Below are 72089 nucleotides of genomic sequence, written 5' to 3' on the forward strand. Positions count from 1 at the left end.
AGAGAGATTTACTGCAGAACAGCAACTCAAGCTGCTTGGAAAATAGATGCTTTCTTTATTAGATGGACTGGTCTGTTTCTGTATGATGTTCATCGTGTTTCACTGTAGGGTTCTTCCTGCCGGCAGGCAGCCCTCGGTCGGCCAGAATCCCAAAGTCTGGGTCCGGCGTCGGCTGTTCAGTCATGCCCCCTGACATCAGAGCGCCAGGAGTACAAAGTTGCCAGCCGACGCCATGTTCTCCAGTCTTTCTTGCCGTGCGGTGGAAGCAGTTCGCAAGTGCCGGTCAGCTGACTCCTGATATTTTTTCGTGCTTCAGTCCGAAGACTTACTTCTTCTTCACAAAGCTAAGTACCCCATTGGGGAAACTTTTTTCTTGCTCCAGTCCGATGTCAAAAAAAGTTAATAATTGCATTTCTTGTGGGAAGCAAATACCTCATAAGGATTTCCACTCTTACTGTATTCCTTGTTTAGGCCCTGACCATGACGTAGCTAGTTGTCGGTTTTGTGCTAGATTTAACCAACGTACTATTAAGCAGAGGTACGATTTTGCTTTTCACTACTTTGGCAGGCGATTTAATTATAAAATGTCGTCGGACATGCTTCCGACTACCGGAGTTCACAAACGACGCAAGGATAAGGACAGGCCTCCGAGGTCCAAATCAGACGACGTTTTACAAGCAGAGCCAGCTACAGGTTCAGCCGTTGTCAGTGAGGTGCTTTCGCAGCCCCTGTCATCGGCCATTTCAGAACCGATTGCCGAAACGGACTCCCACGAGGAGCCAACTAGGCCTTTGAGTACTCCAGCTGCAGGATCTTCGGACAATGCTCCCTCCGATGGGTCCGGAGCCACTGTGCAGGTACCGGCTTCAGAGGGGGTTTTCAGGCCTACTCAGCTTCTGATAAAGGCAAAGCCAAAGACTCCTTCTAAATCTAAGACACCAGCCCAGGCCTCTTCTGATCCGGGACCCAAATCTCAGAAACAGCTACTTAAAATGGCGGAGGACTTACTAACCATGGTTAGGGGTTCACATCCCCCTCCAAACAAAAGGCCAAGGCAAGAATTGGATTATGAATCCTCTGATCAGGCATCTATTTCTTCAGTGTCTTCCTCTGAACAGGAAAATACTTTCCCTCCTTATGAGGATTCTGATGCTGAGGAATCCATTCCATCAGCTTCTCCCCCTGAGGATTTTTCTTTTGGGGAAACTTTACATGACATGAGGGAACATTTTCACTGGGAAGGACAGGAGTACTCTGAATCTAAGAGAAGGCTTAGGGATTTCCTTCTTCTTCCCCTAACATAGACCCCTGGCTATTCCTCCTATTTTGGATATTGTGGATAATGCCTTTTCTGAGGCTAATTTAACTCTGGACTCCTTTCCTCCAGCCCCTGCTAAGCCTGACAGATATTACAGGGTCCCTGACTCCCACCAGTTCCTTTACAAAAATCCTACTGCTGATCTAGAAACCATTTCTCAGGGTCCTAAGGGTGTTAAGGCCGCCTCTGCTATAAACCCTATTCCGACAGATAAGGATTCTAGAGCTTTGGAGAGATGGGGCAAAAAAGTGTACACTTCTGCTACTTTATCTATTAGGGCTTTAAATTGTCAATTTCATATGCTAAAATATCAGCAATTCCTGCTGTCTGTTATGAAACAAAAGCTAGGTACCATTTCTGCATGTGCAGATAATAAGGAATTACATGATCTGATGCATGCTACAGAGCAAGTGGGGAAGCATGGTTTACACTGTGGTTTTGATGCCTTGGAGGCTTCATGCAGGGCGGCTGCCACTGGCACAGTCATTAGAAGGCATGCTTGGTTAAAGGAACAAAACTTACCTGATCAAGTGAAAGCTAAGTTACTGGATGCTCCTGTTTAGCATAATGTTTTGTTTGGGTCTAAGGCTGCAGATGTGATAAAGAAAATGGAGGATAAGGCAAAATCCATGCAAACAGTTAAGGATTTCTTACAAGTTCAGCCCCCAAGATTTAGCAGAAATTGGCCAACTAAATATTGGTCCTTTCCCAGCTCGGACAGGCCTCATAGGGGTAGATATAGGCGTTCCAGAGGGAGGCCCCAAGCACAGACCTCTTACAGACCTAGACAGTGGAGTGCTTCCACCCCCAGGGGTGGAGAGGACAGACCTCAATCTTATAGAAAACAGGCTCAATGACTCCCCCTGCATGGCTCCAGGAACTTCTCTCCTGGAAGCCCCTCTAGGAGGAAAACTTTCTCTTTTTCAACAAAATTGGACTTGCATAACCCAAGACAAGTGGGTTCTGGATGTAGTTTCAAGAGGTTACAAATTCCACTTTCATACCTTGCCAAGTCCAAACGGATGGCCAGACCTACCAAAACACCAATGGGCAGAGGCATTAAACCAGGTGGGATCCCTCATGGCTATGAGGGCCATAGAACTGGTTCCACAATCAGGGACGGGGCAAGGCTTTTACTCCAGGCTCTTTCTAGTTCCCAGAAAACAAAATTCATGGAGACCCATCCTGGATCTGTCAGTCTTATATACTTTCATGGAGATACCAAAGTTCAAGATGCTTACTCTGCAGCAGCTCCTGCCAATGTTGAGCAAAAATGCATGGATGGTGACATTGGATTTAAAGGAGGCTTACCTACACATCCCTATCAGACAGGAGTGCAGAAAATACCTCAGGTTCAAGGCCGGCTCGAAACATTACCAATTCTCTGAGCTGCCCTTTGGCTTGTCTACTGCGCCCAGGGTCTTCACCAAGTGCCTGGCACCAGTAGTAGCTTATTGCAGACTCAAGGGAATTCAAATTTACCCTTATCTGGACGACTGCCTTATTCAAGCAGACAGCAAGGATGTCTTACTCCAGCACCTGGAATTTGTTAAAAATATACTCAAGTACCTGGGATTCACTGTGAACATAAAAAAGTCAAATTTGACACCCACACAACAGATAACTTTTCTGGGTGCTCTTCTAAACAACCCAGATGGCATTCCTGGCATCCGAAAAACAACTACAGCTGGCTTCAACTTTCAAAACCTTGGCGTTAATGTGTCAGCTAACTGCAAGGAAATTCCTGCAGGCTTTGGGTTACATGGCCTCCTGCATCCTTCTCATACCAAATGCAAGACTACATATGAGAAAAATACAATGGTACCTAAAAAGTGTATAGTCCCAGCATTGCCACAGTCTAGACACACAGATTGCTGTCTTGCCTTGCCTACAAAAGGAATTCCATTGGTGGACCATGGCATGTCTTCACAACAAAGGGAAAGCCTTCAGTCTGCCTCCAGCCAGCCAAGTGTTAACCACGGACGTCTCGGATTACGCATGGGGAGCCCACTTGCAGGGGAAAGGCCTGCAAGGTTTTTGGACAGAGGATCAGAAGCACCTACATATCAATTTAAAAGAGATGTTAGCCGTACAGAATCCCCCTTGGCTTTCAGGGATATTCTACAACCAGGACAACTACTGATATGGACAGACAACACCACAGTTATGTGGTACATAAACAAGTAAGGGGGTTCACACTCCTACCCCCTTTGCAGACTAGCCATGACTCTATGGAACACAGCTCTAGCTTGCAAAGTGGATCTACAAGCTCAGTTCCTGCCAGGGAAACAAAATATTCTGGCAGACAGCCTGAGCAGGAACCTGTCAGACCCACACGAGTGGATGCTAGAATCCCAAATATTCAAGATGATTACAGAAGCCTGGGGCTGCCCGGACATGTATCTATTTGCATCCCCCCTCAACCACCAGTTACAGATTTTTTGCACAAGGACATTTCACAAACTAGCATGGAAAATGGATGCACTTTCATTCAGTTGGAGAAACCTCTCGGGGTATGCCTTTCCTCCACTACCTCTTCTTCCACGGGTGTTATTAAAGATCAAGCAGGACAAACCCAAGATGATTTTACTGGCCCCAAATTGGCCTTGTCAATTTTGATACTCAACACTGATGAATCTATCCCAGGAGCCTCCTTGGATTTTACCTCTGATTCCAAATCTTTTGTCCCAACACCAGGGCCAGGTTCTGCACTCTCATATCAAAACTCTCAGCCTGGCAGCCTGGCGAATTCAGGGTCTATGATTAATCCTACCCTTCCCAAACAGGTCATGGATGTCATCTTAGAAGCCAGATGGCCTAGCACTAGAAAATCTTATGCAGGTAAATGGAAGAGATTTTGCACCTGGATGCATGCTCAGGATTCGGATCCTCTCATTCCTAATATCCCACTGATTTTACTTTACCTGACAGACATGCTACATAAGGGTTTATCCTTCTCCATAAAAATACATGCCTCAGCTATCTCTGCACATTACAATACAGATCCTCCAATCTTTTCGCATCCACTTCTGAAACAATATCTCAGAGGAGCAAAGAATTTAAGGCCCCCTAGGACACCCCCCATACCTGCCTGGGACCTCAACTATGTTCTGGAAAAACTCACTCTGCCTCCTTTTGAGCCTGCTGCCACATCTGATATTAAGTATTTATCATGGAAGACAGCTATCCTACTGGCTTTGACTTCAGCCAGGAGAGTCTCGGAGTTACAAGCACTCATGGCTGTGGAACCTTATATTATTTTTCACCAAGATAGGGTGTCTTTAAGGACTAATCCTACTTTCATGCCTAAAGTGGTTTCCAAAGTGGCTTTAAATCAAACTATTCACCTGCCAACTTTTTTCACTAATCCACAAAATAAGGGGGAACGGATCTTGCATTCCTTGGATGTACACAGGCAACTTCGTTTTTACCTGAACAGAACCAAGGATATCAGGAAAACACAGCAACTGTTTGTTTCTTATGCAACAAATTCCCAAGGCAAAGCTATTTCAAAACAGACTATTTCTAAATGGATTGCTCATGGAATCAGATTTTGTTACTCTCATCATGGAAAGCAAATCCCAGGAAAAATTAGGACTCACTCTACCAGAGCTGCTGCTGCTTCAGCTGCCTTTCTCAGGGGAGTACCTACCAAAGATATTTTGGAAGCTGCAACTTGGAGTTCAGTGCATACTTTCTCTAAGCACTATAATCTCCCTCTTTACTCTAAGTCTAGGGCAGGCTTTGCTTCTGCAGTCTTGCAGGGCCTTCTAGCCACCCCTTCTACTCTATAACCACCACCCTTTATCTCAGCTATGGGATTCAACCCTACAGTAATGACTGCAACAGTGAAACACGATGAACATAGTACAGTTGTGTATACTTACCATAAATGAAGATGTTCGAGTGTCTTCACTGTTGCAGTCTGGGTTACCCACCCTCCTGTCCCCTCTTATACTTTCATTAGTGTGGTTTCCTACTTCACCCTTCTTCTGAGGTGTATTTGCTACAGGGTATGGGGTTTGTTGTATGTTACATTTTTGTTTTACTATTAGCCTTCACTTTTAGGCACCTGACATCTGGGGCAAGAAAAACTGGAGAACATGGTGTCGGCTGGCAGCTTTGTACTCCTGGCGCTCTGATGTCAGGGAGCATGACTGAACAGCCTTGCCGGACCCAGACTTTGGGATTCTGGCCGACTGAGGGCTGCCTGCCGGCAGGAAGAACCCTACAGTGATGACTGCAACAGTGAAGACACTCGAACATCTACATTTATGGTAAGTGTACACAACTGTACTTTTTTCCTTCTATCCTCCTGATTCCCAAAGTACTACAAAAGATCAATGGAAACAGACCACTAGCCATCTTGGTAGCTGCCTTTTTGCCTAGATGGCTCCAGTTCTCTCTCTCTTCTAAGCCTAGCAAAGTAATGATCGAATGTTGCATCAGCTTGTGAACCCTCTCACTCGCACCAAAGGGTCCATTATGCATCCCTGCCTGATCACCACTCTAAAGCTAATTGCTTTAATGATCTGACCTTAATCCCAAACAGACACATTTAGTCAAAGATATACTAAGTACTATGAGGGAGGCTTAGAAACCAAATACAAAAAAATATCACCTAGAAAAATGGAATTCTACCACTGGTTCCTATCCAGGTACCAAGACCATACCTCCCAACCATACCAAAAAACTTGATTTTTAAAGAGTTGTGGGGTCCAAATACTGGGTTGCCATGATTCCCGAGTGGCACTCCTCCATTTCTGACTTTTCCCAGCTTTATTTCTTAGTTTTTAAAATTTTTCCCGTTTTTTATTTTGAGCTGATGTCACGATGACATCAGCTCCATCAGGGCTATCGGCCTGTCGGAATTGAGTTCAAGGGCTCCAAGGGCACATTTCCAGCTTTCCCCTTGATCTGCAAGTGCGAATGGTTAGCGGGTTATTCAAACGAGCGCTTTAGTGCTTTAGAAATAGTAGCTATTCAAATATTAGCTTTGGAAATGCTCTATCTGCCAGTTTGGGTTATTCAAACGATAGAAACAGTAGTTATTCTTATTCAGAAACAGCTCGCTCTATCTATAGGTTTGGCTGTTTGGGTTATTCATATTCAAGCATTAGCTTTGGAAGGAATGGGATTAGGCTGCCGCTGTTTTCAAATGGATTTTGGCTCTTTAGTCTTTATTCAAATGAGTGCTTTCTTTGGCTTCAGCAGCTGGAGTAAATGAGTGCTTTCTTTGGCTTCAGCAGCTGCAGCAAACGAGTGCTTTCTTTGGCTTCAACAGCTGCAGTAAATGAGTGCTTTCTTTGGCTTCAGCAGCTGCAGCAAACAAGTGCTTTCTTTGACTTCAACAGCTGCAGCATCCAGGAACAATTCAGGTAGGAAAGGAAATCCACAACATTATTATTTCTGGCTGAAGAGTGTGTGTGTGTGTGTGTGTGTGTGTGTGTGTGTGTGTGTGTGTGTGTGTGTGTGTGTGTGTGTGTGTGTGTGTTTTAAACTGTTCATTTACTACTGAAGTTAGAGAAGAAAGTAAGAAAGTCACAAGCTCCTTTCCTGCCTTACCCTGCTATTGCAGCTAGAGTAGAAGTAGCCACAAAGAACACTACCTTTAACTTTACTCAAATAAAGTAAGCAGGATAACAAGCATCGATTGTAACATGTCCAAAAGTTAAATAAAGTAGATTCAAACAAGAAGACAAACACATAAAGTGAATTGTGTAATATGATTCATTTAGACCAATGTAATATGAAACAAATAGCACATAAAATATTATTTGGAGCAGCCGAGAAGTAGCAGGAATAAACCTTAAAGTAGAGTTGAAAAAAAAGTTTCTAGCAGAATTGGACTCTGAATTATGAGGGGTTGAGTCAAAAACTGCTGTAGCACAACAGCAGTATGAAGGCTGGATAACACAACATGCTGATGAGGCAGTCCAGGAACATAGTTAATATACATTAGGCATATTGTCTTGCCTGGAGCAGTATATCAAGATTGAAATAATATGGTGGAGCAATTAATTCAAAGTCTAGCTCTAATGTGCCTTTTTAAAGCAGAACAGTGAATAATGAACTTGGCAGTTTGGAAGTCAAGACTCCTTACTCAGTATTTTTGATCTGTTCCTCATAAAATCTGTGGTTTTCAGCATTGTGGCATATCACTGAAGGACTGAATTCACTAAATAATGACAGGCATTTGAATTTCAGACTTCATATTCTTCAGCAACTAAATGGTAACACAAAACCTTTTATTCTAGCAATATTCTAAGTTTATAAGTATTTGAAATGTGTCACTATTTTGGGGCTGTATTCCCCCATTATTAGCTTTGTCCAGGTCTTTTGTGCTAAGAGGTTGAGACTAGCTAGAGCTATGGTGAGAAGAAGTGAGAATGGAATTCACTAAATGATAGCCATTTAAGTTTTAGTCTTCCTGTCTTTCGGGAAACTGCTGATTTGGCATAGTGGTATGTTGATCTGTCTGTAGTGCACAAGGTCCTGGGTTCAAGACTTGGCAGTGAAATGCATTGTGGTAACACAGCATTTTATTCTAACAACTTTCCAAAATATTTGTCCCCCCCCCCAAAAAAAAAAATAAAATTGAAAATAAGTGCTAGAAGCTGTGTAAGATGCCTGTGGCTTTACACTACTGTCATTATATATATATATATATATATATATATATATATATATATATATATATATATATATATATATATATATATATTGTGTGGGTGTGGAAGTAGACTTTTATGATGGACATGTTCTGAATTGGGAAGTTCTGTCATTATTGGTTCATGCATTTTGTTTCATTGCCTACAGCACAGCCTACTGGAAAAATGTTCAGACAAATTTAAAATGCACTCTGTCTAACAAGTGTGCTGTATTATACAAGGAATATAATTTAATAAAGTCAGGAAGGTGTATCAAAGAAAAGAATACACGTATGTTTCTTGTTTTGTGTGCAAAAGGCCAGTGATTTGAAAACAGCCCAAAGGTAATCTTTATCCACCACTGGCCAGATGCATTTTCTTTGGATGTGGTGTGGGTTTCAATGAACGTGAGTTTCATGGGCAGAGAAGTTTTAATGTCAAGTCTATTTTCATCGTGAGACAGTATTGCTTTGTTTAGCAGACGTCTGTTAGTGTTTTGGCATTGTGCTGTAAAATGTAAAAATAAAATCCAAATAATCATTGTAGAAGTAAAGCAGTATGCACCCATTAGTGTTTATGGTAAATGGGGCAAAATAGCCAGGTAATGGGACATTGGAATGGCTGCAGGGGGACTCTGGTGCCATATTTTGGATGTCTGTTATTCAGTTTGCGTTTGAAAATTGGTATCCCAGAATTCCAATGCAGTGGGTGTGGTTACATAATTGTGTATGCAAATTATATGTTAATCAGCATACAGATTTGTACCTATTTTTCATGGGCCTTGTCAGATTTTTGATGTTTCCAGTTTGAGAGGTATGACCAAGACCCAGGTACTGCACAGGTAACTATGGTCCAGCACTTTCAGACCTTTTCAAGATGTGCTTCTGTTGTTCGTTAAAAAACCACACTTACGATATCCTAGTGTGCCATTTTAATGTATCTGCCTCCTTGTACTTGAGTATCATTAAAACAGTTTCTGAAAGGGGTGCTGCATCTTATACCACCAAGAAAGGAAATATCCCCACTATGGCACCTCAACTGTGTTTTAGAAAAACTAACCCAAAACACTTTTGGGACAACTACTTCAGGCCCCCTACATTTTTTTTTAAATCCGGGAATACAGTGTTCTTGGTGGCTGTTGCATCTCCCAGAAGGATTATAGCATTATAAGCATTGAGACACAGGGAAGTCTTTTATGCATTTCCAGCAGGACATGGCATCTCTTGCACCAATCCAAGTTTTATGCCAAAGATAGTGATGAAAATGTCTTTGAATTAAGCTGTCCATTTACCACTGTTTATTTCCACTAAGCCTCAAAACAAAGGGAAAAATGTGTTTTTGAGATGCATAAAGACAAATTTTTATCTGTACAGAACAAAATAAATAAAAAGGAAAAAAAGATCGATTCTTGTGTCCTTTACTAAGGTAAAGGAAGGAAAAAGAATTAATAAGCCAACCTTTTCTAAATGGCTTACATATTTTGCATTTGTTACTGCCACACTGCTTGCAGCAAAATTGCCCCAGCAATGGTAAAGCCAATTCCACCAGGGTCACTGCATCTACCACAGCATTTCTTATGAAGGTCAGCATTCAGTCTATTTCAGAAACAGCTACATGGTCTTTAGTACGCACCTTCTCCAAACACTACTACAAAGGTGTGGCATCTGCTTGAAAGGCAGGGTTTCCCTCTGCCATCCTGAAAGGTCTGCTTTCTTGACTCACCTTTATGAACAGCAACACATTGCTGTTACTATCTAGGAATCAACCCACAGAGTAGTACAATGAAAATAGTACACTTATGTTAGGAAATTACTGTAAATGTAGTTGTTCAAGTACATTCACTTTCAGTTCATGTTCCCTCCCTTTATCTCTGTATCATTTCTTGTCACTTTAGAGTTGAAATGGGCCTTGTTTTACCCCTTGTCTTCCCTCTCATCTCCCTATCTGGTCCCCTCACTTCTTGATTTGCTTTGTTTCCCCTGAGAGAGATTGGGGACTTCTGTGGTAGACCTGTTGCTCAGGGGCATGCTCCCTCATACTCCACTCCTAATTGCTCTCCAGTTGTTCTTAATCTTATGTCAGAGGCTTTTCTCCCCTTTTTTTAATTTCTCCAAATATTTTGGGTTTCTAATATCATGATAGGAATGGACCTGGTTACTAAGTGAAAGTAGAATTAAAGTTCATGAAATTAGTATTGTTTCACCCTTTGATGTCAGCCAAAAGTTCTCTTCAAAGCACCCACAACTTGCCCAGTAATGACTCCTCCTGCAATTCATATGGAGTTACATGTATTGGTAACATCTCTAAATATGATTGTAGACTGTTTTTTATAAGACCCGTGGCTCCTACTACTATTGGAACTATCTGGGTATCTTTTTTCCACAGTGCTCTCATTTCTGCTTGCAAATCCTGATATTTTATAACTTTGTGTCTCTCTGTACGCAGGACACTGTACTCATTGGGTGGGGTGATTTCAATGATCAATGCTATTTTTTTTCTTTTCTTGGACCACTATATCCGGTTTTCTATCATCTATCTGTTGGTAATGGATGATCCCTTGTGATGTAGACTTCATCATTTTCTGTAATGCTTTGTGGCTCATGTTTCCACTGTTTTTGGTTTTACAAAACCTACATATGTCTGTTTCTCCCACATGTTCAATGGACTTTGTAAACCAATGTGTATGTCGCCCACTATCTTGGGCCCCCAGTATTAACCTTACATCTCTTGGTTTGAATTCACCTCTCCTTAACCATTCCTGCAATTGATTGTGATGAACATAAGGTTCTTCCAGAAGTTTTCTATATTTGCAACTATATGCATTTTACACATTTCTTGCCTTCTCATCTGGTCCTTTACCTTATATTCTTTTTGTTTTTCGGTGCACTCAGTTGCTGCCTGATTTTTATCTATTGCTGATTTAAGTTCCATTCCTACTTGATGCCAATATGCTTCAAGTCATCTTAGATTTATTCTCCTCATGTTTCAAAACTTTTATTACATTTGCTTTTTATGAGATCATCAGATATGTGTGGAGTCCCACAATTGCAGATCTGTACATGTAATCAATTTCAAGGAGACCCATCCTTCCTTCAGAATGGGGAATATATAATCTTGGTTTGCACTGATTTTTGCAGATCATTTTGTGAGCTTGAAGCATCCTTCTTGTTTTAATATCTAATCTATCCAACATGTTTTGGGGCCAATCAATCATTCAAAAACTGTAACTTAGTACAAGAAGAGCAAATTGGTTTATAGCTTGGATTTTGTTCCTAGATGTCAATGTTGTTTTCAGGCTTAATTTAAGTCTTCTCAAGTATTCCCTACTGAGTTTTATTTGCATTTGTTCATGTTTTATTGCTGACCCTTCATCACTTCCCAAGTATTTATACACTCCCTCTTACTCAAGTTCTTTTATATCACATTCTTGTCCCAAACTGATGTTTTCCTGGTGCTGCAGTTTTCCTGCTTTAAAGTTTGCTTTTGCACATTTATCAAGGCCAAATGACATTCTAATATCATCTGAAAAAGTTTTGGCAACCTGCAGCTGTGCTTTCAGTTCCTCATCTGATGAGCTACAGTTATATAGTTTTAAATCAATGACAAAGAAAAGATGGGAAGTCTTTAGACTTTGTTGTTTTCTAGATGCCAGATTATAGCCATGGCCTAAGCTGTTAAGTAGACAGGTTAATGAGTTAAGGGGAAGGCAGAATAGCAACAGTGACAGAGCGTCACCCTGGAATACCCCCTTTGAATTTTTATCCCTGGGATAACAATTTGTCCTTTATCATGGCTTAATTGCAAAGTGGTCTGCAACTGTTTCATGGTCACTGTAATGTAGACAATCAGTGTAGGGTGTATTTTGTACAGTTTTAAGCACTCTTTTATCTATGAATGTGGAATACTATCAAATGCTTTTTTGTAGTCAATCCATGCCATATTTAGATTCTTCCCCTTTTTACAGTTCTCCACTGTGACCTTATTTAACAAACGATCCTTTGTTCCATATGACTTTCTTTTATTGCCCTTTTGTTCTACTGCCATAATTGAGTTTTCTACTAAATGACTATAAACTCTGTTGGCATCAATTCCCGTGTATAGTTTATACATCATCAGAAGGCAAGTTATTGGTCTATAATTTTTAGGTATGCTTGCAGGTTGACTCTTAAGTAGAATTATTGATGTGAAATTGTTCGATCTCGCCGTTTGTTCTTACGCATGGGTTCGGAGCCGACCCTCGGCTCCAAGTTGGCCACATCGCAAGCTCTGCATCTAAGAGAAGCTCGAGGCCCAGTTCCCATCCCATGATCCCCTGCTGCTATCCCTCAGATCTAGTTTGCCGCTGCAACAGGTCACGTTGACGAGAGAGCTCAGGCCAGTAAAACTTTACTTTTTCATGTTTTAAAAATAGTGTTTTATTAATAGTTAGTTTTAAAGAGTTGTGTGTGTGTGTGTTAATTAGGTATATCCTCTTTAATATTAGTAGTCATAGTTGTAGGAGCGGCTGCTCCTAGGCAATAGGCCATTTTTTTCTGTCAGGGCTCTGGCGGAATTATTTCTATCCTAATACTGCATATTTGTAATAATAATTATATATATATATATATATATATATATATATATATATGTATACTCTTAGTGTGTTTTGCTGTTATATTTACGCCTATAGTTTAATGTGGTTTGCTGTGTGTTTTTTCTACAGTAGTGTTATTATATTTAGGGTTAGCTTGTAGTTAAATCAGGATTCAAGCACTGTCAGTGTGGACAGAAGATGTCCATTACGGACAATCATACCTCCTGCGTCTACTGTCTTGGCCCTCTCCACCTTCAGGAGGACTGTTCCATCTGTCACTCCTTTAGTGAAAGGGTCATGATGGAGAGACGCAGGAAGCTTATTGAGAGGGGCCTTCTAAAGCCCAATTTTCAAGAGGCCTTAGAGAAGGCCGACCAGGCATCGAAGTCTTTGAAGGGGTCGAAGGCTTCGAAGGTATCAGAGCCCAAGTCTTCAGCTCCGAGCACCTCGATTAAGATTCGGTCGCTGGCTCCACAGACCTTGGAACCAAGCATCGAACGGTTGTCTGAAATCGAGGCCCAGGTCTTGGAGCCGGTGCCAGAGGTGCCTCCGTCTTCGATCCTTCACTCTGTGACCTCTTCGGCCCCTTCGACCCGTTCCTCCAGGGCGATGTCGGACACCGATGTGGATCGAGTGGTACAAAAGCTTATGGAGAACACGGCTCTGTCCAAACTCATTGCGGCTTTGTCCCAGTTAGTTTTGAAACTTGAAGCCCTCCCTGTTCCATCCATAGATCCTCCTTCGAGACCCATCGAGTCTTCGGAGCCGGGAGTCGAGGATCTGATATTTGTTGATCCCTCGGTGCCGAAGCCTTCCTTAGTGCTGTTGGCACGACTGACCTCGACACCCTCGGAGCCCGTTGAGGGGTCTCGGAGCCGACGGTCTCTCATTGGTTCCAGGGTGGAGAGTCAAACGGAGCTTTCGGTGCCGAGACTCCCCCTCGGGGCCTCGGCGCAGATTAGCTCGGCTCCGTCCTCTGGATCGGAGCCCGTGGCTCCGGTACCGGGGAAGCTACCTTGTTCTTCGGATCCGGTGGAGTCCTCGGCCCGGGGCTCCGGTGCCTTCGATGCCATGAGGAAGGTCTTGTCTGGTCAGACACTCACATCATCAGAGTCCACTTCTCCTTCCCCGAAGGGACCGTGTTCTGCTTCTGCGCCCTCGATCCCCACCAAGCGTAGAGATCCAATGCATCAGCCAGCCCCAGAGGGTGAACCCTGTTCCTCGGAAGCTTCACCAGATGCCCCCTCTGATGAAATTCCGAGGAAGAGATTGTGCAAGAGGAGGCACATTGATTCCCCACAGGAATCATTGACATCGGACACCGACCTGGATGAGTCAGAGGGGTCCCCACGGTCCTCCCCCGAGGATGTCTCATTTGCTGACATCTTAGAAATTTTAAAACGGGGGGGGGGTGGCTGGCAGACACTTGCCCCCACTGAGGACGAGTCGGTGTTGCTGAAGGCATTTGGGGCTCAACCTTCCACTTCCTGGGTGACTCCGCCCTTCGACGAGTTAATGGATTTAATAGCTCGAAGGGCATGGAAGGCCCCTGATACCGTAGAACCAGTCCCTCGGAGACCAAATAAATATATTACTGCCCCCCAAGATAAAGCTTACCTTACCAAGGGAGTCCCTGTCGATGCTATGGTGGTGGCGGCAGCCACCAAGAAGGAAATGTCTGAAGCATCTTCCTCTGTTCATCCTCCTAACAGGGATTCTAGGACTATGGACAGGTATGGGAAGCATGTGTTTAGTTCAGCGACTTTTACCATGCGATCGCTGAACTACCTTGCCCATTTTATGCGCCTTCAGAGAGATCTCATTAAGGAGTTGAGAGATACTCTCCAGGGTACCACAGATGCTGCTGTCTCAGACAAGGTGACAGCACAGCTTAACACCCTTAACATAGTTAACTCCTCCATGAGGCTCATATCATATACGGCCGAAGGTTCGAGTAGGGCAGCAGCCTTAGCGATTGCTCTGTGGAGACAATCCTGGATGCGCCTGTGCTCCTTTGCGGAATCCTTTAAGTCTTCCTTTACTAATGCCCCCTTTGATGGTGCCTCCTTGTTTGGGCCCAAAGTGAAGGAGACCCTTACTAGGTGCGAGCAAGAGGGAAAGACCCTGTCTGCCGTAGGGGTCCATTTTTCCGCCCCCTCTAGACCTTACCCCAAAGGGCAATGAGGCAGAAAAATGTGGTTCCAGAAGACTCCGGGATCTTTCTAGTCTGCACCTAGTGATACCCCCTCCAAAGGCAGAGGAGTGGGAAGAAATGGAAGATGCCGCCCAGGTGGCAGAGGGGGTCCACAAAACCAGGGTGACAGGGATACTGTCCCTGGGAAGCCCTTCCAGCACTCCTGAGTAGAGGCCTGGCTGTCCTGCTCTGGAGGCAGTCGGGGGTCGCTTGGCTTTATACCCGGAGGCCTGGCTAAATCTCACATCAGATTCCTGAGTTAAAAGCATAATAACCAGAGGATATGATATTCTCTTTCTAAACAAACCACCCACCCAAAGAGGATTCTCAGATGTTTCACCCACTCTGCGGGATCAAGCAGCCATAGAAGTACAAAGGCTGTTAGAAAAAAAGAGTCATCCAGGCCAGTCCCGGCGGACCAAATAGGATCCGGAACTTACTCAAGGTTCTTTTTAGTTCAAAAGAAAACAGGGGACTGGAGGTCATTACTGGACCTCAGCAGACTCAACACCTTCGTGAAGAAGGAAAAATTCCGGATGGTCACGCTACAATCGATTCTTCCGTTTCTTCAAACAAATGATTGGGTGTGCTCTATAGATCTCAAGGATGCGTACTACCACATAAAAATGGCCAGGCCATCCAGAGATCACCTGCGCTTCCAGCTGGAGCCAGTCATTTTCAGTTTCAAGCTCTGCCCTTTGGCCTCACCAAGTGCATGGCAGTAGTGGTGTCTCACCTGAGATGACGGGGATTCCGAGTGTTTCCATATCTGGACGACTGGCTCCTTACCGCCACCACCAAGCATAGTGCAAGCCAGGGACTATACAATCAACCTCTGTTCCAGCTTAGGAATAACAGTGAACTTCAAAAAATCTTCCTTGTCGCCCTCACAGCATATCTTATTCATAGGGGAGGAGTTAGATACTTCAGTAGCATGGATAAGACCTCCTCAGGCAAGAGTGTCAGCCCTGAGGGATCAGGTCTCTATTCTTCTTCAAAACAAAAAAGTCCCCGTGGTACAAGTCTTGAAAGTATTGGGCATGATGGCAGCTACCCTTATTTCAGTTCCCCTAGGGAGAATGCACATGAGGATCCTCCAGTGGCTCCTCTTTGCTCAGTGGTCATTCCAACGGTTACCATTGGCACACAGAATCTTAATCATGGAAACTTGCAAGTGGGACCTCCGTTGGTGGATAAACAATCAGGAACTGACGATGGGGCATCAGTTTGCACTCCCTGCCTCCGTAGCCACAATAACCACAGACACTTCCCTGATAGGGTGGGGGGGACTTTTTCAGGGGAGAACAGTCCAAGGAGAGTGGTCGAAAATAGAGTACAACCTGCACATCAATGTCCTGGAGCTGAGAGCAGTGTTCCTGGCGTTGCAACACTTTCACGACTCCTTACCTCTGGGAACAGTGGCAATTCAGACAGACAATATGTCAGTAGTCTGGTACATAAACAAACAGGGAGGAACCAGGTCTTACCCCTTATGCAGAGAGGCCCTGAGAATCTGGCAATGGGCTGTGTCTACCGGACGCTTTCTAATAGCAACGCCCATCCCGGGAACATCCAACGTCATAGCGGACAGGTTGAGCAGAGCCATCCTGTTACCTCATGAGTGGTCCCTCAAGAATCAAGTTGTGAAGGAGATCTTCCGCAGATGGGGCCAGCCTTGCTGCGATCTCTTTGCTTCCCCCTTGAACGCCAAATGCAGAAGCTACTTTGCCCTACTTCCCCCTCTGGGGGGGTGCCCCCAGGGACGCACTGGTACATGATTGGCCCCCGGGTCTCCTCTATGCCTTCCCTCCTATTCCATTAATTCCCAAATTTCTACAGAAAGCCAAAGGTCTGGGAAGGACGATCATCTTGATAGCACCATTTTGGCCTCAACAGATCTGGTTTCCTTTTCTTCAAGCTCACCAGAACCTTGGACTCTGGACCCAGTGCCAGACCTGCTGACCCACTCGTCAGGAGTTCCTCACCCATCTCTTCAGTCCCTCAAACTGACAGCTTGGCTGCTCCACTTCCCAACCTAGCCAGGTTGGACCTTTTATCCCCGGTAGTGCAGCACATTTTAGTTTCTTCCCACAAAGCTTCCACAAGAAAGCTGTACAGGAGCAAGTGGAAACGTTTTGCGTGTTGGGACTCCAGACAGGGTATAGACCCTTTAGTGGCCCCTATTCACAAAATTTTAGAATTTCTCTCCACACTGTTTCATCAAGGGTCCTCGACGTCCACGATAAGAGTTCAACTAGCTGCCATATCAAATTTTCATGTGGGTGAAGGGGGAGCTACAGTTATGTCCCACAAACTTTGTAGAGCATTTATGAAGGGTACATTCCATCTCAGGCCACCCATACGAAGCCCGGTATTTCCCTGGAATTTGAATCTAATGCTGTCTCAACTTATGTTGGAACCCTTCGTGCCAGCTTCGATGTGTCCACTTAAGTATCTATCCTGGAAAACCCTGTTTCTGGTGGCAATCACTTCAGCTCGCAGAATCTCGGAACTACAGGCATTGTCGATTAGACCCCCGTATATAGTCTTTCACCCAGACAGGGTCACCTTGTGTACTAATCCATCCTTTCTGCCGAAAGTATGTTCAGTATTTCATATTAATCAATCCATTGAGCTTCCCACTTTTTTCAGGAACCATTCTAATAAATTGGAGTACATGTTACACAAATTGGACGTCCACAGACAGTTGAGATTTTATCTGGACAGAACCAAGGAATGTAGGAGATCAGATCAACTTTGTTTCCTTTGCGGAAAATAAGAAAGGACTGGCAGTGACAAAATGCACGCTATCTAAGTGGCTGTCAGACTGTATAAATTTTGTCTATTCATCCTCCAAGCAGTCTCTTCTGTTCAAACCTAAAGCTCATTCTACCAGGGCTGTTTCCAGTTCTCTGGCCCACGCCGATCGTTTACCATTGGATACCATATGTGTGGCGGCTACTTGAGCCAAACCTTATACGTTTATTACTCACTACAAAGTGGACAGGACCTCCAGGGACAGGGCTTCCTTTGGTTCTATGGTTCTCAGGAATGTTCTTCCATGAGCCACCCAGGGTTGCGGTGCTAGGGACGCTACCCGTGTGTAAGAACAAACGGCAAGATCGAACAATTTCACATAAAGAAGTTATGTTCTTACCATTAAATCCAAAAAACACGGAAACAGTCCTCCAACTATCAAACAAATCACTTTATTCACTGATGCACAGAAAACTCCAAAGAAAACGTAAACGCTTTGTTAAACCAGAGTGCGTTTTCGTCTACAAAAGCATGTGAGACTTCATCAGACAAGCTTGTTCTTACCATAACGTTCCATGGGAATTGTTCATCTCGCCTTTGTTCTTACAATCCCTCCCTCCATCCCCCTCCACGTTCTGGAAGAATGGTTATGACTGGTGTCTGGTTACTTTCTTGGGGTTACCTGGCACTATCTGCTTCCTTTAGGTGTACTCATTACTGTATGCCTGTCTGTATATAATTTGAGTATTTCAATCTCGTGTGGATGAGAGAGTTGGCAAAGGGGTTAGTTATGTTATTGAAGTCTGGTTTCTTAGCAAACTAGATCTGAGGGATAGCAGCAGGGGATCATGGGATGGGAACTGGGCCTCGAGCTTCTCTTAGATGCAGAGCTTGCGATGTGGCCGACTCGGAGCCGAGGGTCGGCTCCGAACCCGTGCGTAAGAACAAAGGCAAGATGAACAATTCACATGGAACGTTATGGTAAGAACATAACTTCTTTTTTTACCTGTTGTTAGCCAGGTTGGTGTCTGTTTGGGGTGTGCGTATAAATAGTTTTTACTCATGGCTAAATCTTCATGCAAAGATGTTAATACTTTTAACCAAAAGTTAGGTACTGCATCTGGGCTTGTGGTTTTCCAATTAGAGGCTTTTCTTAACTTTGTTTCAATCTCTCTGGCTGTTACTTCATTCCATTTCATATCTTGTACCTTTAAACTTCTTAATCTTTCTTTTATTTCCATTATTCTTTTAGCATCTTTGTTATGTTCCACAGGATCTTCATAGTTACATCTCCAAAATGCATCTATTTCTTCTATTTTTGGCAGTCTTTCAATTCCTTTTACCTTGTTTCCCAGTTCTCTATAAAACTTTTTGGGGTCATCAATAAATTGCTTATTTTGTACTTTTCCTTTGTATTTATCTGCATATCTTCTAAGTTTTTCCGCCTGTGCTGAAATTTTTAATTTATTTGCAATAGTACATGATAGATCCTGGTCTGTTCTATTGTGCATTGCTTTTATCACATCTATCTTTCTTAATATTTTTGATGATCTATTCCCTCTTTTATAGTCTTCTAACAGTGACACTTCTTCTCTTGATTTATATTTTTCTCTATTCGATATTTCCATGATGGTATTGGATTTCTCCCCTTCCTTTCCCTCACTACCCTGTGTTCCTGTGGTATAACTTTATCAGTTATTAGTTAGCTGCACAGTAATATATCCTGTTTACTTCTGTTATAGCACATGGATCTCGATGGACAGTCCTAATTACTGTGTTCATTTGTTTTATCAGACATCTGACCTTTGGGGTTTTATTGACCTTCTGCAGTATATTTCTTTCATTGATCTTAATGTATCTATCTCTATCTATTAAATCAAGCAACACTTCTCTTAGCTCATTTTCTTTCATACTGAGGGTACATCCCTTGTTTTCCATTTCCTACGGGCATTCTATAGAAAGTTCTATAGCATCTTCCTGTGTCATCTTCTCTTCAATTTCATCCAGTGCTATCCATTGCTCTGTCATATGGGAGCTCACTGGCCTATTACTCCTCAACATTGACTGCATCAGTTTCCACAGTTTCCTGTTCCTTCCCTTGTTGTCTAGCTTCAAGTGAATGTTTATACTGGTTTCCTGTGGAAGGCTCCAAAATATCTTGATATGGCACCTGACTGATTGCTTCCTGTTCCACTGGTTTCCCCTTAGCTTGGATATCCATTGCTCTATCCTGTTGTGGTGCTTTCTGTATTAGATTTTCTACACTGGATCCTTCACTTTGCAGGTACTCCATAACCTCAGTTTCTATTTTTTTGACTTTTCCATTACTGATCTACATTTCTACTTTTCCTCCTTGTCTCCATATGTTTTGTATTGTAAAAATTTCCATATCTGGATTCCTTTGCCTGTATTTCTCTTCAAATATCTTTGGTGCTGCATTTTTTTGTATTGGTTAGTTTTGCTTTCTACTTTGCATAAATATTACACCATATTAAATCTCTTTTTCTTTCCCATATCCATATTTCTTCTTCAGATGTCTCCTGATCTTCCTGCTTCTCCTTACTTTGAGGACTCACTCTATCGTGCTGCAAAGTAATCTGTGTTAGACCTCCGCATTAAATCCTTCACTTTGCAGGCATTCCGTAACTTCACCTTCTATTTTTTTTAACTTTTACTTTACTAATTTTCTTTTCTGCATTCCATCTTTGTGATATTTTTCTTATTGTGAAATTTTTCATATCTGGATGCCTTTGACTGTATTTCTCTTCAAATATCTTTGGGGCTGCCTTCTTTATATTAATTAATTTGGCTTTGTCATTTGCATAAATATTGCACCATATCAAATCTCTCTTTCTTTCCCATGTCCATATTTCTTTTTTATACTTTTCAAAAATATCTAGGTTTTGTTAATTACATATTTGCACTTCCTCAGATGCTTCTTTTTCCAAACAGATCAAAGTTTCTTGGTTTATATACTGTTTTTTTTTAAAAATCTGTTGTATTAATTAATGCAAATTTTTATTTGAAGCTTCTGACAGGTTTTCCTGCAAAGTATTTTTCTTTCCTCTAATCTATCTCTTAATCTCTTTGTATATCCTATGTCTGGAAATTCTGGGTTTTTTTGCATAATAGTAGCAATACATAACTTCCTTCTTATCCTCAATAGTCCACTCTATCTTCTTTATGGTTGTTCTTTGGCCTATCAGTTTTTGTGATTTTCATGGACTACTACTTCCTTCTACAACAGTGGCCATCCTCCACCTGGGCCTGGAACGTTTCTGTATTTTGAGGATTCTACACTATCATTTCTTCCAGTCCCGGTACCAGTGCATCTACCAGGATTGAGCACTTTTTTATCCTGGGTCTTATGCACCCAGCTATCTTTTTTTTGTTTTTGACTTACTTCTGTCCATGATATATGCTATATAAACACAGTCTATGTATCAGTGTCGCCTTGGTGAGATTTTGTGAAAAACAGGGTCCACCTCATGAAGGTACTCACCAAGACTTGAGGATGAATTCAATTTCAGCACTACTACTTTCCTTTGCTTGCTGACTTTTCATCTCTCCATTAGTTCTTAATCTTATGTCAGAGGCTTTTCTCCCCTTAATAGCACCTAGATGTTTTGGAAGTCTTCAGCATCTTTCAATTTATTTTTATGTTGTTTCATTGTCACAAATCTTGAATGACCCACCATTTTCATGTCACAGAAAGATTTTTTTTTTGCCTTACATGACTTTAGGCTAGATAATAGATATTCTGTTGTTTTTATAGCTGATGCCACTCACCAATTTACATCACGAGATTGTCTTGCAAAGGTTAACAAAGGCTATAAACAGCTAATGTGAAGTTATTTTTTCCAAGATAATTGTTGGAGAAATCTTTTGAGTTGTACATTGGAGCTACTTAAACAACTTGGTAAATTACTGTCAATTTTGACTAGCAAAAATGTTGCTTTATTTATTTAGCTACACTGTTAAACAAACTAAACATATTATCCAACCTTTAGGCAGCTGATATTAATAGCTCTGTGAACTGACAACTTTCAGTCAGTCAAGACACTGCAGATCTGTGTGTGAGGGTAGATCTGGAATTTTTACTCGTAATACAGATACAGTTCAGTGGTAATTAAATAAAGAGCCAGATTCTAAAAGACTTACACTTGTAACAAATTATTCTGGAGTTAGTGTTGTACACTGAAAGCAAGCCTCTTAAAATCTGTCCCTTAGTAAAAATACTGCTTCTGGTGGGATGTATCTGAGATTGCAGGAAACAGTAATGGGATATTCAAAGCTCAGGTTCATTTTGCTATACCTGAATGTGAGACTGTATGCTATCAGTTCAGAAATTGCTGTAACAGACTACTGTGTCTTCTTAAAAAGAAGTGCTGATAGCAGTGTTACAACTGTGTCCATATGCAAACTGTTGATCAAAACTGAGTTTCCACATATTAACTGACAGGATTTTGTATTGGTAATAAACTGAACTCACTGTGCAGTACAAAGAAGTGTTAATTTGCCGTACTCACTGATTTTGTATAACAATGTAAGTAGCATAATGCAATGCAGATTTGTGCATGAGTTAAAAAAAGTGAAATCTCAGAACTTCCATTTCAGAACTGAAGGTTGTACATGTTAATGCTGCAAGAAAGTGTTGTTTTGTGAGGGTAGAAAATTATCTGAGTCATACAAGGCTGGTGCAGTAGACTGACCAATCTGTCACCTAAGGAAGAGTGAGGGCGGAGAGATTATTACTTGTTTAAGGGGTAGAAATCGGTACCTGAGAAACCCTGTCATTCAGTTAATTTGCTTGACTTATGTTTTAAAATATCTGAAAAAGTTAGGAGAAACTTATTTGCTACCACCAAATGGCAATGCAAAAAAAATGGAATATTTAGGGGCCAGACGCTGTGACTTTGTCTCACAGTACAGCTGTTTCATTTAAATACTGGTGAATACCATATTGCTTCCTTATGTCTATCCTGAATAGTATTAACCACACCTGAAATAGATTCTTAGAGACAGGAAGTGAAGCTATAAAACAAAATGAAATCAGCATGGCTGACCCCATGATGACTATTTGATAGTATAACATACGGTATGACTTTTCAAAATGTAATAAGCAGTCTTGATTCTGGTGTATTAATGTACTACAGAATATCAACCTGTATTAGAGGAGAGTTTTTAAAACAATAAGGTGGATTCTTCTCTTAAAAAATGGAATCATAAGAGTAGAATGCTATTAGCAGCTTCTGCCACCTATTGCATACTTATTGTGTTTATGATTATTTTTTTAAGTATTTAGTAACTACTTGATAAAATTTGAATTATTAGGAGGCCTTTAAGAACTTGTCATCCAGGATTTTCATAGGTAAGTACTAGGCTATCTGCCCAAGGGCATTTATAAGCCTAGCCAGAATGTGTTGGCTTTTGCCACCCCCTTAGATTAGTTCCCTGTGCCTCTGTCCAGCAGAGCAATCAGTTCCCTGTGCCACTGTCCAGCAGAGCCATTAGTTCCCTGCGCCACTGTCCAGCAGAGCCAGTGTAGTGATCCCTGGGGTAAATTTTCTGTTTTCCATCCACCCATCAAGCTTTCTCTTGAAGAGTGTTAGTGAGGGGCTCTGCCTGATTTATATTGGAATCCTGTTCCAAAGCATGGGGAGTCTCTGGGATAGGAATCTATCCCTCCAGAATGTCCTATTTATCGTTGTGGTGAGGTTTATATCTCTAGAGCATGTGGCTCTCTGGGATTTGTTTTTTTTAAGGTGGAGCATGTCCATCAATTCTGGGTTGGACAAGGCCTTGTATGTCAGGCAGAGATCACCTCTGAGTAAGCGGTATGCAACTGAGTACAGCTGGAGTTTCTTGAGTCGGGCTGCATAGGGCATCTGTTTGAGGCCAGTGATCCTCTTGGTGAGGTACTTTTGTGGCCTTTCCAGCTGTTGCAGGTGTCTTGTAAGGTACATCCCAAATGGGGTGTTGTATTCTATGATGGCTCTAATGAGTGATGAGTAGAGAGGCACAATAACCTCTTTTGTTCTAGATGCGAAACCTTTTGTGATTAGGTGGGCCACATAGAAGGATTTTCTAACCACATTGGCAATATGATTATTAAAGGAGACATTACTATCTACTTGGGTCCCCAGATCCCTTATTACATTTTCTGTATTTAGGGGACTACCACCTATGTGGTAGTTTGCGGGTATTTTGTTTTTTCCAAAGGGGATGACTATGCACTTTTTGGCATTTAGCTTGAGGCCATAATTTTGACACCAGGTATCCATCTCAGTGAGACCCATCTGAAGGGTGTCTGTATCAATCGGAGAATCAATTATGGCCCCTAGTTTGCAGTCGTCTGTGAACTTGGTCAGCCATAGTCCTCCTATGCTTGCCCGTACCTCTGAGTATATACCGAACAGGAGGGGTCCTAGGACTGAGCCCTAGGGGACGCCACTTGTAACCGGTTTAGAGTCAGACGTAGAGCCTGCAACTTTCACCATGTGGGTTCTATCCATGAGCCAGTTGGCAACCCATCTCGTGACGTAGCAGTTTATGTTTAAGCTGGTGTGCTTGTCTATAATACTAGAATGGGGAATGGTGTCTAAAGCCTTTGCGAGGTCTAGGTAGGCTGTGTGGACCTCATTTCCCTCGTCTAATGCCTTGGTAACCATCTCAAAGAAGTCCACCAGGTTTAGGAGGCATGATCTTCCCTTAACAAAACCAAACTGGGTAGGGTCCAGCTGGTGAGCTTGTCTATAATACTAGATTGGGGAATGGTGTCAAAAGCCTTTGTGAGGTTTAGGTAAGCTGTGTGGACCTCCTTTCCCCTCGTCTAATGCCTTGGTTAACTGTCTCAAAGATGTCCACCAGGTTTAGGAGGGATGATCTGCCCTTAACAAAACCAAACTGGGTAGGGTCCAAGGTTTGGAGGTTCCCAATGTCTCTGTTAATGAGTTCCATGATGATGCAATCCATAGCCTAGCAGACCATGCTAGTCAGGCTTATAAGGCAATAGTTCCCAGGGTCCGTTGTGGCTCCACCTTTGTGGAGCGGGTTAACTGTTGCTGTGCATCACTCTATGGGTACGTAGCCTGTAGAGAGGCTGAGTTTGAACAGTGTGTTTAGGTGAGGGGTTAGTCCGAAGTATATAGTATTTTATTAATTTATCTATAATTATTTTAGTGTAAAGCATGTTGTTTTTCTGGTAGGCCTAGTGCCCATTGTTGGGGGCACCCATTTTTTGAAACATCTTCATTAAATTATGACTTAATACATAGGCAAACATACATTAACAGAAAAGAAAACAAACCATATTAAAATTTTTCCATTTGCATACATTATATATACATCACACATCTTTTCCTTGTAACTATCATCAGTCTAACATTTCATAAATTGCTGAACTCCTGCCTTCCCTTAAACCTCACTCCTCCTGAACATTATTCTGCATGTATTGCACTCACAATTTCCACTTATTTTTATGTAAATTGTTCCTTTCATTTTCTAAAGATCTCACTTCCAATTCTTTTGTGTCTGTTACAATATTCATTATTTCAAATACAGTTGGTTTAGACTTTCCCCGGGATCCATGAAGCTTGCGCCAGGCGCACACATAGCGTAGGTGATATAATGCCAAATATGGCCGCCGAGCGATTCAGGTATGATCCAATTCCACGTGCACTACCGGCGTATGCCAGATCTGCGCAGCCCCCGGCGTAGGTATGCAAATCACCCCATGTGCAGTGTTGCACCATGCAAATGAAGGCATATAGTGATTCATGAAGTGGTGCAGGCGAAGGAAAGCCCACAGAAATGTAAACCAAAAACACGGTTTACATTTTCCCAAACAGAACATCGGAGCTATGGAAGAGGGCCAGACCCAGGTATCATTAACGTGAACATATGCCAATGGCGAAATACACAGCCAATGGCATAAGAAAAGATGCACAACACGTAAATAACAACATTTAATGTCATGTCCACAGTAACGCACAGCAGAACCGCAGGGCATGTAAGCGGAAGCTGTAACATAAAGAAATAATATAAAAATGTCATAAAATCGCAACGTAATAGAAATCAGGTTTACAGCATAACACACAATGGTAGGCATGGAACACCACAACCAAGGTGCAAGGGTCGCTAAGGGCTTGCGATAGTGTTCGGCGCGGTAACTATGAATTAGTAGTCAATGCCATGCAAATGAGGCAGATAATACTGAATCGCAAATGTCCCGCCGGAGGAAGGTTGTACCATATGGCGCAGCGGTATAACACTGAGGAGTGGCTCAGAGGAGATACATGACATCAGCAGAGGGGTGTGCCACCGTAGCACTAAGCACATTGGAGCATTGCAAATCTGGCCTGTCCGTTGCTAAGCAAAGCTGCAGGATAGGGGTGGGGAGGAATCGTTTAGCTGAGAGCACACATGGTGGCCAAAAGTGCATGTGTACAAGGATGAAAACGTGCCCGAAACCCAGTAATCGGACGCACGCGCCGCAAACAACAGCAGAAACAGGAAGGTCAGGGGAAGAAAAGGAAATGCGGAAGTATGGTAGTTGGAGTACTAATGATCAATCAACACCAATCAACCCACGAAGGCCAATCGACGGCAGCTGACAAGTCCGCTTGCAGAAACCTGCAAAACAGGATAGGGGAGGCATGTGAATGCAAAGAAAGGAGGGGAGGTATTGGATTGCAAAGATAGGAGACCTGACACAGCAGAGCAAAGCAAACTGACAGCAGACTGGCAGTAGCACACATAACGTAAGATACGCCAGGTCCAGGAAAGTACAAATGAAAGTAGGCTGCAGGATGCATGCCAGAAAATGGTAGGTGCAATGCGCAGAAATGTAAAGGGAAGGTCAAGAGGTAATCCATGGCAGGCAAATGTAATTCAACACCAAAGGCACCACAATAGTAGTTCCAGCAGTAAAACACATAACATAACCTGTAGCTACGAACGTACATACACACCCTATGACATCATCGGTGTTCACAGCACAATAGTATAAAGTGTGTAAGCACCCAACACACACCTGTGTATTCCCAAACACCGCACCATAGGTGTAAACACACGGGGAACATTTAAAATGTACATGTTGGGAGCTGCCATAGCTGTGATTCATCAGCATGTGTTAGAGACTGACTGTGTTGTGGAGGATGATGCCGACAACCACCGCAGGCCTCGGAGGAGAAGGAGAGTGTTCAGACCAAGGGTAACCTACCAGGGGCTACATGACCTGGAGATAGTAGAGCATTGCAGGGTGGACAGGTATATCTTACAGAAAATAGTGGAGCTGTGCCGGCCACGCCTGAGAACCAGAAACAACAGAGGGGAACCCATACCAGTGGACACGAAGGTATGTGTAAGCCTGCGAATACTGGCCACAGGTACCTTTCAAAGGCCAACTGGAGATATAATGGGTATCTTACAGGCATCAGCATCCAGGGTACTACACCAGTTCCTGGATGCCATGTTACCACATGCCAATGAGCAGATATACTTCCCCAGAACTCAGTAGGAGTTGGCCAGCAATATGCGTCACTTCCACCGTGTGGCACAATACCAGGAGGTACTGGGTGCGATAGACTGCACGCACATACAAATCAAGTCACCACCCGGTGAGCAGGGTATGCGCTACATAAACCGGAAGGGATTCCACTCCATCAACTGCCAGGTCATGTGCAATGCCCAGGGCATTATCATGGATGTGTGTGCTGGCAGCCCTGGAAGCTACCATGACTCCCATATCTGGCATGTCTCACAGCTGTATCAGGTATTTGTCAGGGGGGACATCCCACATGGCCATCTCGTGGGGGATGCTGGCTATGCACAGGAGCCGTGGATGATGACTCCAATCAGAAATGCACACACACCCATGCAAGAATGCCATAATGAGGCACACGCACAAACCAGAATCATCATAGAGCGTGTGTTCGGGATGCTGAAATCACGGTTCCGGTGCTTGGATACATCTGGTGGAGCCTTGCAGTACTCTCCAGGCAAGTGTGCCCACATCATCATAGTATGTGCCATGCTACATAATATGATCCTGCGGAAGCAGCTGCAGCAGGGACAAAATGGTGAAGGCCCTCATAGCCCACCGCAATTGCCAAGGCCAGTACAGGCACAGAGGATTCAGACCATGAACACACTGTGCCAGCCCCAGTAGGCAGACGGAGGCGTGCCCAATATGCCTACGCCTTGGCAAAGAGGGAACGTATAGCACATACTCTGACCGTGTAGGCCCTACGGACTGACACCTCTCCACCTGCACACACAGTAAAATGGATGGCACACAAACATGACCACCTGTAAATTGTAATGTATAGGTGGCCCAATGTGTGACTCCTACATAGGCAGCCCTCAAACATTGTAAACACAACAGCCAGTGGAACATGGAATGCCAACACCTGAACAGTACATGAGTCTTACAGCATATGGTGGTGCTGTGTGCCTGTCACGTTCCCCGCTATATATATATATATATATATAGAGAGAGAGAGAGAGAGAGATATGTACACATATGCATATATATAATACAGATAGAAAGGGCAATAGAGGAATATATGGTGATATAGATGGATTCAGCGATATCTGCAAATATGATAGATAGTTCAACGACAATCATAACATCTTGGGAGGTACAAATAAATATGATACCGCCAACCATGGAATGTGTAACATACCAACATGCGTAACCACGAGGCTGAAAGACCGATAGAACACAGTACCGGAACAGTACATCCACGAGTAATAGTATGATGATATGAAGGGACGGTTAGTCACCGCTGACGGTGTCGCGGTCCATGTAGGTACTGTGTTCAACTGTGTCTGTGAGTGCCGTAGTCTGTGTAAGTGTGCGCTGCGGGTGCCGTGTGCATTTCTGTGTGACTGTAATGTGTGTGTGTGTCCGCAGCATGTGTATGTTGGTGCCAAGTCAGAGGCAGATCAGTATGGTAGGTGTGGGTATAGCTGGCCGTAGGCATACGGTTACTATCTGTACCACAGTAGGAGGGACATCCCCACCCTGGGCAGGTGTGTCCTGACATAAAACAGTACAAAGGGCAAATGTCCGAGATGGTAGGACATAAATATGTCCCATATATAATGTAACAGTCGTATTTAATAGTTATGCCTGTATGTAAGAAACTTAAATGTTACATGCAATATGATAAGTATCCAAAGTCACACAACAATAGGTATGTAGTGAGGATAAAAGTATGTGCTACCTGTGTACTGACCGTGGCTACGTGTTGGCCTGTAAACACCGCTTTGTGTCCCGCAAGTGTCCAACAATGACCATATGATAAGGTGGCAACCCATGGCAAACAGGCTCTTTTAACAACACAACCACAATGACTGCAAATATCTGGGACAGAAATACAAGGGATAGCTGTCACCTACACATATCCCCTGATATATCACTGCAATTACGGAGGTATACAAGTAGCAAGCTCACCTGCAGACAATATAGAAACTAATTAACAATGGCCCAACGTACAATCCCGTAACATAAGTCTACTAACTGTTGGCTCTCTAATTAGGGACGGAGCCCACACACATATATACGGATTATGTAGAAATGCAAGGCCCACAAACCGTATATGTTATGTACAACCACCGACATCCCCCATACTAGAAACTAAAGCAATACAAACTGTAATAGCAGCACAAACATCCAGTCAGTCAATTACATCTGCAGAACCCTCAACATACCGTGTGAGAGATACAATTAAAGGCGACATGCAAAATTGCAGGCGTTGTATAATGGAACAAACAGCCATGTTACAGGTTTTGATTGCAATACTCCGTTATCAGATGTCGGGATGACAGGTACACCCACATGTTGAACCAAATACTCTACCTGTCACACACAATCCACGGGGGACATGAATCCAAACTATACTTGTCTCCATGCATAGCAGTTGCAGTTACTCATAACAAAACACAATACAGACCGTCTCCCCGAAGGTAGGGCAAATAGGCAACGCCCAAGTGGAGAATCCAATTATACCCCACTGTCGCCGTGTAATTGGCGAATGGAGTAGCTGCACAGCTGATATGCAAGTAATTAGTCACTCAGGAACACCAATTGGCGGGAAGAATCCACATGTTTCAGGTATCGACGTATATAAGGATGACTTGCCAGACATTCAAACCGTATGCTCATACCGAATAACAGTTGAAACACTGTGAGAGAGATAGAAACGAAATGCCGTAACGACAACAAGGTATGTAGAACGCACAATATGTAAGGTTATGTATAGCATGATCTGTATTAATTAGTTTTACTGTATGTATAGCCTGGTTTGCATTAATTAAACATGTCCGCAATGCATAAAGTGGGGAAAGGTATTTATGTAGTGATGTCTTGCTGAGCATACTAACGCTTGTAGAATCTGTGCGTCCAGCAGTGGGACACAAGGTACACAGTACAGACACCACAAGGGATGCAACATGAGGCCATTAAACAGAACCATGCCATACAACCCGCCGTCAGTGGTAGGGTATGTCCAACAAGGACGTGCCATAGCATGGGATAGTATATGTTGATATACTGTCACAGCACGCATGTGTATGGGCATATAACGTTAATGACATATGTAAGGTGGTCCCGCTGAGCAAGTATGCTTTGCATTATGGGATACTATGTGAAATATGTGTAATGTATAGTATTATAGGTAGATATGACAGATATTCTACACAGCATAACAGGCATATCATGCATACCACATGTATCGTCTATTGGTATGTACAATAACAGGATACATATGGCCTGTAGGTATGAGACATAGTAATAGCATGATAGCTAATCTAAATGGAAGGGCTACCAAGTAACCATGCACAAAGGACATGTAATAGCTGCACAGGTGCATAGTGGGGTACTATGCAGTCTGTCAAGTCCATGTTGTGTAAGCACAGCTACAGTGTTCACACTAGTGGCACCTCTCCAGGGTAGTGTTCTGTGAAGAGCAGAGCCAGGTGTCACCTGCACCACTGCACAGTACAGCCACTGCAGTGATCCCAGGCCTACATGTGTCTCCCAACCACCAAGGGAGGTATCACATGAACAGTGCTACTGAGTGTCCCTGCGTGATGTACATAGGACTTATGTTCCACAGCATGGTGAGTGTCCAGTTTGGGAATGTAACCCAGAAGCACATCCCACTCATTGTGGTGTGTGTGCACATATCCATGAGCATGTTGTTGCTCACAGTGGCCTCCGCTTATGTTGCGTATGAGGAGTATATCCATCAATAATGTTGTGGACATGGGCCCTGTCTGATCAGCAGAGGTCACCCCTGAGTATGTAGTATGCAAATGTGTACAGATGTGGTGTCCATAGTGCAGCCGCATATTTAAACTGTTGGAGCTCAGCAAACGTCATGGCGTGTTAATGTTGTGGCATGTAAAGCTGTAGCTGTTGTGTAAGGTACACCCTAAATGGGGTGGTGTACCCTTGAATGTGTATAGATGTCTTGAGTTCAGAGGTACAATGGGTGCCTATGTACTAGTTACACACCCAGTACAGATAGGTGTGGTCACATAGGAGGATATCCACGCCACAGTGGCAATACGGTAACCACAGGAGTGGGTGTGACATATGTGTGTACTGCAAACATGTACAATGTGATATGTATGTAGGGGACTACCATCCATGTGATAGTCAGTGGGTGAATGGTGTAATGCAAAGGTGATGTGCATGCACCTTGTGTCATGCAGCTTGATGCCATGATAGTCATATTATGTATCTGTCACAGCGACACCCATATGGTTGGAGTCAGTATCAGCTGGTGGAGCAATCATGGCGCTTGGTATGTAGGGGTTCTAAAGCTAGGCAGGGAAAGTCCCCTGTGCCAGCCTGTTCTGCAGGGAAGCATATACTTAACATGAGGGGCCCTATGACTGAGGACCGTGGTATGCCAAAGTACCTGATATGTAGTAGGTACTATGGTATGCTGGCCTCACTGTGTGTCCTGTCCATGAGCCACATAGCATAACATCCTGAGACACAGGGTACGATGTGCAGGTGGATGTGTATGTTGTCAATACCAGAATGGGGAATGGTGCTGAAAGGCAATGAGAGGACAATGTAGGATGTGTGGACTCCCATACCATCAGCAACTGCCCTGGTAACTGTATGAAAGGAGTCCACCATGTGTAGGGGCCATGCTCTGGCCTTAACAAGCCCAACCCGGCTGGCAGCAGAGGGCGGGAGACCAACAATGTCTCTGAGAATGACGTCCTTGATGATGTGCCCCATAGCCATGCAGAACAGTCCAGTCAGGTGTGTAGAACTATAGTCCCACTCGTGCAATGCGGTGCCACCTGTGTGTAGTGTGATAAATGCTGCTGTGTGCCATTCAGGGTCTACAATGTCTGAAACAAGGCTATTACTGAATATGGTGGCCTAGTGGGGAGACATGTAATTCAGAGGTTGGTGGACATCACAGCCTGGGACGTTGGAAGGTGACATGGGGCCAGTGTCCCAGGACACATAGAGTGTAGGTCAGTACTGTGTATGTTTGACCACAGGGACATCACCATGTTCATGTATGGATTGCGGCCCTATAGTGAGTGAGAGGGTGTACTGTCAGCATTGAATCCATCCTCCAGCATGTTGCCAACAATACCAGGGTCTGCAATGTTCCTGAGTGACTGTTGTATATGACAGCAGATGTGGGTGTTGCCATCGAATATTGACATACCACCATAATGCCTGGTGGTACACCCCGGAATGTGTGGCAGTCATGTTTACGTAGCTAGTCTTGGAGTATGTGATGAGGGACCCTGTGGCCCCACCACGGCTGACCAGTGAGCCACCCCACACATGGGAATGTACAGCCTACACCTGTTGTTGTACATCATATGTCCGTGGAACATGACCACCAGAGTGGCGTCTGTTATCTGGTGTGTACCATCATGGCTCTGTGTGGAATAGCATGATCCATGCAGTAGTGTACATGCTAATTAAGTGCACTGGGGTATGTGTCAGCATTTGTATGTGCATTGTCCATCTGCACGGGTGTCATGATGTTAACAACCGTTGTTAGCAGACGTCTGTAGTAGGTGTTGTAATACACATGTACTGTGTATGCTGTGATGGGTGTGTTGCCGGGATGTGGCTAACAAGGTAGATTAGCATATGTTCGGAATCCACCAATGAGGGGATAACCCCAGGTGTGTAACACCAGTCACATGGTGGTAGTGTTCATGCCAAGGGTAATGTAGGTCTTGGAGGTGGTGTGTATGTGTTGATCCAGCAGAGCGGATGGTATGACTCATGGATGTGTCGGTACATGAGTTGCTATCCCAGTGAAGTGTGGAGTAGTGTCAGTCACACATCAGTAGTAGCTGAGGCCCACTGTCCACTATACCACCATAGAAGGTATGTTACCCGTGGGGTATGATGTTGACTCTGTCGCTTGTTACAATGTGTATAGCGGTCCCGGACACAGTTAGTTGCACATGGAGCACCTCTGATGCATTGTGCTAAGCAACTTGCCAGGATGTGTGCAAAACATAGTGGGATATGGTAACCCCTCAGCTGTGGATGTGCCGGTCCAGGTATGTGCCTGAAAGGTATGGTCCGTCTATAACCTGTCATTGCAGGTGTGCTCTGCAGAGCCTACAGGCAGGTCCCAGTCACTGCAGAGATGTTGGAGTGGTGCATTATAAGGTGTGCCTTGCCTGCGTGCGTCACAGGGGAAGATGCAAGCAATGTGTCACATGACCCCATGTCGCACATGCCAGTTACCGCCCTGCCGGTGACAGTTATTGGAAACTGTGCAGGACAGGCAGTATAGAAGCAGCAAGAGCCTTGCATGTGAGCTGTATTCCCAGGGCCGACAGGTGCAAGTCATCTGTGCCACAGCATTGTGTTTGACCAGGACAGTCATAGCGGACAGATACCACATGCCTGTGGAATGACAATAGGAGCATAGGCAACTGTTGAAGTGACACAGTCGGTCATTGTACAGTGGTATCGTGTCCGGACGAATGCAAAATGCTCCCCAGGGCTAGGCCCACACCCTCAGGGCTATAACACTGGTGAGCTATTGCTTGTCCCTGAACACGTAGTCTGTGAAGTGGCATCACAGGGCAGTCACACTAACATGGCGAATGACAGACATATCGTACCCGGTGAGGTGTGGCATGGGTGCATATGTTATGTTGCAGAAGCAGTTACCCGACAGCAAGATGTAAGCGACTAACGCCTTGTGTAGCCTGCTGTGTGGAACTGCAGTGTGACACCCTACAGAGTCAGCTATGATTGGTGTGTTGTGAATGTTATAACACACTATTGGCTGTATGTGGTGGGCACACATGAGTCTGTGGGCTATAAGCTGGTGATGTTGTCTTCCATGATGGGGGCTACCTCTGGTGCCTACAGTGAGTATGGAGACATACTGCACAGGTTGTCCTCGTAGGTGTGGCCAGTGGTGTAGATTATGTGAGACTATGTGATGGGTGGGGTGTGTTGCGAATGTTACACATCCCCAAATGACTGTCAGGTGCAGTCAGGGTTGGCGACAGCATTACCCCCAGCCATAGCTGTCCGCCTCCTGTCCCCAAAATGAGGAACATTAGCCCTCATACCGTGTGACAAATGGGCGAAACATGGAACACTTACAACTGGCTTACTAACAGCGTCAACTAGGAAGGGCATATGATGGCTAAAATAGGCTGGTCTTACGTATAAAACAGATATTCCAATGAATTAATATGATTCTCATCTATCTAGCCATGGCTAGCAGGTAAACTATGTACAACAATGAATGTGTGACAGACCCTTCCAATGTGGAACCTTGAGGAACATGCACCTTTTAGAACCCCAAATGAGGTACGTTCCCCGTAATGAGGTACACCTGAGAGCTATGGGCCCAGCACGGCTGCAGACGTGCATCCCCCACAGGCTGTAGTGCCGTATGTTGGGAAGTGAGCATTGAATGTGTACATGAGACAATTGCTCTACTGCCACATGTTCGACATATCCCTCATATAGACAGGCAGTAGCACTGGTACGTGACAGTTGGACATGCCTGCATATACAACCATGTCCCACAGGATATGTGCGTTACGTGTGTACAACAGCTGTCGTACCTTAAGCAAGCTGGGAAGTGTAGGACAGCCAGTGTACCTGTGGAAAATGGTGTGGAATGGGCGCTATAGTAATCAGTAGCTCATGACATGCTCACATGTTCTGAACAAGTGCCTAGCATGACCATACAATACAGATAGGGTGTTGGATAATATCAACCCACAAGTGGTGATGACAGTCATTTAGGGTGGCACCGCACTATAACCCTGCTGAGTATGGTGTGCATGTCCATGAACCATTAGCACTGTAGATGTTAGCAGTACAGATGTACAAGATAGCACGGATATTTGACTACAAATACCTTTGCATATCACAGGAGTGTTTCACCAGTGGCCTGTTGACAGACTCACAACTACAAAAGGTGCAAGAGTGACATGTGCACAGCACATCTGTGCCAGATACAGTAGAACAGGGTTAATGTGTTGTAGAGTGAACCAAGTCCTATGCACGAGGGGATGCACGGTCCAAACCAAGTAGAAAGCTCCAAATAGACCAGCAAGGCAGCACAGAGTTCAATAGATTTATTAAATACTGATGAATATAACAAACTAGTTTCGGCCAACAGCCTTCTTCAGTGTAAAACAGTATAGTCAGGTTCATTTGAATCATCATTTAAGTACATATCAAGAGCCAATCAAAAAGTTGAGCTCATGAATATTCATAAATTTAAAACATATTTATAAGACATGTTTAAAGGCACTTAAAGTATATCATACACATGTACAATGAAAATTAATATAAATACTCTAGTGTGGTCCATCCATAACAGGAAAGATAACCACCAAATAAATACTTGAAATTAGGCAAATTATTAGTATATTCTAACATGTCCATCTGGCAATGTATTCATACTTGTAATCTAATTTGGTCATCCCATATTGGATAAACCACTATCACATGCTGTTGAGCAGTTCTTGGTTAGAGGCACCATAGGTAATAAATATCAAGTACTGATGTACACAAGGACTCAAACATGCTATATCATAAGGGAGCATATGTTTGACAGATTAAGTTATATATATATATACATATGTATATATATAGATTTGTAGTGGGCGAAACAAATAATAAACATAGAGCACAATGTAAAACTTAGATCAACAATGATGAAGATAACAGCCTGAACATAAAGGCTTGCACATATCTTCAAAATAGACATTAAAGCTATTGTATATCCAGTACATATATGGAAAGGGCACAGACATTCTGTATCAAAAAAGGGGAGATATTTAAAATGAATTACATATACACAAGTGTATATATGTATATGCAGTGGAATAGCAAGTATTACACAATATAAGACAATATGACCACCCGTCAGTGGTATGGGTAAGACCCTCAACATGAGGCTAAAAACCTTTTGATTTTAGCAGATCGGTTAGATTTGCGGATATTAATCAGGTTAAAACAGGGCCCAGTCGCCCTTTCCATATATGTACTGGATATACAATAGCTTTAATGTCTATTTTGAAGATATGTGCAAGCCTTTATGTTCAGGCTGTTATCTTCATCATTGTTGATCTAAGTTTTACATTGTGCTCTATGTTTATTATTTGTTTCGCCCACTACAAATCTATATATATACATATGTATATATATATAACTTAATCTGTCAAACATATGCTCCCTTATGATATAGCATGTTTGAGTCCTTGTGTACATCAGTACTTGATGTTTATTACCTATGGTGCCTCTAACCAAGAACTGCTCAACAGCATGTGATAGTGGTTTATCCAATATGGGATGACCAAATTAGATTACAAGTATGAATACATTGCCAGATGGACATGTTAGAATATACTAATAATTTGCCTAATTTCAAGTATTTATTTGGTGGTTATCTTTCCTGTTATGGATGGACCACACTAGAGTATTTATATTAATTTTCATTGTACATGTGTATGATATACTTTAAGTGCCTTAAAACATGTCTTATAAATATGTTTTAAATTTATGAATATTCATGAGCTCAACTTTTTGATTGGCTCTTGATATGTACTTAAATGATGATTCAAATGAACCTGACTATACTGTTTTACACTGAAGAAGGCTGTTGGCCGAAACTAGTTTGTTATATTCATCAGTATTTAATAAATCTATTGAACTCTGTGCTGCCTTGCTGGTCTATTTGGAGCTTTCTTCTTAATGTGTTGTACCCCACCCTCATTGTAGCCCATACCACACAGACAAATGTTAGGCATCTGTGTATGTAAGGCTGTGAATGGCCATGACCTATCAGTTTAGCTGTGTCAGTGTTGTGAACAACATACAGACTGGGCTGTGTGTGTGAGGTGTGTGACATATGTGCACAGTCTGATGGATGATACCAGCAGTGTCACCGCTAGGTGAACATCCCTGTACCCATAAACAGCTACCTAGGCTGTGGTCAACATTATGGACACTGTGTAAGGGATGGTGCTATGCAGTGCACCCCCCGACATGGTGACGTCTCCAGGCCCCTTAGGTAGTCATCTGAGGTACCCATGTCAGTCAGGGTGCCATCCATGAGCACGGAGATCACTGGCCAGGCATATACAGCACTGTGGTGACCAATATTGGATCACATACCACCTGTAAGGGGTAATGGCTATGCATGGATGTGCGATACCAGCCTTCACAATCCACACCTCCACTATGCAGCATGCCATCTACCTTGCAGAAGGACATTTGCTACACCATGATGATGGACATGCTACATGTCCATATCTTGATCTATATGACATATGTCATGGGCAGCCACCGTCCTAATACTAGGATCGCCACAGGCTGGACAGATCCCTGTGCCATATATGTGACATACTCCCGCCATATCATGCAACCCTGTCCATCAAAGCTGCAGATGTCATCCCAGTCATACATGGTGTGATGGCCGCATGGTAGATGTACTATCAACTGACTGGATCAGTAATGTGGCACTGATGCAGCTTGCGGTGGCACAATGGCCGTCGGTAACAGCGTGGAAACCATGCCCACACATGCTATGGTTGATGACCATCCCTGCGAATGTCGTCTGACTATCCATTGTCCCATGTCTATCACGTGTAATACAGGCGATCCATGTCAGGATGTTGAACAGTTGTACAGTGCTGTGTAGATGTATATGGCAAAACACATGCATGTACAGGTGTCCATGCGTATGTGTGCATTGTCACTGCTCAAGTCCATTCCGGCTGTGTCTGTGTTGATATGTGACATATACACAGCATCCAGGTCAACAGTAGTACTGTGGACACATCGAGGCATGTGCAGATAGGTAAGAACACAAGTGCAGGCAAATAGACAAGCCCACAGCAAGACAGCATTTACATGGAGTATGAACACTGTAATGAGGTGACACACATATATGGTGATGATATCCAATGCATAATGGGTGTGACATGTGTGACACAAACACGTCAGTCGTGTCAGTGTCATGGTGCTTTGCAAGATAACTGTGCAGATGCAGTAGATGTCATAGAAATGTATGTGCAGCAGTATCTCTGTACATCTCTGAAACTGTGACCTGTCGCCATCATTATGTTTTACAAATAATGCCCCGTACATGCCTCCCAGCATACACCCGCCAGGAGGACGATGTCCTCATCCCACAGCTCCATGACAACTATGACTTGTTGTTCAGCCATGTGCCACAGCATGCCCAGCAGCGGGATGACCTGTGGCAGGATCTACGCAGGAGGGTGAACGATGTAGGTGGCCATAACCGCACCTACCAGCAGGTGCGCAGACACTGCACGGACCTGATACGACATGCAAAACAGCGTGCCACTGCAATCGCCAGGGAACAAGGTGGAACAGGTGGTGGGCCACCAACCCAGCCCCCACTCACACACACTGAGGAGCTACTGGCCAGTCTGGGGACACCCAGGGAACAGCATCCAGAAACACTAGCTGCCATCGTGGAGGTGGGTGTCTCCCAACCAATGAGCCTGGAGTTGCCTGGTAAGTCAGTAATGCACATATGGCTATTATATAACATGTAGTTGCATGAGTCACTGTACATAATGTAAAGTAACAACATATGCCAGGTATGTGGACACACATGCTGCATACTACAGTATGCTACATTGTGTATGCACACATGTGCATACTATATGCTATTACACAGGTGAATGTGTGCACATGCACAGTGCAACCTGTGGCTGTCATACAGTCATGGATAATGTTTATACTGGTGTGTCACCCCTATACAGGTACCTCTGACGTGCCGCACAGACATGGGTCCGTTGTAGGTGAGACTGTCATCAATATCAGGCATGTTACAGTGTAGATCTATTTGCCATGTGGCCAGTTAACACTTGCACACCTGATGTTTGTTCCAGTCATGATATGCAGGTCGCACCACCATGCATTCACACACACCACCCATGTGCAATATATTCAAACGTAATGATACACAGACTTGAAACCACAGTACTTGTCATTGCGACATGTGTGGTCAGCTGTGCATACAACGGTGGAGGTGTTCTACAATGGAGGCATATGTAGTATGCATTGGAACAACATGTGTGGTATGCACACAGTACCACACAGTGAGCTGTGATATGGGCAGCCCACAAGTGTCACCATAGTGTCATATGCCCCTGCATTGGGTGCACACATTGTGATGTGCCACCTGACATGTCCCAGACATGTAGTGTTCTGTCTGCAATATTGTCACACTATCACATGACCTATACCCCACATACCAAACATACAACCCGTTGTCTGCATAGCCCTGTGGATTGTGACATATCTGACATGTATGGGTGTATGTCATATGGGACCACACAGACATGTGGAGAAGATGCCCATCACACACAATTGGCCAACTCATGTGCACACATGGCCATGGGGGATGGCCAGAGACATGTAGCCACACAGTACTTGGGATGTGTATACACCCTTTTGCACATTATCCACACATGGTCCAGTTATAGCCTTAGCCGACAGATCATACAGTTGATGTGGTACACTGGACAACCTAAAAGCCTGTGCACAGCTACTGGAGGTGTCACTGAAGTCTACCATATACGATCTGTCGAACATCACGACTGTGTTGCAGATGTTCTTCATCTCACATTGCTGCAGTCCTTACATATGGGTAATCCGCTGTCCTCGGTCGGCCCGAATACCAAAGTATTAGGCTGACGTCGGTCATGGGCGCTCAGATCTGACATCAGAGCGTCAGGGTATTAAAGCGCATGACCAACGTCATATCCTCAGTCTTTTTTGCCGCATGGTCCAATGCAGAAGCAGCGTTTGCAAGTGCTGTTCGGCGTTCTGAAATTTTCGTATTCTGAGTTTCAGACCGAATCCAAGTTGGGCTAAGTACCCCGTTGGGGAATATTTTTGTTTTTTCTTGCCTCAGTTAATTCCGGATGTCAGAAAAAGTGAATAATTGTATTTCTTGTGGGAAACAGATACCGCATAGGGATTACCACTCTCTTTGTATTCCTTGTTTGGGACCTGAGCACGACGTAGTCGGGTGTCGCTTTTGTGCTAGGTTTAATAAGCGCACCATTAAACGTAGGTTAGATTGTGCTAGGCTTGTCTTCGGTAAGCGGTGTAATTATAATATGCCGTCGGATCCTCCGACGCCCGCTACCGGGAAGAAGCGCAAAGACAAATCTTTAAAGTCCAGGCAAGATGAGTCGTCCGTTCCAGACGCCGGTTCTTTAGAAACTACGGTGGAATCTGTGGATCCAGCCGAGGTTTCAGTTGAGTCTCAGGGGGAGGCTTTGATTTTGCAAGATGTGGCCTCTCAGGAGTCAGGTCAGGCTGAGGGGGCCTCTCAGGTTGCTGTTCTTCCTTCCTTGCCTAAGGTGGTTAGGCCTTCTCCTTCTGTCTCTAAGGCTCCTTCCAAAGGCAGGCCTGGTTTGCCTTCCACGGGTGTCAGTCCTAGTTCTGCAGGCTCTGTCCCTAAAAAACACATGCTTAAAAAGCAGAAGATTTAATTTCTTTAATCAGAGGTTCTTTGCCCCCTCCTGATAAGAGGCCTAGGGTGGAGCCAGAGGTGGAAAGTTTGGAGCAGGCTTCAGATTACTCAGAGTCTTCGGCTGAAGACATTCAGGATTTTCCTCCTTATTCTGATTCAGAAGCAGAGGATTCCACCCCTTCTGCTTCTCCTCCAGAGGATTTTTTATTTTCAGAAACCCTGCATTCTATGAGGGAACATTTTAAATGGGAAGGTCAGGATTTCTCAGACTCCCGAAAGAGGCTTAGGGAATTTTTGTTTTTACCACAGCATAGGCCCTTGGCTATACCTCCTGTTTTAGATGTTGTTAATCCAGACTCTCTGCCTCCTGCACCAGTTAAGCCAGACAGGTATTACAGAGTACCTGAGGCGCATAAATATCTTTATAAGAGTCCTAGGGCTGACCCAGAAACTATTAGCCAGGGACCTAAGGGTGTCAGGGCTTCTGTTGTAAAGAATCCAGTGCCTATAGATAAAGATGCTAGAGCTTTGGATAGATGAGGTAAGAAAGTGTATACCTCTTCCACTTTAGCAATGAGGGCTTTAAATTGCCAGTTTCATATGTTGAAGTATCAGAATTTTCTCCTTACTCAACTAAAATCTAAAGTGGATGCTTTGGCAGAGGGCATAGAGTGTAAAGAATTACAGGATTTGGTGCATGCCTCTGAACAGGTGGGTAAGCATTCTTTGCAGTGTGGTTTCGATGTTTTACAGGCTTCTTCCAGGGTGGCTGCCACCGGTTCAGTTATTCGCAGGCACGCCTGGCTTAAGGATCAGAATTTGTCAGAGCATGTTAAAACTAGGATTTTGGATGCTCCTTTACAGTCTGAAGTTTTGTTTGGTTCTCCTGTGGAGTCTGTCTTGAAAAAAATGGAAGACAAGGCTAAGTCTATGCAGACTGTTAAAGATTTTTTGCAGGTGCAGCCTCCTAAGTTTAGCAGGAATTGGCCTACTAAGGGATGGGCTTATCCTTCTTCTGATTTACAGTCTAGGGGTAGATCTAGACGTGGTAGGGGCAGAGCTCAGAGTACTTTCAGGCCTAGAACGTGGAGTTCACCTGCACAGTCTACAGGTGAGGGCAGGGGCCAGTCCTTTCATAAACAGGCCCAATGACCTGCATCTTCAGCTGCCAGATTCTTCCTGTCTGGCAGCTCCCTTGGGAGGAAAGTTGGCACTCTTCAAGCAAAACTGGCTTTTAATCACCCAGGACAAATGGGTGTTGGACATTATAGACCGAGGCTAAATGTTTTATTTCCATACATTGCCTCCTTTCAAAGGCATGCCAGACGTTCCTCCTCAGCAAAGAGTAGAGGCTCACAACCAGATTTCTTTACTTCTTCAAATGGGGGCTATTCAGCAGGTCCCTCTGTCAGAAGTGGGCCTAGGATTTTATTCTCGCCTGTTTCTAGTACCAAAGAAAGGAAACACTTGGAGGCCAATTTTGGATTTATCTATCCTCAACACATACCTGGACATTCCAAAATTCAAAATGTTGACGTTGCAACAACTTCTACCTCTGTTGGGCAAAGATCACTGGATGGTAACTCTGGATCTCAGAGAGGCTTATCTTCATGTTCCTATCAGGCCCAGTTGCAGGAGATACCTGCGTTTTCGGGCTGGGACTTTACATTATCAGTTCTCTGCATTGCCCTTTGGCTTATCTACTGTGCCCAGGGTGTTCACAAAGGTTCTGGCTCCAGTGATAGCCTTCTTAAGGTTAAGAGGAATACAAATTTATCCTTATTTGGACGATTGCCTGATTCTTGCTCAAGACAAGTGCGAACTTCTTCATCATCTACAGTATGTGATGGCAGTGTTAAGGTGCCTAGGGTATTCTGTGAACGAAACAAAGTCCAGTCTAGTACCCTCTCAGGAAATGTGCTTTCTGGGTGTGAGACTGAATACAGCTTCCCAGATGGCCTTTTTGACCCCGGACAAGCAAAAGAACCTTTCACTTTACTTCCATCAATTGTCTCTATGGTCCAGGCTGCAAGGACAGTCCTTCAAGCCTTGGGGTTCATGGCATCTTGTATTCTGGTGCTTCCCAATGCCAAACTGCATATGAGGAAGCTACAATGGTATCTCAAAAATGTATGGACACAACACTGCCAAGATCTGGACACTGTCATTCAAATAATACATTGCATTCAAAAGGAATTTTTGTGGTGGGCTCAGGAATGTCACCTAAACAAGGGACTCTCTGTGACCCGACCAGAGGCGAGTCAGATTTTAACGAAAGATGCCTCGGACAAGGCTTGGGGAGCACACCTCAATGGAAAATGGGTTCAAGACACGTGGCCTGCCAGACTTCAACATTTACATATCAACTTGAAGGAGATGTTAGCAGTCCAATTTGCATTGATGGCTTTCAAGGATTTTCTTCAACCAGGGCAGGTGTTGATTCTAACAGACAACACAACTGTCATGTGGTACATCAACAAGCAAGGGGGAACCCATTCGTACCCACTTTGCAGGCAAGCAATGATTTTGTGGGAGACTGCTCTCAGTTTACACCTCAATCTTCAAGCAAGGTTTCTACCAGGAGCACAGAACTCCTTAGGAGATGTTTTGAGCAGACAGGTAGTGGATCCCCACGAGTGGAAATTGGATCCTCATGTGTTTCGAGAATTGACAGTGATTTGGGGAACTCCAGACATAGATCTGTTCGCTTCTCCACTAAATTTCCAGTTGCCAAAGTTTTGCACAAAACTGTTTCATCCCACAGCTTGGAAAGTGGATGCTCTATCATTCAGTTGGAGCAAGCTTCACGTTTATGCCTTTCCGCCTCTGCCTCTCCTCCCCAAGGTACTTTTGAAGGTCAGACAAGACAAGCCATCCATGATTCTAATAGCTCCAGATTGGCCTCGACAGCACTGGTACCCTCTGCTGAGGAGATTAGTACGGGAGCCTCCATGGCCTTTGCCTTCGATTCCGCACCTTTTGTCTCAGGAGGGCAATCATTTCCTCAATGTCAGGATTCAGTCCCTGCATCTAACAGCCTGGCACATTCGGTTCTAGAACCTGGAGGATCACAGCTTCCACAACAAGTTTTGAATGTTATTTTGGAGGCCAGAAGGCCTAGTACAAGGAAAGTTTATGCTGATAAATGGAGGAGATTTTTAATTTGGAGCAAATCAAACAGCTTTGATGTTTCCAGGCCTAATTTAAGTGTTTCTCTTCAATATCTTACAGAATTATTAGACAAGGGTTTGTCTTTCTCCTCTATAAAAGTTCATGCTGCAGCCATTTCTGCTCACTATAACTGTGACCCTCCATTGTTTTCTCATCCTTTGTTTAAGCAATTTTTTAGAGGGGCAAAGAACATAAGACCCCCATGAGCTCCTACTCCTGCCTGGGATCTCAATTTTGTGTTGGAAAAGCTTACTTTACCTCCTTTTGAACCTGCAGCTACTGCTGAGTTAAAGTTTTTGTCTTGGAAGACTGCTTTTTTGTTGGCCATTACATCTGCTAGAAGGGTTTCTGAATTACAGGCTCTTATGGCGGTTGAACCCTTCCTAATTTTTCATAAGGATAGGGTATCTCTGCGTACTAATCCTACTTTTATGCCTAAAGTGGTTTCAAATGTGGCCTTGAATCAATCAATTCATTTGCCTACTTTTTATGCAGATCCCCAAAATAAAGGGGAGAAAATTTTGCACACTTTGGATATTCACAGGCAGTTGCGTTATTATTTGAGCAGGACTAAAGGGTTCAGACAGTCTCAGCAGTTGTTTGTTTCTTTTGCTTTAGGCTCTCAGGGGAAACCTGTTTCAAAGCAAATTATTTCTAAGTGGATTGGTTTTTGTATTGCTTTTTGTTACTCTCATCATGGTAAGGAGATTCTGGCTGGAATCAGACCTCACTCCACTAGGGCTACTGCCACTTCTACAGCTTTTTTGAGGGGAGTAGCTACTAAAGATATTTTGGAAGCAGCTACTTGGAGTTCAGTGCATACTTTTTCTAAACATTACCACCTTCCTCTTTATTCCAAATCTAGGGCTGGATTTGCCACTGCAATCTTACAGGGCATTTTGGCAGCTCCCAATGCTTTATGATTTTGCCAGCCTCCCTTTACCTCTGCTTTGGGATTCTACCCATATGTAAGGACTGCAGCAATGTGAGATGAAGAACATAGTACAGTTTTGTACCTACCATAAATGTAGATGTTCGAAGATCCACATTGCTGCAGTCCAATTTACCCTCCCTCCTTCCCCTCTGTAGTTGGAGTGGTTGTATGGTTTGGGTGGTAGCTGTTATTTGTACATGCCTTTTGGGAAGTATTCTATTTTTGGCTGTGGCCTTTCTTTTTAGGGTCTTCTGACATCTGGGGCAAGAAAAGACTGAGGATATGACGTCGGTCATGTGCTTTAATACCCTGATGCTCTGATGTCAGATCTGAGCGCCCATGACCGACGTCAGCCTAATACTTTGGTATTCGGGCCGACCGAGGACAGCGGATTACCCATATGTAAGGACTGCAGCAATGTGGATCTTCGAACTTCTACATTTATGGTAGGTACAAAACTGTACTTTATGGCTATGCAATGTGTACATATTATGCATTCTACAGCAACATACATGCCTCATGTTGCCATGCAATGGCACAGTGTGTGTACTTCACACTGTATAGCAATGTAGACGGCTCACACTACCCTCCCATGCTCATGCACATTTTCTAAACATGCATTCTATCTGTAGGGCATACACACAACACTGCAATGTGAAGCCCATTATGATGCTGTACATGTGTCAGGACACCATTGTGTCAAACATGTATGCATGTTAATGCACATGTCAGCAGATTACATGTCAAGGTCATGTCAGCCATGTGTACTGTTATCCTGTTCTGGGCCACATGGTGTATCACGGGGATGCATGCATACTACCATGATTGTGTGAACTGCATGGCTACTGATATGACACCTGCTAGCTGTAGTGTGCACCCCAGGGAGGTATGCTTACTAACACTATTAATGTCTGAACTGCATGCCCTCTGCTGTATCACAGGCATGCTGCATGCCATCTGACAAATCACATGCATGGTGTGTCTGTGTGTCTGTGTGTGTGTGTGTGTGTGTCTGTGTGTGTGTGTGTGTCTGTGTGTGTGTGTGTGTGTGTCTGTGTGTGTGTGTGTGTGTGTGTGTGTGTGTGTGTGTGTGTGTGTGTGTGTGTGTGTGTGTGTCTGTGTGTGTGTGTGTGTGTGTGTGTGTGTGTGTGTGTGTGTGTGTGTGTGTGTGTGTGTGTGTGTGTGTGTGTCTGTGTGTGTGTGTCTGTGTGTGTCTGTGTGTGTCTGTGTGTGTGTCTGTGTGTGTCTGTGTGTGTCTGTGTGTGTCTGTGTGTGTCTGTGTGTGTGTCTGTGTGTGTGTCTGTGTGTGTGTGTGTGTCTGTGTCTATTGTACTTTACAGTATGTCTTTGCATTCAGGTGATGTAGGTCGTTACCCTCCTGCGGTCCATCTGATGTTAGTGTCCCCACAGATACTAGCGGTGATGAACATATGCATGAGGTACAGGCAGGGTTGTCAGGGGCTGAATCTGTGCCAATGGTTACCATCCCAGCTATGTCCCCCTCTTCCCGCACACAGTTCTGCTGCCAACACATACCGCATCACCGGTGGCCATAGAGGAAGGACAGTCAGCGTCTGTTGGCGTGGAACAGGAACGTGTGGTGGCTACAGAAGGTGTGTCTACACACCATGGTGTCAGTGTAATGACTGCAGATGTGCCACACAGGCATGTGGCCGGTGCTGCTCGTAGGAGGACCTCTGGCAGACATGCACCTGCAGGACAGAGCGCAGCAGCTGGTATCACCAGACGCATGTTCCAGACTGTAATGGCGGCACAGGCACGTGCTGAACGGAAGAACAGAGAAGGGCAGAGGCTGCAGAGGGCTGCTATCCATACCCTAACTGACAACATCCAGGCATTGGCAAATGCTCAACAGCAGATTGCTAATGTTCTGGATAGGCGACTAGGTGACATGGTCGGAATCCTTGACCGAGGCATGGCAATCTGCGAGCGGGAGCTGTCTGTGCTGGAACACCTGGTAGGAGTGAGGCATAGGCCACGTGGACGTAGGCCAGCAACACCACCTAGTGTAGGTTGACGTGAGCGTGCCACCTCACATGCCTGCTCCCATAGTGCCGGTAGCAGTAGCAATGCAGCTGGTGCTGCGCTGTCAACACCAGGACACAGCAGGCCACGTGGATGTGGCCCTGGATGGTTTCAGCGGGGACACGGTTCCAGCGGACATGTGTCGTCGGACAGTAGCCACTCTGTCCCTCCACCTGGTAGTGCCCGTGCAACCCCAGGAAGGCACAGGTCACATGGCCATGGATGGACACAGTGAGCTGTACAACCTGCACTGTACAATCTGGGGCTGTCAATTATACCCCGTGTAGGCATCACAAATGACAGAACTGTGTACACACATACACGCACACAGCAAACACAACTGTAGGGCTCCACAACATCCACATGCATTCTGCACAGACATGTCCAGACAACTCACCAGCCCTTACACACACACACATGATGTTATCCATTGGTGCAGCCTATGCCCCTGGCAAACATATCACCCTGTGCATATGATGAAGCCTGTGCCGCATCCCTGTCATCCACACCATCGGTGCAGGGTTATGCACGAATATTCTGATGCACAGGGTGAACAGCATAGTGAGAGGTGTATGTAATACCTGTGTATGCATAGTGAGGGATGTGTATGTTGCAGTGGTCATGTGTGAATACTGAGTTGTGTATGTGACATAGGTTGTGTACTGTCGACATGCACCAGTCACACCATGTAGTGCAGGTGCTGCATGCATTGTGATGTGTTCACGGTATGTGTCTCAGTTACATCTGTAGCACCATGTTGGTTGTGATACCCTGGTTCCCTCCTATGGTGTACTTGCATGTGCCTACAGGTAGCAGTGTTTGCAGTCCCCCACGTGTAACTGTGGAGTACACACAGGCACATCTGGCAATATCAGCATGCTACATGTACCCTCATCCTGACTGTTGGACACGCCAACATGACACAGATGTCCGCACATATACTGCACCTGACGCATGTGGTCGGTGCCACAGGCTACACTGGACAGAGACGTGACATACATAGCAGGACACATTACAGGTATGGTGACATGGTGCAGGGGTTGTACACAGCAGCCTGGCCAATGATGATGTGAGGTGTCACTTGGTAGCTGGAGGCCACACTGTGCAGCAGTAGGACCCTGTAACAGTACGTGAACATAGCCGCATTCACGGGGTGTACACCACTATAACGCACACCCCATAGTGTGCAGCTGGGGACCCTTGCCTGTGTGGTCATCACCCTCACAGTACTATGCACCCACACGACGTGTCACAGAGAAGGGACATGCACAGGTAACCAGTATGGCTGGGACCTATGGCATCAACAGGGTTGTGCAATGCATCACCATTACGGGTTAGTCAACACGTGGGGCCAGTGATAATTTCCCACCGTATATTAGCATACACACTTACACCAAGCACCAGACATACATACAGACACACACACGCTGTGGTGACCACACGTGTATACGGACAGCCGATGTGTGTGATGCACCTCACCGGCGAACGTCATGCTTCCCACACTGACGTATGTACAGATCTCTACAATGGTGTACAGGAATGTGTAGCAACTGGGACATATTCCCCACGATATGTGGCATCCCTGGTCACACATTCGGACACACATGGCAGTGCTGGGAATGATACACCTGCCATATGATGACACGTTTGATGGACATGCAGCGGTATTGATTGCATTATGTGTACCAACGCTATATCTGGCAAATGTGCTGCTATATACACACGGGAGGTTGTAGGTGTTACAGGTGCCATATGACATATAGTTGTTAACACCTGACCGCTGTGTATGCATTATGTCAGCACAGTCACGTAACAGTGACATAGCGTACAGTTAGCACATGGCATGATAGGATGGTGTGTGACACAACTGTGAGCCACCCCCTGCACACATACATCTAGACAGGTGGTTCACCACGTTATGTACACACATCCCTCCATATGTGCTTTTTGTATGTCACCATATACAGATGTCAATGATGGGTCTGCATTGTGTCTGCATGTCGTAGGTAGGCACAAGTATGTTATGGACATCGGCCACTGCACATGCATGTTTGCTGCATGCACAGTACAGATGTCACATGTGTCTCCTGTTGCCATGTTTGTATGCATTGCTATTGTTGGACATGTGTGTTGACATACATAACACATGGACTGCAGTATGATATCACGGGTGTCACAGGCGACCAGTACAAGGGTATGTGTCCCGGTCAAAACTGCTACCCCCTGTAGTGTGAGCATTCAACAGACATGGGCCCACCTTCAATTCGCGTGTGTAGCATTGATTAGGCCAGTGTTATGCACAAGGTACATCAAAGGCCATGTATGTATGTATGTGTTGTGTGTGCAGTCCATGCACACATCCACACAATCACATGTATGACATACCCAGATGTGTGTTCATTGGTGTACAGCAACAGTCAGGTGTCACAGCTGTGTAAGGGCCATGGTATGTCTTGAGCTGACCTGTTCATGTATACTGGTATCATTGCAATGCATAACACCTGTTGGATCCCTGTTGGTACGTGTGTACTCTGCACAGCTGGTGTACACCGCTGCACAGCCCAGTGGTCATGTGTCACATGGTGTTGTGGGACCGTAAGGCTGTGTAGTGCTGCACCAATGACATGGTGCTGACTTGACAGCTACAGTGTACACTGCAGTGTGTACGTGTGTGACCTGCACCTGTGACAGCTGTGATGGCAGCTGTGTGTGTACAGGTCACTGCATGTGTGACCGCCCTATGCGTGAGGGCAGTTATACCTTACTGTGCCCTTCTGTGTGTACACTCCATCTGCATGCAAGATTGCCCTTTGCAACTGCTAAGTGTGTGAGCATGCCCAGTACGCCGTTGTGTAGATGGACACACAGTACATTCCACACTGCGCCCTTCCGTGATTAGACTCCGTGTGCATGCAAGATGGCCCTTTGCAACAGCTAAGTGTGTGAGCATGCCCAGTATGCCGTTGTGTAGATGGACACACAGTACATTCCACACTGCGCCCTTCCGTGATTAGACTCCGTGTGCATGCAAGATGGCCCTTTGCAACAGCTAAGTGTGTGAGCATGCCCAGTACGCCATTGTGTAGATGGACACACAGTACATTCCAAACAGACGTGTGATACTAAGCATGTGGGCATGGTCATTGACATCCTGTATAGCCATGGTGGTCATCCAGGCACCAGATGTCCAATTTCAATGTCACGATGGATGCCTACATTGAACACACTTGTTGCTCTCTCGAAGGGTGTACTGTCTGTGGTGCATCCCGTATCTATTTAGTGTTGTTGTGCTCCGTAGATATTTAGTTGGCCCGATGACAGCACTGGCGTGTTTGTGTACGTCTACCTCGGGACGGTAATATGCTTTCAGACCGCTCACTCTCTAAACATTCCCTATCGGTGTCTTTGCCTTTGCGGATGATGTCATCCACCTAGAAGTATGCCTCTGGGAGTGCTGTGTTCAGTAATCTCGGTGGCGCGTTCTGTAAATGCATAATGCTATAGTGTGTTAGAGTAGGTAGGTGTGTGTTCAACTCCCGGCCCTTCCAAGTGTGTGTGTGTGTGTGTGTGTGTGTTCCCAGCTGCCTGGGGACACAGTAATGCTTTTAGATGCCTCACAACACATACATTCCCTATCAGCGTCTTTGCCTTTGCGGATGATGTCACCCACCTAGAAGTATGCCTCTGGGAGTGCTGTGTTCAGTAATCTCGGTGGCGCATTCTGTAAATGCGTAATACTGTAGTGTGTTAGAGTAGGTAGGTGTGTGTTCAACTCCCAGCCCTTCCAAGTGTGTGTGTGTGTGTGTGTGTGTGTGTTCCCAGCTGCCTGGGGACACAGTAATGTTTTTAGATGCCTCACAACACATACATTCCCTATCGGCGTCTTTGCCTTTGCGGATGATGTCATCCACCTAGAAGTATGCCTCAGGGAGTGCTGTGTTCAGTAATCTCGGTGGCGCGTTCTGTAAATGTGTAATGCTGTAGTGTGTTAGAGTAGGTAGGTGTGTGTTCAACTCCCGGCCCTTCCAAGTGTGTGTGTGTGTGTGTGTGTGTGTGTGTTTCCAGCTGCCTGGGGACACAGTAATGCTTTTAGATGTCTCACAACACATACATTCCCTATCGGCGTCTTTGCCTTTGCGGATGATATCACCAACCTAGAAGTATGCCTCTGGGAGTGCTGTGTTCAGTAATCTCGGTAGCGCGTTCTGTAACTGCGTCATGCTGTAGTGTGATAGGGTAGTTAGGTGTAAGTTCGATTCCCAGGCCTGCCAGATGTGTGTGTGTGTGTGTGTGTGTGTGTGTGTGTGTGTGTGTGTGTGTGTGTGTGTGTGTGTGCGTGCTCCCATCCGCCTGGGGACTCAGGTTATGCTTTTAGATGCTTCGCAACACAGATGTATCCTGCTGACGTCTTTGTCTTTGCGGATGTTGACACACACCTAGTAGAATGCCTGTGTGTCTGCTGTGTTTAGTAATCTCGGTAGCGTGTTCTGTAAATGCATCATGCTGTAGTGTGATAGGGTAGTCATGTGTAGGTTCGATTTCCAGCCCTGCCACATGTGTGTGTGTGTGTATGTCTGTATCTCTCTCTCTCTATATAGATATAGATATATATATATGTATAAAATCTATTTTCTGCCCATAACTCTGCTCTTGCATGGACAGCTGACTGTTTCATGTATCACATATTTGCATAGCTTTCACATACCAATGGGGTATGTTGCAAATCACAACATTGTCCATGCAACGTCCGTGTTACAGGCGGTGTTACACGCCCTTGCAGGCGTTTGCTGTATATCTTGGCAGACATCTATCCTTGCTGTACTCTCACTGTACTCGTACACGCTGGAGGCTTCATGTATCATGGCCTAGTTTTGATGTGTGTATGTCTATTTGTGCTGTGTGCATGGCTGTGGGTATGTCCCACTATCATCATTTGTAAAGGTGACAGCCCTATAGGTTCTTCATGTAGACTGCTGTGTCATTTGACATGTCAGCACATACCTGCGGACAGTACTGCACGTCCTACTGCAGCGCATTTCATACCTTCTGCATTATCTTGCAGTCAATGTTGCTGTTTCCTCACACATGTATCTGTTTCTGTTCATACCACTCCACCTCCTAGAGCAAATTGCTGGACAGGGCCTTATCTGATAGTGGGACACATAGGGGCAGTATTGACACGTTGCTCTTACAAATGTAGATAGTTGACACAATAATAGGTTTTGCATTAGTATGGCTTTTCTGTCAGATTTGGTGTCTTATTCACATGTTTGTCATTATTTCATGTCTTCAGTTATCATGAAAGTGCCAGAATGTTACTGTTGTTACGTGGAGCACACCAAACATATGAGGCAGAACTCTGCACATTCTGCGTAAATCTGTACAGTTGCGGAGTATGTGTCTGATACAAGATATCAATTTTCTGACACCAATACACACACTGTATGGCGGCATCACAGGCCAGATGCCATTACATTTATATTGCAGGACACACCCACCCAGACAGTTGTATTCCTCACACAGGCCAACAGCTGCTTATCCACACTAATTGGTCTATCATGTACCGTATGTGTGCGCCGGTATTTGCGCTTTCCGTCAGTGGCAGAGCTCACGTACGTGTCTGGGGGACTGGACATTGTTACGGTGACACTGCATGGCACCCTGAGGGACACATTACTTTTGTGTCTATTAACCTTCCACATTGACATTCACAGGGCATACGTTTTCATTCACATTTGTCGGAGTACATGCGTGTGACTTGTACATGTTTTCTCATTTGTCCTGATGTCTTTCTTCTCACCTGTCCACCTAGTATCACTAGTTCTGTACATGTATTTTGGACAGGTTACCTTCATACCCCTAACCTGTACACATTATGGGTAAACGCCCTGACGTTTGACCTTTGCCCTTGTTACATTTGTCATAGTGATGTGCCTTTCTGGTAAATTGCTGGCAAGGCATTACGAACTGTGCGGTAGATAATAGTGACTGATATTTCCATTACATGATTATTAACACTCATAACATCCGTATTCATGGGTACTCCAGTATTCTCACAATGTTCTGACTTTGTCTGGGGTATGTCTAATATAGTCTCTATTTGTATTTCATGTACTATGCCTTAGTGCAGCTGTGTTATTCTGACAGTTTGCCAGTTATGGGTACCATCTTGGTCGTACGGATGTCCATCCATGATAATCGCCTACACGACACTGATATAGGGCCCTACATATTGCCAAAATGGTTTCCGCAATATCCAGTGGATGGTTTGCCCCATTATTGAGAATATAGGCGTGTGCTATACCCACATCACTCCCACAGGGCGGGCCTACGAAATCTCTGCCAAACAACACCTAGGCCCATTTCTGCATACCCATGATTCCCATACCTGACAACCATCTACAGTACCCATTACACATGTTTAATGTGTGCGGTACTGAAGTGTGGAGACACTTATATGCACTCCCCACTCTCCGGATATCAGTTCGTACGTCATACATTCTATCGACACATGTGTCATCACCCTTGCACCTGATACTGTTGCATGCACAGCTATTTCGTATTTGCTGCGGACACTTATTTTGTGTCAATGTCGGTTGACACTACGTAAGAATCAATTTTTGGAGTCCTGCAATGGACACCTATCTGCATGTTTAAAGTGTAGAACTTGCTGGACTGTCACTTTCTGGCCAATGGTTTGGAATGCTGCGGTTTATTCACCTTTCCTGCATGTCTGTTTGTCTACCTATATTAGATATAACGTGGCCTATTTATGTACATATGTCATATCTACGGGACATAAGTCTGTTGTGTATACATATATACATGTACAATCCTCATTTCATAACTTGCTTTGGTTTACGTCTGTGGATTATGTGTATACACATATATCTATATCCATCCCATACCTTTCCACTATACAGATTGTTGCAGAGTGTACAGCTGGTTGCCCCTTTATCTTCGCTGTGTTTTACATAAACCTGTGTCTATCTGGCAATGTAGTGGCATTTCATTTGAGACTTACGGTGGGGAATTCTGGCAAGCAGTTCAGGTTACGACTGCATACCCTTCAGAGAATCCATGCTACTGACACACCCATTATTCTATCCACTTTCTATGTTTGTTCTGGCACATATCTGGGGTTTGTCCCTATTTGTACCGGTAGTTTCATGGCTTTGTCCAGTTTAATACTTTACGAGGTTAACAGGTTTGAGCCATGTATAACTAACGTGGGGGAAACAGCATTCATTTACTATGCTGTGAGCGGATCACACACGCACAGGCGCACTTGCATTTCCTTATTGTGGGTTACGCGCAGGCGCGCATGCATATCCTTATTGTGGGTTACATATGTTTACTAAGTCTTTGTGCTTACGTGGGCTTTATTACTTGTGACAGTATCAGTAATTATCTGTAATCCGGTTAACGGACGTTTGCGAAACACACGTTCACCTTTACACATTTAACTGTCTGTACAGCACAGACGCATTCATTACACTTTCACATTATATGTGCTGTAGTCGTTGTTCAACTGGGACTGCATTCACGTTGGCCGGATGCTGTAACCACTATACGTTTGGTGTTCTGACTCATTTATATGTATACCCATAGTACATAGCTACATTAACATATGCCTCACCGCTTCACTTACGTCACAGGCATCCATTCTCCTGCTGGGAAAAATGCGGTACTACATATTACACATTCCCTATTCCCTACTGCTCTGGACCCAAGCTGCATATTTAATCACTGCAGGGATATTCAGAACCCAAAGGCTTATAGTCCTGACACATACAGGTCTTTAATTGTCAGGGTGTTCATGTGGTGATCTGGGTTTAGGCTTGTCCGCCTGGTGAACGGAACTGCCCTGACCATGTTCAAATGTCAGACAAAGCACATGGACAGGGTTTGTCCATTTTAAACATTTAATCTGTTTACAGACACAGGTGTTTGGGCAGCTGTCAGCAGCTTATGATGTTGGCAATACATAATATGGATGGGGGTGGTTACGATACATAATCCACGGTGAGTGGTGTTCCCATTCACATTTGACTATTTCCTGTATTCATTCTTACAAGGGTTATTATTTTGCACATGACTTAACTATGAGTTAACTACGGGTATGCAGTAGTACAGTCAACATATGTGACGGTTTGTTACAGTATATATGTACGGACCTCTGTAATACTGGGGACTACCCCACATCCTTCACAACATTTCCTGCTTATGTACATAGTATTATTCAGTGAACTTTCGGAGCTTGTGAGAGCAATAATTACATCTGTCCCTATTTGTCCACCCATCCTTTTAGGCTTTGTCCAGGTTTTGTTGCTGTAATAGGTTGAGAGGTGGTGTCGGTATGTGATTGAGCTGAATATATACTGTCGATAATTCAGTGGAGAGTAGGGTTACCACTTGTTCCTCTTTGCGAGGTGAGGTCCCACTTTGGACAGTTGTGTCCTGCGACGACACCTAAGACATGGCAAATGTCCTGTGATTTTAAGACAATAATATATTTCTTATTTTCTTTACTAGTTGCATGATACAGGTATTTTGTATCTGGTACAGATAACTATTATTTTGGATAGCATAAGCTATTCAAATGCTATGGCATAAGCTTTTATCTTGGCATACACGTGTACTTCTGTCCTTTGCACTGGCCGGGGGTATGTTTTATCCTGCAAATTCTCACATTTCTACAAGGGATGTCCCACCTTGGCCATCTGAACAGGTGGCAACCCTAGTGGGATGACCTGCATGGTGGACAGCTGTTCCATCCTGCATAGTATGATTTGCATGTATGTGTAGAAACTGAACAGTACCGTGACTACACATACATGTTTTGTCCAGATGTGTACAGTAATGGACACCGTGGCGTGTAAACAACTCTGAGGTTTCAACAGGTTACTTATCCCACGCGGGATGTACACACATTTTGCCGTAACATTGACGCGTGGGCATTTGGATTTACGTACCTGTGATGGGATGTTTACAAACGTGGGATACATATTTGCAATCCGGACACTGCCTAGGACGATACTTCCTACTACATATGGGGTATACTCGCTATGTGTAGGTGTACGGATGCGCACGGCTGGTAGCTGGATTTGGTGGACATTCGGACATGGGTGCGGGTTATGTGCTATACAGGGGTTGTTGCGTATTGCATTTGCATGCATGGGTTCTACTTTTGGATATCCCGGTTCCGCATATAGCATCCTATGTGTATGTGACGGTTACGTTCCTGTTCATGTGTATAGCACATTTTAATATACATATGTTTGTGTGTGTTTGGTATACAATTTGGACTGTCAGGTTTCTTTACGGTTGTTATATAGCCACAACTGCCCTGCTGTGTACTATCACTACCACTGTGGGACTGCTGGTGACCATACCCATGGGGCTAGACGTGTGTATTGGCGGCGCTGACATGATGCGCTTCACTTCCACTGGGTATAACTTCTGACAGTGCAGTACATTACGGACACACGATTTTAAATATCATTTGTTCCATGGATGGAAACTCATATTATGTTGCGTGCATTTCTGTTTGGTTCTCCATTTTGTGTGGCCGGGAACTGTCTTGCATGCTTTGCATATGTTTCATTATCCACGGACACTGATAGGTGCGATTACTATTGCAGGCAGGCTATAATATTCAGCAGTTTAGGTTGCTCATCGCCAGCTGACATTGACACGCCTCCGGACGCAGCTTAGTAACGCCCCATGCACTCGCGCATGTGTCCTATGCACGTGGATGTGGTAGCGGCGCACCTTCATTAATATGCATATGGCGCTACTACACCATTTATATGCCGCACGGCCGGCGCAGGCCTTACACCGGCCTTGCACTGAGCTTCATGAATCCGGGGGTTTGATTTCCATTTTCTAGTAATTGTTTTTTGGCAGCCAAAAGAAATAAACTTAATAAGGACTTTCTATGTCTAGGCAGTTCAGATCCAGTGTCCCAACTCAAAAGAATCATTTCCTTAGTTACAGCCATTTGCTCGCCCGATATTTCTAACAAAGTACTCTGTAGTGGATTTTTAAAATCTCCCAACTCATTAAACTCCCAAAACATGTATCCAGTTACCTCTTTCTTCCCGTCACACCTCCATTTGCTATCTAAGAAATGTTTTATGAAGTCGGGATAGGGTATAACAATACCTATGCAAACACTTCCAAGCAAAAATTCTAAACCTTCTGGATTTTTTTGCATACTTGGGAGCCATACATATGTCACCTCCTCCCATTGTTCTCTTGTAAATTGTTTTTCTAATTGCTCTTCCCAGTATTTTCTAACACAATCTGATTTATTCTTATAGTAATGATGCAGTATTTATATGCCCTGCTAATTATCCCTTTTTTAATAGCAGCTTCTGGTCTAGATTAAGTAAAAACTCTACCAGAGCAGGTCTTTCACTTAAGATTCCCCTATCTGTTTCTCTTTGCCTGTGATATTAATCCCTGGTAGGCAAGGGAGTCTTTAGCCTGCAGTCCCAAATTTTTTTGGCCTTATCCCACTCTATTACATTTCTCACTCTAGTTATTTGCTCCCAGCACCTTGGTTTCTTTGTGAGTATTCTCCGGTAAATTTCAGCCCCTTCTTGCCTATTTTCTATATCCCTACTTGCAGTCACCCCCATTGGCAAAATCTCCTTTCTCCACTCTCATGTTGGCTTAGTTCTTAGAATACTTTCTGATACTTTTTGACTATAATATTCTGTATGGTTCTTATTCTCCTTGTCAAGGACCTGCATCCAGAATCCCACTCCGTATTTCTTGAATTTTCCCCTTGCTTCATCAAGATCTCTTTCCATTTTGAATTATAACTTTCTAATTGTGTTACGAATATGAGCCTTAACCATATAGTTCTACAATCAATTAATCCTAAACCACCAAGGATCAAGTTATCCCACTTAACTCTTGTCCCCTTCCCCTCCCTGATAACTTCCTTCAACTCTTTATTAATTATTCAGCAGCAGTTCTCTTCTAGTTGATAAAAATATGCTTGACCCATGTATGGAACTAAAGGGACAAAAGTGTTTTCACTACTTGTACCTTGATATCCATATCCATAAACAAGAGCTTCTAGTTTCTCAGTTTTTGTATTATCTTTTTAGCCTCTTCCCACATACCCTTAGCTGCCATAACAGAAGTCTTTTTTTTCCATATTCTAAATACTTCATCTTATCATGTCTCCACAAATATAAGTTTGCTGTACCAGTTTATGTGTGGGTACAAAATTTACGTTTATAGCCTTTGTTTTATCTTCATTCATTTTACATCCCCAAAAGACTTGAAAGTGTCTCAAAATGTTCCACAGCACTGAGATGTAATTTTCTGGATTTATCTGGTACAAAATAATATTATCTGTAAATAAGCCTACTTTTCTTGATTAACATACCAATTATATCCTTGCATTTCTGAGTCGCTTATTTTCTTTGCCAGTGGCTCTAAATATAAAGCAAATTTCAAAGGGGAAAAAGAGAACACCCATGCCTCATTCCTCTGTTCAAACACAACTTATCAGAGAGGAATCCTTCTGCTTTAACTCTTGCCTCTAATCCTTCATGTATCCTTGTAAATATTCTTATTATTGTATCAAGGAATACAAATGCTTCCATTGCCCTACTCATAAAAGCCATGCTTACTCCATCCAGTGTTTTTCTATATCAAGACCCAGCAATATCAGATATACTTTCTTATATTCTGCTTCCCTCTGGATTATCATTGTTCTAGTAATGTTGTCATATATTTGTCTCTACTCCACAAAACCACAGCAATCTATATCCATCAATTTTAGCAACACATTTGCCATTATTTTAGCTAGCATAAACACAAACACTTTATAGTCATGGCTTAATATTTAAATGGGTCTCTATGAAGCTAGTTCTTATGGGGCTTTAGTGTCTTTAGGTAATACAGCCACCACAGCTTTCTTCCAAGATGTTGGTGCTTCCCTCATTTTAAAATATTGTTAAACAAACTCTTCCAGATTTTTATCGCTTGCTTCCCTACAAATTTCCAGACTACCAGAAGAATATCATCTGTACCTGCAGACTTTCCTGAAGAGTGATTACACATCTTCATTTTTAAAAACTTTATTGAATGTTCACTTAACACATGAGCAAATATCAATTTATATAAATCTCATCTCCTCTTAACTGTTAGTTGTTGAGCCTCATCTACCTCTAACCTTGGCATAATCAAGTCTTCATAAATATTTCCATTTTTGCTCTTTATTGATTTCCACATTTCTCTGCCTTACACAATTTCATAAAATTTCCAGAATATCTCTAATATCTATACAGGGCCTCTGGTTATTTTTATTGTTTTAGGCTCCCTAGGTTTGGCAACAACCCTTTCTACTGTTTGTTGCTTAAGTCATGCTAAAGGTTTTGTGCTCTGGAGTTACTATCAAGAAACAGTTGTTTAATAGCAATCTTTCTAAACTCATGCATATTATTCATGTGCTCTTTTATTTTCTCTTACCCTGCTTTGGTGCCTCTCCTTGTTCTGTGAGATTCCCCTAATTCTGTTATATTTTAACCTCTGTCAGCCCCTCTAAGTAATTCCTATTGCTTCTTAACCACCTCTCTCTTTCTCTCTATTTCTACTCTCTTTTTTTAAACTCCATTTTCATTTTAATCCCAATCACTAACTATAATTTCTGAAGATATTTCTATATTTCTTAATAGCTCTTGAATAAATTCCACTACCTATTCCTTAAATTCCTCTCTTTTTAATAGGTAAGTGAGAAAGTGCCAGCGTTTCACTTTTACTTCATTACTTTGCATTTTTATCTTTTATTGGTACATGATCTGAAATAGTTATTGCCATTGTCTCAAAGCTTTCCATTAAATGCACATGTTCCTGTGAAATATAATTTCTATCTAGACTAGCCCATATATTGTACTTTGGGGAATAATATGTAAATTTTGTCCAGGTTCCTACTACTGAATTCAAATCTTCCATACCAAATATTTTCATAAATGTCTTCAGAAACCTACCCTCTTTTTTTATATTTTTCCTTCTAGGTCCTTCAATACAGCTTCACTATTACAAATCAAATTCCACTCCACAACTGTATGTGATATTCCCTGCTGAAAGTTGATTATTTCTTCCAAAAATTTCTTAAGCTCCATAACAGCAGCTTTGGTGGAATATAAATACATGCCAGCATAATCCTTTTCCCTTGCAAATAGTCCCTTACTACCACAAATCTACCATTATTGCCTTTCCCCCCTCTTTTATCACTGTTGGATCTCCTCTAGCAATTAGTATGATTACTCTCCTTTCCTTTGTTACTGATATTCTGCTGAATACCCATTTTAAAATCCTTTGTTTGTCAAATGCACATGCTCATTTCTTCCCAAATGTGACCCTTGAAATATTGCTGTTTGTATTCTGCATTTTTTAATATTATTCAGTACTCTCTCATTTTTGTCTACACCTGTACGGTCATTTAGATTCCAGGATAATATGGATAGCATAGGCATTGCGATAAAAGGCTATTGTTCCCACCTATTATACATGACAGTTTTCTGAATGTGTATTTCCAACTTTTGTGTTACATACACAACCTAATGTTTGGCAGGCTGGTCTTTTATACAGTTGTTTCTTCTCATCTCCATGTCACATCATTTAAGACATTTTATTTTAATGACAACTCTCAAAGAAAAAATAAATACATTTTCATAGCACCCCATCCACTTTTAACTTAATGAAAACATACAAAACTATGTACATTTTCAAAAAATGAAGTTTAACACTTTGGATAGAAACAGTTGCTCCAAATAAACAGCTGCACCTGCAAGCATTACCTAACCTAAAATTAAGGTTACTCATACTAAAACTCATGCCACATCCCACGTTCCCACTGCTACCTATTCTTTTTTTCTCTCTATTCCCCTCCCAGATGTGAAAAAATGCTTATATGCTTTGAAAAACATTAACTTTCAGACATAAGGAAAATGTACTGGCTATCTTTAAATAAAACTAAATTGTACATAATTCTATTAAGTGCTTTAAAGTATTTAGGCTGCTTGGGAAGCTGCTATTGCTTATTAATTTTCCATAATTTCAAACTATTTTGTTCTGAATACATTGACATTGTACCTTTGCATTCTTCATTTCTATCAGCAAAAATGCTCAGAACTCAAAATTAATTGCTTATACCAGCAGACAGCTTGTTTTCATGTAAAATTAATCAGCAATGACCTTTTTTTTCAATTTAGCTCAGAACAGAATGTACATATTTCTTCAGCTGCAGACTTTTTGACTCTCACTGAACATTTGCTAATGGAAAAAAGCACATATCTTTTGCAGATGTAGGAAACTTAGAATTTGTCATGGCGTTCATTATTTTGTCTTATTCTGCAAGCCTACTTGCTTACAGTTGTTTATATCTTAAGCCAAGAGCATTAATCTAGACATTCACCCTTGTAAAAATAAGAGAATATATCTTAATTCCACATATAATATAATCAGTGCACTTTTATACCCCACCACATCCCAGCAGACCAGGTTCATAGCATATTTACAGTAAAACTGTTTTTGTCAAGCTTTTCTACTCTTGTTATACTATAAAGGTAATATTTCCTACAACTAAAAATACTTGTTTACTTTAATATCGTTAACACATATAACAGTCACTGAAAATACCCCTATTTAAAATGCCCCCATTACACACTACAAAAAACTGATTTACTGTATATAACATGCACTTTACATCATTAATTTTTTATACAAATACTAATAAGAACAACATTTGTTTTACTTAGTTACTTTTTCCCTTTTAGTGTCCTTCTAAAAGTTAATGACATAAAGTGGGTATATGCTTTACAGTCCACCCATAAGTTTAACAAAGTCAAGAAATGTCCAGCCATTCTCAGACATGTTTTCTTGCAAAGTCATATTTCACAAATGTGATCACGCCTTTATAGTCTCCCATTTATTCACTAGCTTCAGTGTTGCTAATCTTCTTCCTGTTCATCTCCATATCACAATATCAGACTCTGGTTCAAGCCCAAGTTACTCCTAGTCAGCTCTTGTGCTTAGTTTTCTGTGTCTCAAGCCTTTTCATTTGGAACACTGAAAAAGATTTCACTGGAAAAGTCTCTCTATGAGCTTTATTGTCAGAAGAATGAGAAGCAGGACCCCCTTCTCTTTGCTGTCTCCCTTTTTGTTGAATTAACTTTTTTATTTCCTCCTTAGCCTGTTCTACATCCAAAAATGTCTTTGGTCCTCTGGCAAAAAAATATCCTGAAGGCAGCTTGATAAAGCTACTTGAATCTCAACCTGCCTCTCGGCATTCCCTGATTGCTGGGATAAATTTGCTACTCCTGCCTTGTGTACATTGAATAGTCATTCTCCAAATATATTCTGCTATCTCCAGTTTTTAATACTTTTCTTTTATACCACAGTTTTATCGGGATCAACTTTTAGGTTCATAGGTGGTTACTGAGCTATTGACCCGAAGGTCTTTAAAAGCCTAGCTGTGTGCATAATACTAGAGAAACACAATATAAAGGATCTTGCTTAAACTCGAGATCTTAGTTAGCAATGGCTGCCCATATCTAAGAGGGTCATAGGTGAAATCCCCAGCAGGAATTTACGGTTTCCCATCCAGTCATTCAGGCAATGCTTAAAAAGGGTCACAGAGAGGCTTTGTTTGATATGAATTGATAGCCTATTCCAGAGGATGGCCACCTCTGAGATACCTATCCAGCAGGTTCTATTTATGTTGCAGGCCAGGTTAAGGTCCCTGGAGTAGGTGACTCCTGTCCCCATTTGACTTGCAGATGTGCATTTCCATTAAGTTTGGATCTGAGATTGCTCTGTAGGCCAGGCACAAGTTTCCTCTCAGAAGTCTGTACTCTACTGAGTACAGTGGCAGTGACTTCAATGTGTCAATGTATGACATGTACTGGAGATCCTAAATTTTCTTGGTTAGAAATGTCTGAGGTCTCTCAAGTTGCTGCAGGTGCCTGGTAAGGTGCATAACAAAGAGAGCATCATACTCAATTGCTAGCCTGATGAGGGTTGAGTACAGGGGTGTTATGACCTCTTTCACACTTGAGGCAATGCCTTTGCTAATGAGGTGTGCAACGTAGCATGCCTTCCTTACCACAGTAAACACATGGTGATCAAAGTTTAGGCTACAGTCAACTTGCATTCTCAAGTCTCTTACTACTGAGTTGTTACTTATGGTATTATTATTTATATGATAGTCTGCAGGGATATTGTTTTTACCAAAGGTGATGTTAATGCATTTTTTAGCATGGAGTTTGAGTCCATGGCTTTGGCACCAATCATTGGTTTGTGTAAGTCCCTCTTGAAGTATATTGACATCATTTGGGGGATTCAATGATTGCACCTAATTTGCAGTTGTCAGCAAACTTAGCCAGCCACAGCCCCTCTGTTTTGGCCTGAACTTCTGAGAAGTATAATCCAAACAATAGGGGGCCCAGCATTGACCCCCATGGAACTCCACTGATGTCAGGTCTGCCAACTGAAGTAAAGTTCCCAATTTTGACTGAGTGTTCTCTGTCAGTGAGATAGTTAGTAACCCTCTTGCTGACATAAGGGTTGATGTTGAACTGGGAGAATTTATAAATGATGCCCAAATATGGGATTGTGTCAACGGTCTTGGCTAAGTCAAGCTAGGCAGTATGCACAGAGTTGCCTTTGTCTATGGCTCTGGCAATGTTTTTGAAGAAGTTGACTAGGTTTAACAAGCGTGACCTGCCTTTGACAAAACCAAACTGTGTCAGATCAAGGGTTTGGAGATCACCTATATCCTTATTTATAAGGTAACCAAAAAACGGATCGATGATACTGGAGAAGCCAGTAAACAAAGTTGTATCAGCACAAACCCAGTTGGAAGCAACACTCCGTTTGAAAAACTCCATTTAATGAAAAAAGCAATCCACATTAACGTATAGCATACACAATACACGTTTTCGTCATCAACTTCATCAGATGGCTAAAACAACCCACACTACCCATTTAATTACAACTTCATCCCTTCAGACATCCAATAGGAAAACAGAAGCAATTAATAGTTACCAAATGCTCTTCTAAAAATATAAATATGTATGTGTGTATAAGACACTAAAATACATCAATTACATTGAAACATTACATTTCCCCTAAATATTCTACACATCGCATAAATGTTAAAAACATTTAAAACCATTATTAAATTTAATTCAAAACATAAAATGTTAAAAAGACCTAGAGCTCCCTCTTGTGTCAAAAGTGTGTATGTGTAAATATAATAAATAATGAACACACATGGTTAAAAAACTTTTACAGTTTGGCAGATCTTAATTTGAATAAAATAAAAGGGCTTTGAAACAGGGGAGCTTCGGAGGCTCATAAGACAGTTGACGCAGTTGGTGGGACTATTGACTCTTGTGAGCCAATCCATGGCAACGCTGCTATCGTCAATTCCGAGATTGCACAACCAGGAAGTGGCTAACACACACCAGGCTCGTGGAAGTAATGTCGCTGGCGTTTCTCAGCATGAGGGAGAGCATTCTGTACCAGATAATGGAGGTTTGGACAGTTTAGACGGTTTTCCACGCACTACCTTTGTTAACGACCGAGAGGATTTACCATTAGAGGGTACCAGAGCAAGGAATAACCGACTGGACTCAGGGACAGAACAGATTCACGGAACTGTTCCTACAGGTACTGTTAGACATTTCAGTGACATTTTCAACATCAAATTTGAATTTGGAAGGAAACTTTCAAATTCTGTAAGCAACAGAAGTTTTTCCAACATGTTAAATGATTTGGACTACTATTTATACAAATACAAGATGTTGGACATGGACAACGCTTATTTGAAGTATTGTTTAGATTTAAAAATTGTGCCCAAAGGACTGAGAGTCTGCAAGTACCCCAACAGCGTTGTTGAGGGTACTGACTTTCATTTCAATTTATTGAAAGTATTTGATCAGTGTGGCTTTGACATCATGCGAGCTATTATAAAAAACAATGTGGGGGAGATGGAGAAACTACATGAGAAAATGGGAAGGGTGAATAAGGGCATTACTAGTGATCTGCTGTTTAAAGTGGAGGAAGAAAAAATTAAGTATCAGAAATTACTTAGAAATATTGAATCCAAATGTATTGAAGTGCAGAATAGGAAAGTGGGGAAAATTGAGAGGGACACTAAAGAATATAAAAACAAAACACAATACCCCAGGCCCAAAAGTTGGGCTAACCAGGGAAAGTCTCGTTGGGGTAGAGAACACTATGATGTGGTGACATATGACGAAGTATTTGTACATGAAAATGAACAGGAATGTCCCGAATTTCCTCCACTCAGGAGATCTGAAAGATTGATGGATAAAGAACCCGTAGTGTAGAATGCAAAAAACTACAGGGGCAGGGGATGGGGTTATCAGGAAAGGAAGGAAAAGAGATGGAATTAACTGAGCTTATTACGCAGGATGGTAACAAATGGTCTTACAAAGATTTTAACATTTTCAATTATTCTGACGTTGTTGATGGACACTTTTTGATTTATTTTCTAAGGGGTTTGGGTTTATACCTAGACAGAGAACTAATATGTTCAAACTACTAGTGGATGTGAAAATGTTTTTGAGGAAGAAAAATTTGGAAATATTTTTTAACGGAAAAGGAACTACTTTTAACCAACACAGTTTGGTACATACCAGTACTTTTAATCCACCTTTACACCCCCAGTTGAGGAATTTTGAGTTAAAGGTAGAAAAATAATTAAGGTGTAGTTTGAAACACAATTTTGTGTACCCGAATTTGACAATGAAAGAAAACCAGATCTTACAAGATCTGAGTAACAATGGTAACTTAAGGGTAATGAAACCAGACAAAGGTGGGGGGGTTGTCCTTATGGATCACATTCACTATGAAGGCAAAATGATGGAATTATTGAATGACACCAACAAATATTCTAGAATTTCCTTGAATGAAATTAACATAGCATACAGGAAAATTCAGGTTGCTCTAAATGATTTATTAATGGAAGGACTTATTGACATTAAAACCTACCACTATTTAAATGTTGAGAAACCTAAGGTTCCTTCTATTTTTAGGATCCCTAAGGTACACAAGGATATCAACGACCCTCCCTTACGTGCTATAGTGTCTGCAAATGGGTCAATAACAGCACCTCTAGCAAAGTTTGTTGATGTGAAGGTGAAAGGGTTAGTCTTGAACAATGTTAACATTTTAAAGGATTCCTGAGATTTTTTTGAAGAAATTAAAACCTAATTTATATGATGATGAACTGGCTTTTGGGACTTTAGATGTAGTTGACTTGTTTACCAGTATACCACATGATGTAGGTATGGAGTGGTTTGAGGAGATGTTGACTGGATACAAGGAAATTTCCCAAAACGAGTTTAGGACAATTTTGGTACTAATGGAGCTGGTGTTAAAAAATAACTTTATCTTTTTTCAAGGAGAATATTTCAAACAAGAAAAAGGAGTGGCCATGGGGGCACATTGTGCCCCTACTTATGCTAATATAGTTATGGCCTATTGGGAGAATGAATACTTGTTAAAGTCGCATTTTAAATGTTATTGGACACTATATGGAAGATTTTTGGATGACCTTTGTTTTTTATGGAGAGGGAACTTAAACAACTTTGACGAATTTGTGGAATACCTTAAAGGTACAACTGAGTTTTTTGACTTTACTTATAAATTCAATGAACATGAGTTAACTTATTTAGACGTAAATATAGAGAAGAAAAATGGAAATTTTGTATCCAGGATTCATAGAAAGGAAACCTTCTCAAATTCTTACCTGCATTTTGCTAGTGCCCACCCACTACATCAGAAGAAGGGGGTAATGAAAGGGCAACTTGTTAGAATGTGTAGGATGACCTCAGACGATGAAACCTTTACAGGTGAAGTATTGAAACTGAAAGAGTTATTTTTAAATAGAGGATACCCTGGTGAGTTGTTTGATAAAATATTGAAAGAAGTATGGGAAGAAAGGAAGAGTAGATTTGCCCCTATTTTGGGGAAAATGTCCCCTGAAAAGGGAAAAGATGGTAAACTGAGTACCGGGGTAAGCAACGAGTTTAACTCAGGGTTTGTCACTACCTATGATGGTCAGTCTAGTGTTGTGAGAAGGATAATAGACAGGGAATGGGATAATTTTTCTAAGGTCTCGGATTTAAAATACATATTCGATGAACCTTTAACATATACCTACCGTAAGGGGAGTACCATAAAAAATGTTTTAGAAAGGGGCTCTAATAAGTTCAAGGAAGGCAAGTCAACTAGGGTGATGAAAGGGTTGTATAAATGTGGGAGGTGTAATTATTGTGCCTTACCTTAAAATAGGAGATTCCTTTTATTTGGAAGCTAGGAGAAGGAAATTATTGTTACATGCCTATGTTAATTGTGATTCCAAGGGGATTATATATTTAGTTACCTGTAATGAATGTGAATCCTTTTATGTAGGTAAATCTGAGAGAAAACTAAAACAGAGAATTTACGAACACCTGTACGATGTTAGAAACAAATGTGAAAACAATGCATTGTATAAACATAGTTTGACATGTAAAACAAAAGGATTTCAGTTTTTTGTACTTGAGGTAGTTCCCTTGGATTCGAGGGGTGGGATGTGGGAGACCCTGGTTGACTACAGAGAATTGTACTGGCAGCTAATTTTGGAAGCTAATAGACCTCCGGGTCTGAACGATATGATATCTTTAGCGCCAGTACTAAAATTAAGATCTGCCAAACTGTAAAAGTTTTTTAACCATGTGTGTTCATTATTTATTATATGTACACATACACACTTTTGACACAAGAGGGAGCTCTAGGTCTTTTTAACATTTTAAGTTTTGAATTAAATTTAATAATGGTTTTAAATGTTTTTAACATTTATGCGATGTGTAGAATATTTAGGGGAAATGTAATGTTTCAATGTAATTGATGTATTTTAGTGTCTTATACACACATACATATTTATATTTTTAGAAGAGCATTTGGTAACTATTAATTGCTTCTGTTTTCCTATTGGATGTCTGAAGGGATGAAATTGTATTTAAATGGGTAGTGTGGGTTGTTTTAGCCATCTGATGAAGTTGATGACGAAAACGTGTATTGTGTATGCTATACGTTAATGTGGATTGCTTTTTTCATTAAACAGAGTTTTTCAAACGGAGTGTTGCTTCCAACTGGGTTTGTGGTGATACAACTTTGTTTACTTATTTATAAGGTCCTTGATGATTCATTCCATGGCCTAACACATAAGGCTGGTTAAGCTTATGGGTCTGTAGTTCCCAGGGTCTGTTGCTGTACCCCCTTTATGAAGGAGAGTAATGACTGCTGGTTTCTATTCTGCAGGGACAAAACCAGTATTCAGGCTGTGGTTGAAGAGAGCACATAATGGAGTTGTTAGCTCATGTTTTAGACCATTTAAAACTCAACATGGGATGCCATCCGGTCCCATTAAGGCTGTGTTTCTGGCCTTGGAGAAAGCATTAATGTCTTACTCTTTGGAGATAAAAGGTGGAGGAGGTGTAGAGAGAATGCTTTGTGGAATGTTTGGAGGGGGCAGAGGGTTGAAATTTTCACCAAACCTTTCGGCTAATAGGTTATCTATTTTTGCAGGATCAGTGTGTGTGATGCCATCCACAGCTAGTTCAGCACACGTCTTGGTCCTACCTTTTAGGTTACAGATATAACTAAGAATGCCTTATAGTTATCCTTAGCTATGGTTACTAAATTTTTTTCGAAGTTGTCCTTAAAGGATTTTACAAGTTGTCTTATTTATTTGTTCAAACAGAGGACATATTCTTCCAGTGCTTGGACCTCTCTGTATTATTCTTAGCAACTTCTTCCTCTTGTTGTATAACTTATTAATGCTAGATGTCCACTTAAGTGGCTTGTTTTTTTCTTAAGGATCTTGTTATGATCCTAACAGGTACATCTGTGTCAGTTCATTTGTGTAAGTGTTTGTACGGGTCATTTGTGTATACCTTAGTATAGTTGTCAATGCCATCTGTGGGAACAGGAGCTTGTAAATTATTTATGACATCCCTTAGGAGGGTATAATTAGCTTTGGTGAAAATTTTTTGCCTGATTTCACCTAAGAGGGGTTCAGGTATCATAGCTACTTCAAATGTGACTGATTTGTTTTTTCCAATAAACATCTTTATTAAATTATCATGTATGACATAGGTAATCTTACATTTTTTTAAATGAAAAACAAACATTGACACCACTTTAGTTGCAAATGTTATACATCACAGACACCATTGAAACATCTGTAGTTGCAAACATTATGCATCACTTATAATCTATCCAGTCATTGTCAGTTAAGCATCATATGGCTCATTCAAATCCTGCTTCAAACCTTATTTCTTCTCTACATATATTGTTCACACAATTCCCATTTTTCCTATGTAGTTTACTCCTTCCTTTTTCTAAACATCCCAGTTCTAGTATCTCTGTTGTTATATTCACTACTTCTAATAAAGTTGGCGTAGACTTTGATTTCCATTTCCTAGTAATAGCTTTTTGGCAGCCACTATAATTAGACTCAACAAGGCTTTACTATGTCTAGGCAATTATGATTCTGTGTCATAGCTCAAAAAAAATAATCTCCCCAGTCAATCCAATCTGCTCACCCAACATCTCTGACAGAGCAGTCCGCAGGGAATCCCCAAAGTCTGCCAGCCCACTACACTCTCAAAAAATATGTTCCCAGCCATCTCCTTTCTGCCCGTTACACCTCCAACATTTGCTATCTACCTGAGGAAAAATTATTTGGAATCTACTTGGGGTATAAAAATACCTATGTAAACACAGGCAAAGATCCTGAATCTTCTAGACTTTGTTGCATATCTGTGAGATACACATATATCCCCCATTGTCTTTTTGTGAATTGCTTATCCAGTCTCTCTTCCCAATCCTTTCTAAGCTCCTCTGATTGATTCTTATAGTTATCATGTAATATTTTATATGGTCTACTAATTATTCCTTTTTTAATGGCAGCTTCTCTTCTAGATTCTATTAAAAACTCTACCATTGCTGGTGTTTCATTTAAGAGCCCCCTATTTCTTTCTTTTTGCCTATACTCTGATATCAGTCCTTGATACGGAAGGCAATCTCTAACCTGCAGTCCAAATAAATTCTTTGCCTATTCCCATTCTATTACCTTTCCATTTCTGCCAACCAGATTCTCTTGTTCTCAGGCAAAGTGCTAAGGGCTTGTTTCCCCACCAAAAGGTCTTCCAGCCCTTCAAAAGTGGTGACCTGACACCCCCTCACCCACCTATGAAAATAAGTGCATAACTCAGCAATATAATCATACACATTTTCATCTGTCTTGCTTCTATGCTCACAAAACTTTTTTCTGTAAGCTTCAGGTGTTAACTTAAAGCATTCAAGTAAACATTTTTTGACTTTGTCATAATTTAAACAGTCAATATCAGATAATTTAGAAACAGCAGTTACAGCTTTACCGTGGAGTAAGGGTGTCAGAAACCATACCCAGAGCCCTTGGTCAACATTATACTGTTTACATACCCTTTCAAATATATATGAATAAAACTATAAATTGTGGAAGAAATTTACTGACCTTAATTGCTTCTGGGATTTGATTATTCCCTTCCCCATTACCTCCATGACCCTGGCAAAGAGTCAGCATCTCCCCCTCATGTTGAGGCTGCTTCTCATTTCTTTAGCCTCCAAACGCCACTATCTCTCTGCTGATTCTATCTGTTTTGCCTGCCTCGGTCTCTCTGCTGATTCCAATTCCATATGTTTGGCCTCCAGTTTATGTCTCTTTAAATCCAGATGGATTTTTAAGTCCTTTGAGGAAAAGGTGAACTGTCCTGTTTCTGAGGGCTGCAAATTCCCATCACCAGACTGGTTATCCTCCTTGTTGCTGGTCTGAGCTGTGACTAAGGATGAAATAATTTTGTCTTTAGTCAGGTTGGCATACGCCAGTCCTTTGGCTTCACACACCTTGGCCAACAGGTTCTTTGTCAGCCTACCATAATCCTCTGCTGACATTTTTTCTTGCTCTCCCTGACTAAACTAAACTAACAAAAAATGAATAAAAATGTTGTGATATGAAACTCTGAATGTCTACCTTGTGGCTACTGAGAGAATGCACACCTTTAGTGACAACTGGTTCCAGGCTACAGAAGTTCAATATCCACACCACTCCTCACCAATTTGTAACATCCCCCCTCTGGGCCAGCAATCAGGGAGCTTGAATCCTCACCACTTACACTGGAGAGGAACGTTCACTTGGAATGCAAATGGATACACTATTTCCAGATGCAGACCTCTCTGCATCAAGCACAATTCCCCTTGAGAGCACGCAGGGAACATGTTCAGTCTGGGGGCTGGTTCCTCTCTTTCTTTCCTGACCCCCATTAAGACTTCCCACTGGAACAGCCTAGAGTTGAGTCCTTAGCTGGGGTTTCAAGCTAAGTCCCCCACACCCTCTCTGTGAAACCAGTGCTTTGTGTCCCTGCTGCATACACTCCTTTGAGATTCGATTTGCACACACACACACACACACACACACACACACACACATACACACGTACGTGAAAGGCTGGCAGAGATTCACCTGCTGTGTCCTCTTCTGCTCAGACTATAAGGTAGTTATTACTGCTACCAGAACCCCTGCCAGCTATTTTAATGCTCTTACCAGGGTACCCAATTATACTGAGTGAAATTAATATCAATACAAATGGTAATGTTGACCAAACAGCAACACTTTCAGGAGTGTCCAGAGTTATCACCAAATAAATATATGCAAATACTCTCCAAAGTTAAATATTTTCTGAAAAGGGCCAGCCACAATGAAAAGTTTAAATATATTTAATAATAAATAATAAAAGAACAAGGAAATGCTAAATATCCATTTACATTAAATACCAGAGTTTCAGTCACAGGGAATACTAAAAATAACACCGAAGGAAAGTTTCACACAGTTATAGAAAAACAGTATTTAGCTAGTCTCACTATCTGCTCCTAATTAACTAAAATACTTACTGTTCCTACTTACTAAATAGAGCAAGGCAAGATGAGTGAGTTGCGCTGGTCAGATCCAAGACAGAATACAGAATACTGCTGAGACTTCAGTCTCCTCTAATATTAAAACATTATTTCTGTACAGAATGACATTACATACATCTGGTCATCTGACTATTTTCCAGCACTATCCCTCATCACTAGAAGCTACCAGGGTTTAGCACCTATGTGCTAAAGTACACACAGATAGAGATTTGCTTCACTCTTCCAACAGGAGCTACCAACTATTCTGTAACACAGACATTGCATCTCTGGCTACATTCACAAATGTGGGATAACATCTTTATCTCTTAACCTATAAAGTAATTTAAGTTCAAGAATATTTTGCAAAGTCAAATGGATTAAGAGTAACCT

Source organism: Protopterus annectens, chromosome 4.part0 (genome assembly GCF_019279795.1).
Source record: "Protopterus annectens isolate FY-2018-M chromosome 4.part0, PAN1.0, whole genome shotgun sequence".
NCBI classification, from domain to species: domain Eukaryota; kingdom Metazoa; phylum Chordata; order Ceratodontiformes; family Protopteridae; genus Protopterus; species Protopterus annectens.